This window comes from Arachis ipaensis, chromosome B8 (assembly GCF_059453495.1).
Source record: "Arachis ipaensis isolate K30076 ecotype BB chromosome B8, ASM5945349v1, whole genome shotgun sequence".
Lineage (NCBI taxonomy): Eukaryota > Viridiplantae > Streptophyta > Magnoliopsida > Fabales > Fabaceae > Arachis > Arachis ipaensis.
The window spans coordinates 128,176,421-128,237,368 of NC_142443.1; the positions used below are offsets into that span (position 1 = coordinate 128,176,421).

Below are 60,948 nucleotides of genomic sequence, written 5' to 3' on the forward strand. Positions count from 1 at the left end.
TACAAAGATGTCCAAAAGCAGGACAGCATAATAAAAGGTGGGGTTTCCCAAAAACACTACACTGAAGGTATTCATCCGACGGTGCGTGGTCGAAAAACGAAGAAAAATCTTAAAGAAGAAAGAATGATAAATCCAATTGCATGCAACTAAGAGCTTGCCTCATGGAGATGATGACCTAAATTGGGAGTTCTTTGGATTTCACGGAACAACTTGACAGAGCTTGCTAGAATGGCAGACGGCATAGAAGTAGAACCTTCAAAAATCAACTGGTTGCGAGCTTTCCAGCAGTTCCAGCAAATGATGGCAAGCAATTGAGGATTACGGTCAGCATTCTTCAACGGGTTAAGTATCTCTGTTGATGCAGTCCACCATGTCCAAAACTCGTTAGAACTCTGAGGGGGAAGACAGTCACGAAGATAACTCTGAGACCATACGTCTTTAATTCTAGAGCAATCGATTAAACAATGAGTGACTGTTTCCGTTGCTTCCTGACAGCAGGGGCATATTGGTGATATAGATGGGATGCGGTGATGAATCTGAGCAAGCACCGGAAGTCGGCCATGGAGAGCTTTCCAGATAAATAGCTTAATTTTGTGAGGCAAGTTCAACTTCCTTAGATCAATCCACGGCTTTTTCTGCTACATATAATTAGGGCAAAACTCCAGAGGCGGATGGTAAAATAAATAGCCAATTCTGTAACCTGAAGCTGTATCATATTGCTTGGATTTATTCAAATCCCATTGCAATTTGTCCCTACCTTGCTGAATTTTAACTGACAAAATCCTATTTGCAACGTCTTGGGGAAATAATTCTTGAATGAGATTCTGATTCCAATTCCTATCTTCAGTAATTAGATCTTTAACTCTTGGAACCAACTCACAAATAGCCTGTCTATTTGGCATGTCAGAAATCATTAAAGGATACGGAGGAGGCAACCAAGGATCCTCAAAGGTTCGGATATTCTCACCAGTACCCACAGCCCAATTAAGACCTTTTTCAACAATCTTTCGGCCTTCCAGTATGCTCCTCCATCCCCAAGAAGGTAAGACTCCAATTTCTGCCGTTATAGCATTACCATTGCTAAAGTATTTACCTCTTAGTATTTTGGATAACAAGGAAGTAGGCTGTGTTACAAGTCGCCAAAACTGTTTGCCTAAAAGCGCCAGATTTTAGATTCTGAGATCTTTAAATCCAAGGCCTCCTTCTTTTCGTGGGCGAGTCATAGTGTCCCAGCTAATCCAAGCCATCCGCCTTTCAGAACCTTTTTGTCCCCACCAGAACTGAGAAAGTAGAGAGTGAATTTCCGAAATTAAACCATCAGGCAACTTGAAGCAAGACAATGTATAAATAGGAATAGCTTCTCCCACTGCCTTAAGCAATATGTGTCTACCACCTGACAAAAGAAGATTGCGCTTCCACCCTTGGATTCTTTTTCGAATCTTTTCTTTGATCATACTAAAAGAAGCCTTTTTCGATTTAGAGACTGTAGAAGGCAAACCAAGGTATTTATCCTGAGCCCCATTATGGTTAATATTCATAGAGTTAGCCAGTAGTGTACGAGTAGTGGAGGGAGTGTTGTGGCTAAAGAATGCAGCAGATTTATTAAGATTTACCCTCTGGCCACTGATACTTTCATAAGAATTCAATAAATGTAGGATATTTGAACATGCTTCAGGATTAGCCTTACAGAATAAGATGGAATCATCAGCAAATAGGAGGTGGTTGACCTTGGGACATTGCCTATGTATCTGAAGTTCCTGAATTAGTCTGTTTTGTTCTGCCTTGTGTAGCAAGAAGGAGAGACCTTCTGCACAGAAAAGAAAAAGATAGGGGGATAGAGGATCTCCTTGTCGAATACCTCTAAGGTTGTCCTTCCACAATAACAGAATAAGAAACAGTTGTCACTAATTCTCGAATCCACATGATCCATCGGGAGTCAAAACCAAACTTCTCCAATATAAACCAAAGAAAGTGCCATTCCACCCTATCATATGCCTTACTCATATCTAATTTTAGCGCCATTTCATTTTCGAGACCCCTTTTTTTGTTCTTCAAGTAATGCATACACTCGTGAGCAATTAGGATATTATCAGAGATTAATCTGCCTTTAATAAAAGCACTCTGCGTAGGGCTAATTAGTCTATTCATCATACCCTGAAGCCTATGTACAAATACTTTGGAGATAATCTTGTAAAAGACTGAAGATAGGCTTATTGGTCTTAACTGAGTCATATCTTTAGCATCAGAAATCTTGGGAATAAGACAGATCTAAGTGTGGTTAAAACCCTTTAAGATTCTGCCCCCAGAAAAGAAGCTCTTAACTGCTCGAAACACATCACCACTAAGTATGTTCCAGAAGGTTTGAAAAAATTTTGCTGTCATACCATCATCTCCTGGAGCACTTTGAGGATGAATGCTAAATGTTGCGTGTTTCACTTCCTCCATAGTCACTGGTCTTTGAAGCCTACGGTTCATGTGAGCTGTAACCTTAGGTTCAAAGTCAGTAAACATAGATTCAGGGTTCTCATGACAAGTGGAGGAAAAGATATCCTTGAAATAAGATTCAGCCACAGAAGCAATACCAGCATTTGAAGTAGCCACTTCACCATCACTGCCAGTTAGTTGCCAAATTCTATTCCTTCGGGTTCGATTTCTAAATTTCTGATGGAAGAAAGCTGTATTCTGATCACCAGATTTGAGCCATTTGACTCTAGACTTATCTTTCCAATAAGATTCCTCATTTTGCAATGCTTTTTCAAGTTTGTCCTCTATTTTTGAAATGATGTCGCCTCCATGAATTCCTGCTAAACGAAGTTCCTCTAATTCCGACTGTAGTAAATCAATCTCCACCTTCGAATTAGATCTGTGTTCTTGCTGCCATCTGACAATCTTATGCCGACAACGCTTTATTTTTTGAGCTAGGATATACATGGCTGAACCATCAATCTGTTCATGCCAAACCTCTCTAACAATCTGCCTTATTTCATCATTGGAACACCATCTTTCTTGAAATTTGAATCGGCGTTTAGATATCTCAGTTCTCATATTAGAGTCTAAGAGAAGAGGGGCATGATCCGAGCCTGATTCTGACAGTCTAAGAACCGTTGCATTGGGATAGAGTTGCTGCCAATCAACTCCTACCAGGAATCGATCCAGTCTTTCCTGTATCAACTCATCACCCCTCCGTCTATTTGACCAAGTGAATGGTCTTCCGACCATACCAATATCAATCAGGAAATTATCATCAATAAAACTATTAAAGGTTTCAATAGAAGAAGGAGATTTAGCACCCCCACCTTCTTTCTCTAATTGATTAGAAATGGCATTAAAATCTCCCATTAACACAACCTTACCATCGAACTGTTGGGTGACTGAAGTTAATTCAGCAAATTGAGCCATTCTATGTTGATCATTTGAACTGAGATAAACACATAGAACACCATAGGGATCATTAGAACCAGCTGTCAGAACTGATGCCGCAATGAAAAATCTACCATGCTGTAAAATCTGAACAGTACAACCATCCCTCCATGCCATTGCCAAACCCCCTGATAATCCATCCGGATCCACAATAAACCATTCCTTGAAACCACAAGATCTTAGTTTTCCTTCAACTTGTAGAGATTGATTTTTTGTTTCGCAGATAAAACCAACCTCGGGGGAGTAGGATTTGCAAATCCCTTTAAGATTGTGGATTGTCAGGGGTCTCCCCAAACCCCGACAATTCCATGAGAGCAGTTTCATATTTCTCTGGGTGCCACTTGAAAGCTGGCACCCTCCACCGTCATAGCAATTATATGAGGGTTCTGAGTCTCTGATTTGTTGCCCATGGTGTAGAGAAAATCAGAATTGGTATTCAATGATTCCAAAGAGAAATAAGATATATGGAATGAGTGAATAAGAAAACGGAATGAATTAAAAGAGGAATGAATTGGGAGAGAAAACGAAAATTAGGGAGCTAAGTGGAAAAGAAATTAAGAAAAGAAAGTAGAAGAAGATGGAAAAGGGTTTGACGAAGAAAAGACAAAGAAAGGTGTAACCATGGAGGCGGCACAGTGAAACCCTAGCAGAGTGTTGGGCGCTAGATGAAGAGTACGTACTCCCACTATAATTGGTAAATTTTACAATTGCTTTGTGTGTTAGTCATCCAGCTTTAATAGCATATAGAATTCAGTTATGACATCCCGTTCTAGTTATATATATATATATATATATATATAACATCCAAAGTCCTGACTTATTTAAAAAGTCTTTAAGTTAGCATCCAAATTAACTTAGATTCTATACTCTCCTAATCCTTCTAGGTTGCAAAAATAAAAAAAAAAAGACAATCTAGATACTCAACACTTAAGTCAAATTGAACATCAACAAAATACAAACATCATCTTTTAGTCAGCTACACGATCATATATCATTGATAGGTAAATACGTCAGTACCTTATCATGTAGCCACGTCAAAAAAAACTCGTACAAATGATCTGGATTAAAGTTCGGGATAAGAGGGGTGCACTAAACGGCTGATCACACAATATGTATAAACAGAAACGAGGCTCGTCTTAGATCAGAAAACTACACAAAGCGGGACCTCATATGAAAAGACCTCTAGTAGCTCATAGAAAAGAACCTCCGTCTTCATCCATGAGAAAAGGATTGGAGTAAAAATTTGGGAGTGTTTAGTAAGGTTAGGAGTTACAGATTAGATTCATTAAATTATTCGTTTTTTTTTTAATTATTTATTATTTAGTTTTAGTTACTTAGGTACACAATAATTCATATACAAATCAATGATATAGCAATCAAACATGCACACACATAGACAAACATACACACACGTTATAAAGTCAGGAGTTTATGCTACAAACAAGTATGATGCATGTCTACTTTATGCAGACTATGAGTTCATGTATTGATTTACATCCTGTAACTGAATATTACCTAAGAACCAGTCTCATATATGATTTTTCAAATGTTCAGTTGCACAATCCCTGTGACCGAAGCCATTCAATTGACTTTCGAATTGCATTAAGACCTATAGCAAAGCCATTCAGTTGATTTCAAATTGCACTAATTCCTATGGCATAACCAATCAATTAACTTCAAATTGCACTAATATGCCTACATCTGGAGAATAGTTCTCAATTTGTGGGCGTCTTCATTGTACATTGGCCCATTTTTTGCCTAGTCTGAAGGCCATCTCTTGATTATTTCAGCCCAAAGACCCTTTCAACAATTATCTTCAATATATCTTTTCTCTATCTTCACATGTCATTTATTCTCTCTTTGATCCTCTTTAACATCTTAATTAATCATAGTCTTCTCCTCATACTTCTTTTCAAGTCTTTTATAAACAGAACATCTAAGTTTTAGACTTTAAATTATTTTTCTACGTCTTTTATTGTAATTACTATTATGTTCCTAACCTTTTACACTATTTATCATTATGTCCTCATCTTTTACTTTAATTTTTTTATGTCTTTTAACTTTTGAATATTATAATTTGACCCTCAAATTTTTAATTAACTATAGTTTAGTCCCTGAATTTTAGTTAATTATATTTTAACCCCTTACCTTTATCTATTTATACTTTTACTCTTATACTTTTACCTAACTATATTTTATTCCTACATATTTTTAAAATTTTTATTTTATCCCTGAAAATTAGTTGGACTGTTTTACCCTTAAACTTTTTATTTAATATTCGAATTGTCTCTTAAACTTTAAATTACCATTTTAACCTTAATTTTTTTACTAAATTATCATTGTATTCTTCCTTGTATGATTAAAAGTGAAACTTCACTGATTTAGCATGGATTCTTCCTTAATTTTTAACTTGTTTTCAAACTTTTTGATAATCACTTTTAACATTTTTTAACTCTAATTTTCAACCAACATAATCACATCAAAAACACATTAAAGAAGCATAAAATTAAGCCTCTTAGAAGCTCTAAAATCAGCAGTCATAGTACTTCAAAGAGCACTTAATTTTCAAACTTGTTTTCAACATAGAAACATCACCAAACAACTATTCAATCACTCAATTTCAATCACCAAATAATAATCCAACAATCATACCTCAAGAACATAAAAAATTCATAATTAATTAGCCAAACTTTACCTCTTTTGTTAGTACAAAAATTAGTCCTCTCTTGATATTTTCCTAGCTCACTTTCTTGTCTAATTTCAATCAAAGTTAACTTTTAATTTAAGAAATTATGTGAAGGCCAAATCTTCATCATGGATTTAAGAAGGATTTTTTCACATCTCAAATTGAAATTGATAGTTTTTTGTTCCTCAAGACTTCTAGATATGGGCTCTAAGCAAGAACATCTATAAAAAATATCAAGTTTTCTTCATGTTTAATCATGGTCAAAACTTCCAAAAGGATGAACAACTATAATACTTCATCTTACTTTGTAAATTTTGGTATGAAAGTGAAGAGGACGATGAGAGAAATACTTTAGTGGTTCAGAATTTTGATTGGAGTTTTGGAAAGACACAACTAAAAAATGGATTAATACAGACAGATTTAGTCTTTATTACAGACGGATTTTTGGTTACCGACGGATTTTGTCCCTCTGTAAAAGCTCCGTCGGAAATTATTTACCGACGGATTTTTTTTTCGTCAGAAAATTACAGACAGATTTTTACCAGTTACCGACGGATTTTCTCTCTGTAAATTCTCCATCCATTTCCCAAAGACGACAAACTTTTCGATGGATTTTCCGTCTGTAATTACAGACGAATTTTTCGACAAATTTTCTGTCTATAATTACAGACGGATTTTCAGATGGATTTTCCGTCTATAATTACAGACGGATTTCCGTCTGTAATTACAAACGAATTTTCCGACATACTTTCCATCTGTAATTTGAACTTTGGAAAATCATCTCACACTCTGATTACAGACAGAAAATCCGTCTATAAATCCATCAGTAAGGTAAAATTTTTTTTTCTAATTACAAAATAAACTTATTTTCATATAAAATAAATATAAATTTAATACAAATTTTTATCTAATTTGTATTCGAATATTTATAATATTTCAAAAAATAAACAAATTCATCGCATTATCAAAAACTAAAAGAAAAGTACTATAAACAAGCAAGTTAATATAATTCAAAATATAAACAAAATATATTGATCATCAACTATAATTCCTAGTATATTGTTCAACCATACTAAAACTATCAGCTATAGTCTTCAATGTCATCTTCATCCTCATCATCATCATAGCCCTCATCCGAAGACATTGAGGGTGGTGGCGGTGGCGGTGGTAGTGGAACTGCACTAGAACTACTTGACGCTCTAACCTTCTCATAATAGCTAACATAAGCCTCATTCTACCTCTTCTGTTTCAGCTTTTCCTTCTTGGCCTTTCCAATTGCCCGTTTCAACTTTTCTAACTTCTTTTGAGTCTTTTCCAAAGGAGCCAAGCGTGTATTTAACAACTTACTAATATGCTCATCTGTTTGTTGAGTAACACGCTGAAAAAGCTCTTCATTGAGATTATGAATCTATTCTTGCAAATCAGGAAAATAATTTTGATTTCTTGGTGCTCTTCCAGATATAGAATTGGCAGAAGTGGTTCCAGACTTGATAGAGCTAGAAAAGAATGACCATTTTTCGTAAACTCGATTCTTCTTTTGCCCACCACACACTTCCTCCCAAATCAAGTCTTCATCAATTGGTTGTAGCTCCATTCCCTGTGCTTGAGCCTCGGCATGTTGAACCTGAACTTCTGCCAACTTTTTTATAAACTTCTCCTATTGCACAATGATTATATCAATTATATTATTATTATTATTAAGACAAATAGCAATGTATATCACAGTGCAGCAAATGCAGATTATAGAAAACTTAATTTACATATAACGGAAAAAAGAAAAGAAAAAGGCTTCTCCTTTAATTGGCACATGGCTGACATCTCTTATGGTTATGGTCCATTTTATTCCTCCCTGATAATAAATGAGTTGTAGCATTCCTCATCGAGTAATAAATTAATAATGAGTTGGTTTACCAGGCGTGTAAGCTGCATAAACTTGGAAGAAAAGAAACCAACTATAAAATCACAAAGCACAAAGCTGAATAATAATAATAATGTTGAACATAGTTAGGACCACTAAATACAGTAATGTTAATGCCAGACAGCTAGAAATTAGTTAAGAATTTTGACATAGGAGGAGTATTTATTAAAGGGAATCAACCAATAGTGATTACTTTTATTTATCAAAAACATCAATAGAAATGCGAATTATGCTATATCTCAAGTCGCAGCATGTACCAAAAACATGACCAAAAACACAAAAGGGCATATAAATATTCAAGTGGCAGCATGTACATTAATTTAACATTTATGCTATATCTCACATGAGTGTCTTGAGAGCGCTTGTCTACCTATTTAGACTTGTCACTTTTAAGTGTGTGGGTTTCTTTGAAGACCTCCTCGTGGGTTGGTGTACGGCCCAACTGCTTCTTCTGTTCCACATAAAACACAAAATAAGAAAAATTTTACATAAATAGATGTCTATTAAATAAGATCTAAAGCCACTTAAATTATATTACCATCCTCTCTATAGTTGAGCTCAATGGAATAGAACCACCGCAACGGACATAACCACCTAAGAGTGACGCTCGATTCTCTCTTACTTTTTTCCTTATATTTTTCCATATCTCATCTATTTCCCAGTACCTTTCTAACACCTTTTTGTAAGCAGGAATTAGCCCTTCGTGGGTTGTATCCACACCCTCACAGATATCTGACATCATTTGGCTAAATCGCTTACTTGTCCTATACTTGAAAGCCCTCCAGAAAAACTCATCATCATCATCATCAATAAGAAAGTGGCTCTGCACATACTCATCAAATTGCTACTTAAAAGATTCAAATCACATGAACAATATTCAATCAAGTTATGATTAAAGACAAGTTATGATTAAAAAAGAAAGAACAAAGAAAACAAAGAGCACATAACTCTCTCACTTTGACTATATTACATACAGAACAAAAATAGGAACAACATTATAAATTGCTACAAATAGAAATTGGTGCTGCTATTGAAAACTAGGGCCTGTGTTAAGCCATTAGCACTTTAATTTGAAATTAAAATATAGTAGTAAACACATATCTTTAGTCTATTAGCACTTTAATCATAATCAGGAAGCATATAACTAGTGAAAACATATATAAATAAAATTCAAACAGATGCTGCTATTTTAATTATGGAGAGATCCAAATTTTACCTTATTTTTCCATCAGGAACCAATCTTTTTTTTTGTGACACTATTAGGAACCGATGCAGTCTCTGATAGAGGAGATGTACTAGAGCTTTCAGGTGTCTCTGAATCAACTAATAGACTGGAATTGCAAAGCGGAGGAGGAATCGAAATCGGAGGAGGGGGTGGAGGAGGGGGACCCATACATCCTGGAGTAGGCCAACTTGGTGGAGGAAGACCCGTGTAGCCTGGATTAAGTACCATCAAATAGGGTTGCTGGCTGAGTGGTCCTGACTGAAAATCTGGCACAACCGAAGTCCCAGAAGAGGTGGAGGTGGTTGAAATAGCAGCTGCGGTAGTGGTGCGAGAACCTCTATGACCCTTGACACCTTTACCCTTGACCCGAGGAGCCATGACCTACATATATATTAAAAGACAATATTAAAGACAAATAAATACTTTATTATCTGATATTTATTTCTGAGCAACCCAGCAATGATTTCTGTGCGTGGCTGCACACCACACAGTGAAATGTGTTGTAGATCCGGTTGGAGAATGAGTGAGAGACTCTAGTCAATTGTTTAAACAAGTTAAGACAGTGACTCAGGATATGGCTGTCTCCAATTTTTAGTCCTTATCCTCTGCCTATCCCCTAATAACAAGTGTGCCACAAGCATAAATTTTATGCACAAAACTCAAAAGGTTGATAGAATACAATTGACAGCAAGATAAACTTTCATCTGATTCTGTTCTGAGAGGAAAACAAACTCATACTAGTGATACAAGATGAAAGGAAGAAAGGAAGTAAAAAAGCACAATGCAAATGCACCAGCTCACCTATATTCTCTTCTATGCGAAGAACAAACTATCTGCAGAATATAAGTAAACCAGAACAAACTATCTGTTGAAATTGATGCGAGATGAAAAAACACAAATTCCCGTCACCTGATTAATAATATCATCCAAGGGATTGATCGGAAGATCTAATTTACGAATAGTCTCTAATAGTTTTGTCTTGTGGTCCAAAGCTGCATCATACCTGTAAATAAAGTTCATTAGAACAATAATCACTGCCAAAATAAACCATCTATGTTCCAATTATAGTCATAGTTCCAATTTAAAATATCAAATTATTGGACCACCTTCCCCACAATTATTAAATCCCGTCTGATTAATCCCTATGTCGTCAATCTCTCCATGTTCTGTCCAAATCCAATAATTTGGCATAAACCCCTTTTTCCACAAATGCATCTTAATAATGTTCAACTCTTTATAGTTTGTGCATCTACACTTAACGCATGGGCATCTACACTTTCCTTCCGACTTCACAACATCTAACTTACTAATTATTTCTATAAACTCCTCAACCTTGTCATAAAACTCAGGTTTAATATACCCTCTTGTTGGATTCAACCTATCATACATCCACACTCGATGGTGCCAAGACATTTCTTACGAATTTGATATTTTTAGTACCTATAAATCATCCAACACAAGCAACATTTCATCTATCATACAACACCCTATCAATATTTAACCATATCAATGCAATACAAGCAACAACACAACACAAGTAATATTTTATTTATCATACAATACCCTAGAAATCAATGAAGTTTACAACACAAAAATTGCACTAACCTGATCTCCAAGCAAAAAGTTGAAGAGATTAGACCAAAAATTTCTGAGCGAATACACAAATTAGTCTTCTAATAATCAACTACTGTGCAATGAGAGAGAGAGAGAGAGAGAGAGAGAGAGAGAGAGACCTCTTCAAGACTTCAACACAGAAAGAAACTGCTGTTTGTAAATAATGCAGAATTCAGAAATTAGCAAGGACCCTGACCCAAGTTTAGCTTTCAACAACATATCTTTTAGTGGGTTAATAATAGTTTCATACTTTATCTATGAGAAGAGCAAAAGGTAAAACACAGTATACCAAGAATTATCAGACAAAAACAAATATTGATTTTACTTTGTGCATTAATTAAAAAAATATTACTTTTTGAAAGAAAGTAATGTCACCTACACACTTGAATTCAGATATTAAACTAAGTAGTATTACCTGTTATTTATCTACATATAATTTAGTGTTTTTGGCAAATTAAAGTTTTTAAGAGTGAGAATGACGCGACAAACCCTTATAGTGGATTATCTACATATAATTTGTTAATTCTTATATGACTGCTACCTGAAAAATTTGTGTCTTTTAAAGTAAATATCACATGATATAATTAAGAAAAGCATATATCTTGTTATTGACCACTTATACCTACATGACAGAACTAAGGATAAGGGATTTCTACTTTTTCAGGTTTACAAGTTAAGACGGATTTTGAGAATATGAAGCATTCTGCATCCATGGAACAACTTTAAGTCCAGTAAAATAGATGTAGGTGTGGATTGTTGGTAATTGAAGTTGATGAAGAAGATGAAGTGCCTTCTATGATACCTAAAGCTGTCACAACAAATGGATCTTTGATGTATGAAACATGCAAGGTATTGATTATTGAAAGATGGTGTTGCGGTCCTAGTTATATTGATTAACAAATAAAAGTACCACGAGAAGTTTTCTACTTGTGATATACTAACAAAATTGACCCAGCTCGACAACTCACACAATGAACAATTAAAAAATTAGAGGAAGAAAAACAGCATCAAAAGAAATCAAGAGTGGAATAGATCATAAATCACAGCACAGCTACTCGAAATTAAAGATCCAAACAAACAAATAAAGAAAAAAAGAGAAAAGCTTGTGGCAATTAATAGTGACTCACAGTGAACTCAAGTCAGCTTCGGGCATAGCCTCCAAACCCTAGAAAAGATAGATTACTTGATTATTCCCATTAAAAAAAACTTAAGCACCAGAAAGTAATAACTAAATCAAATTCTGCAGGAACAAATTCTAACAGAAGAAATCAAAGAGATAAATCAAAAGGTTGATAAGGAAATAAGAAAAAATTAAAGGAAGCAGAGATAAAATCACAAAATCAAAAATGAAATCACAAAATCAAAGACAAAAATGGCGAGGAGCAGAGAATCAGAAACAACGCACGGCGAGGAGGGAGGAACCCTTCGTGACGGTGACGCCACGAGCTCAACTCAAAACTTGGTGCGACGGCGAGGAGAGGAGGAACCAACAATGCGAAGAGGGCCGAGTAGAGCTTCCCCAGATGACGAAGGTACCCACGGTCTGTCCCGCCGGCGGCGACAGCACCTTCTACCAGAGGAGAAGCGTTCGACGACAACTTTGAAGAGGGAGGGATGATGGTGAAAACGAGTTCATAGGTCAGGAGGAGAATGGAGCTCGATAAGGGTGGTGATAAAATTAGGGGTAACTTAATATTTCTGACGAAAAATTTTAAATTACAGAAGAATTTTCTTTCTGTAATAATTTAATAAAATACAGCGTTTTGTCTATTTAATTACAGACGGAAAATCCGTCTGTAACCATTTCTCACGGAAAAAAAAATAATTTTACCGACAGAATTATCGACGGATTCTGTTTTCTGTCTGTAATTTATGCTAATTTATTTTTTTGTTTTTCAATAAAAAATCTCTCTAAAATTCCGTCTGTATTTCTGTGGGATAAAATTCGTCGAAAATATCCGTCTGTAATAACTAATTTTCTAGTAATGAAAAAGATGGCCGAATTTGAAAATTAGGAGGACATGGAAGTAAAAGCTTGTTTTCTCTCTTTTTTCTTCTTGAAATGTCATAGAAGATGATGGAGGTGGCTGCTTTCTATGTGTCTTGGAAGTTATAAGTGTCATCCATCAAGTTTTAATAATAAAATATTATTAGAGTGATAATTACTAAAATTAGATGTATTAAATTATAAGTATTTAACTTACTAGAATAAATATATGAATTATTAGTACAAATAATACAAGTAACATGATTATTTTAATTATAAAAGATCTATAAAAATGTCTCAGCATAACTTATCGAAGAATGTAGGTATTAGTCTATATTAATAGATTTTGGATCCGAATATTATATTAGTATCATAAAATATTATTATAATAAAATATTATTATTTATTTTTATACATATTCAAAATCAACTTGTGAAACTGAATCTAATCGTATTACTCAAATTTTACTAGTTCCGAACATATAAAGTTCAAATAGTCATTGACTGAAAATTTGGATTGTTACATTTATCATATTATTCTAATAATAATAAAACTATAATATATATACCTACATTATATTATAAAAAAATTGAATAAATTATTTTGTCTATGATCATATGGCCTCTTCTTCAATAACTGTTTTAATTTATTCTCTCATGGAAGTAAACTTATTTCACTAATCTCAAGAAACACTAAGTAATAAATCTGATATATATTTAGGAATAAGTATTGTTTTAGTTCCTAATGTTAAGGGTCAGAATCAAAATTGTTCTGATGTAATTTTTTATTTAGAATTGTCCTTAATATTGCATTTTATTTTAAAATCGTCCTTTCTAATAATTTTTTTTCCTAAATAACAAAAATTCTCTTTTTTTTCTACCGTTTCATTCTTCTTGTTCTTCTTGGAGAATTGTTCTTTTTCCATTAACAAATTCTTCAATTACAGATTCAGAATAATTTGAGAAGAACAAATTCTTCTTCCATTAACAAAACTCAAATTTTCAAAATTTTAAATACAATTAACAAAATCCAATTACAAAAATTAAAAATACCCAAATTCATCTTCAATTACAAAAATAAAAAATCTATAAATTTAGGAAAATAAGAAACAAGAACAAAATAAGAAACAACAACAAGAAATAAGAACAGATTAAGAAAATCCAGAACTAGAACAAGAACAGATTAGAAAAATCCAGAACAACATCAAATTCAATAGCAAAATAAAAAATAGAAGAATCAGAAACAAATGCAATAGACGCAGAAAAAGAAGCAAATTCAATAGCAAAATTCAACAGATGCAGAAGAAGAAGCAAAATTCAGATGCAACAGCAAAAATAGATGCAGAAACAACAAATTTAACAGCAAAATTCAACAGCAAATTTTTTAGCAAAAACAGCAAATTCAACGACAAAATTCAACAGCAAAATCAGAAACAGATGTAGAAGCCGAAGCAGAAGAAGAAGTCGAAGAAGAAGCAGATGCAGATGCAGAAGAAGAAGCAGATGCGGAAGCCGAAGCAAATCCACTCGCGCATCTCCTCTCTTCGCTGTTCTGCTTCCTCGACGGCAGCTCGTGGGCAAATCGGCGGTGACGGCTCAATGGCGTGGTCTCCCTCCAAGGCCCGATGACGACACGACGGCGGCGGCGAGCCCTAGCAGCGCCGGCATCTCCTTTCCCTCTTCTCTTCTCCCCCTGTCGCAGCCCCTCTCTCATTTCTTCTTTCTTTCGGGTTTCCTGACGGCGACGGCGGCTTCAAGCTTCGCCACCGACGCCGTCCCCCCTCCCCCCCTTCCCCCTATCCCTTGCCCCTTTTCCTCCCCCCTCCCCTTCCCCTTCTCCTTTCTTTCCCCCCCTAGCGTTCTTTTCTTCTTTTTTTTTTATTTTACTTATTTTTTATTTATTAGAATAGGGGTATTTTTGTAATAAAATAAAAAAATTTATTAAAAATGACTATTTTAATACGAAATAAAACATTAAGAATGACTCTAAATCAAAAATTATATTGAGAACGGTTTCGATTCTGACCCTCAATATTAGGGACCAAAATAATACTTATCCCTATATTTAATTATTTATAACAATGTACAATGCCAGCATATAGATGTTAGTGTCCAAATTTACTTTTTCACGTAGCCCTTTATAAAAAGAAAGGTTCATTATTATGTACTACTAATACCTATTTTCATGAACGAATTTTTTTAATTTTTAAATTATTTTTCAAATGTAATATTTTATTATTTAATATTTTTTTTACATATTTTTTTAATCCCACATAAACAAGGTATAGTTTAAAACAATTGATAAAAAAAGAGAAAATTCACTTTTATCTATCTCTCACGTACTTCAGTTACCAATTTTTTTTAAAAGAAAAAATTTGAAAAAAGTTCACTCCCTTTTCCTGCAAAATGCTAAAATGACACTCCTTCTCTATTTATAAAATGTATATTCTTCTCTCTTATAATTTTTAAAAGACATTCTCTTCAATCTATTTTAAATTTTTTATGTTAACTAATGTTAACTTTATCCATTTTTCAAGAAAAAATAAATTATTTTTTACAAAAATACCTTTTAGCAAAAATTTTATTTTTTTGTCATTAAATTTTTCTTATCAAAATATCTTCTAATAAATTATTTTTTTATTGATTAAATTACATTTTTATCAAAATATTTTTAAAATAATTTAATAATTAAATTATTTTTTCTAAGATACCCTTTAATAAATTATTAATTATTAAATTATGATTTTACCGAAATTTTTGTTAATATTTTTTTATATTTTACTATTAATTTTTTGATATTAATATATATTATAACAACTCTTGAAAGTTCCAGTTTGACTCAGCAACTCTAATCACGGCACGCAAGAACTGAAATATAATCCTAAAGCATAACATTGCAAGGACCTTAGAAACATATAACAGAATAGCAACTATAGAGGTTCGGGACAAGGAACAACTTGCTGCACTTAAGAATAAGTCAGAGAACAGAGCAGTTTTAGCTCCGGTGACGACGCAGTGGCTTGATGTCGCATGCAACAATCACAGAACTCAGCATGCAAGACCCGTAACTCGATCCTATGACACCAAAATCTCATATCCTTAAACAACTTAAAACAAAAATACCGATTCAAAGGTTCCGGAACGAAGCGCTTACCTAGACAAGGAAGAACGGCTGAACTGAAACAGCGGTAACTCAGATGGTGGTTCCGGTGACACCCCGCCACACCCGGTGACCAGAACGGTGGCAACGACGGTGCAATAGCTTAGAACAGTAAGCAACGGCGGCGGAGGAAGCTGCTTAACAGCGACGGTAGCAGGGGTGGCGGAACAACCCACCACCATCGCGTTTCACCCCCTCCGCGAGCTCCTTCTCTCTCCTCGAAGTTCAACGATGGCCGCAGTTTGAGGCGACGACGACAGCACACGGCAGAGCTACTTCGTGCAGTAGGCCGCGCTCCTCGCGTCACTGGCCGCGTCCTCCTCCCTCAGAGTCGCACGGTCTCTCCCTCTCCTCTAGGCTTCCTCCTCCATGACAGCAATGGCCGCGACGGCACGGGCTCCTCACGTGCGGCAATTCGACGACAGCTTCACGGGTCAGCGGCGAAGCGGTTAGGCCGCAGCAGCAGCATGGTGACACCGCGAACAAACCCTCCCTCTCCTTTCCTTCTCCATTCGGCGGTCCCCTTCCCCGTTTCCCTTTCTTCTTTCTTTTTTTTCCCTTTCACTGAAGCGGCGTGTGTGTGTGTGTGAACTGATTTGGGGTGGCGGCTAGGTTAGGGTTTGATGAGGTGAGTGTATGAAAATTAGGGTTAGGGTTAATTTAGTAATTTCAAATAAAATAGGAATAATATAGTAATTGAAACCCAAATTAAATCCAACACTAATTATATATAGAAAATACTTTTTGTTCATCAATTTTACAAATTATTTTCAATAAAATATTCATATACAAGAATTAGAGATAATATAATTAATTTCTTTATTTTCCAAAACATAAGTATTAAAATTTAAAATATTAATTATTTAACCTAAATCATGTAAAATTCTTATTATTTCATAACTATCAACTTTATAATTTAAATATAGAAAATACTTCAATAATTATAAAATTAAATAAGAATCTTAATTTATTTCAAACTCAATTAATCAAAACTTACTTTAATTATCTTTAATAAAGAAATTTCTAAAATTAAAGCCATAAATAAATAATTGAATTTGAAATTAATTTATAATAAAATTTTTAAAAATTCTGGGTCTTACACCCCGTTACCCTAAGCCTTACCTCTAGCCGTAAGGCAGAGGATAATAAAGTGCCACGACAGTTCTAAAACTTATAATATATAACATATATCCAAAAATTTATATAACTAGAAGTCCGATGAAGGAGTAAAGCTCAAAGTCGCATAAAGCAGAATTACAAAATGCGTAGCGTTCACACCCGATAACTAAACGCGTAGGCACGGACAAATCAAAAGATAATATATATATATATATATATATATATATAATACCAAAAAGAGGACCAGTCACAGCCTGCGGAGTTTAGGCCGGCTAGTCAAACTGGAATACAAAAGAGTTTTGGAAGTTTAAAACATCTTATACAACTCATCTCTCAAATCAAGCCTCTAAAGTCATAAAGTCTAAATATAAAAAGATGAGAGAATACTACAACAAAAGTAAAGTAAAATAAAGCATATGAAAGACCATCCTCTGCTCTGTCACCATATTCGCAAACTCACCGAGGTGGGTTGCGACCTGCATCTGAAAAGCAACAATATGGTATGAGAATCGAAGGTTCTCAGTATGGTAACAATGCCCAATATATAAGAGTAAGGTTCTGGGATGCCAAAAGCAATCCTAGAACTTCACACCGATACAGATATTCAAGCTTAACGAAAAATAAATAAATTAAACCATAAACCATAAACAGGGTTATCTAAACTTAGAAAATTTCTAACTAATACTAGGCACACCGCTGTATCCCACAGCCTTCGCTAACCTAACCTCTGTGCGATCCCATCGCCACCGCCCCCCGATCCTCCTTAACGCTAGTCAAACACATTTAATGCAAACAAGTAAAGCAAAAATAGTATTCATGTATAACAGGTAAGTCAATTAGCATTTAGACATATTATTCAGTTAGGCATAACTCAAGTAATCAAAGCAGGCAAGCATGTAAAAGATCCATATGATGAATGTCTATTATATTGGCTCGTGATATCACTTGTCGATCCATAACTGCCAACCCGACACATCCTTTCGGATGTAGCTTTTCTGCCATACCAGGGATATAGTGCCCTGCACACTCTCATACTTAACCCAAGGATATAGTGCCTAGCACACTTGCATGCTTAACTCAAAGATATAGTGTCTGACACACTCTTGCAGCAGAAAAGGTTATCAATCATAATTCAACCCAGGGATATAGCACCCTACACATTATCGCACTTAACCCAAGAATATAGTGCCTGGCACACTTCTATTCATACTCACTCCATTAACCATAAACATTCATTTTCAAGTTTCAATCTCATCATCCATCATCAATATCTCAAGTTCATCATCAACCCGACTCCTCTTTAGTCCACAAGACAAATCCACCCAACTGACATACCAAGCCTAAGTTACCGTCCTCTAAACTCATACATAAATTACCAATTGGTTCATTAACCTATCTCTATTAGTCTTAAGGCCTAATTACTAGTTAACAATCCTATACAGTAGATAGAGAAGTTTTAAATTCCTCAATATGTTACCAAACCTCATACTCCTCATCATTCAACAACACCACCACTACACATTACAAATTCTCATCAACATTCAACACCAAACATCAACAATAACCATCATAATCCATCAAAATCATCATAATCATAAACATCACCATTACTCATCATTTTATTATCATAATGCATATATCACACATTGCCACGCTCCATATCATCCTCTTCATCATCAAACATAAATTCACACATAATTAATCACATACCAACATTATTCAATCCTATTTTAGGGTCAACTAGCCTAAGTGTCCAGAAACATTACATATGACATAAAGAAAACCGAAACCATACCTTGGCCAATTTTCAAAATGCACCAAACACCAAAACGAAGCCACCAAGCTCGATCTAAACCCTCAAACCAACTCCAACAAACACCAAAACTCAATCTAACATCACATAACATACAAACATCAAATCTAAGATTCACAAAAATAACTAAACACAAGGGTTTAGTGAGACCTTACCTTATCCGACGAGATTAGGGGTAAAATCCAACAATATTCCAATGCTAGATCACCCCTAAACAAACAAAATCACAAAATCTATTAAAAAACCAAATCCGAAAATGTAGAAATGTTAGGGCAGAAAACTGGAGTATGAGTTTCGAGTCCTTACTAGCAAAACATAGATAAAAACGAAGAGCTCGTTGAGAGCTTCGCGTGGCTGCAAACGGCTTGTCAATCGAGACTCTATAGCTCAAGTTATGGCTCCCAAAAGGTGATGATGAATAGTGACAATGAGGTTTCAACCCCCCTCCCCCCACCATCACCTATCCGAGCCCCCTTCCCATAAAAATGAGCTTAAAGCTCATTAAACACACATATATATGTTGGACCTTGGGCCCGGTTTGGGCCCCGTCCAACCCGTTATCGGTTTTAGCCCGTTTGGCCCACTTTAGGTCAAAACCTTTAAGATTAGTGCCCAGTTTTCGATTCCAAATTATTTTTGTCCTTTCAAAACGATAAATTTAATTTTTTCAAAATCTTATCTTCCAAAATACGCGGTACCATGCAAACTAGAACCAGTACTGCCAGCTTAAGCTCCGGTACATTTTTTTATAAAAATTTTCTGCAACAGATACATTTTCCAACTCAGAAAAATTCATTGAAATTAAATTTCACCTTTTTATTTTCAAAATATCATTTCTATATTTTTAAACCTATTTTGCGCGATTAAATTATTATTTTATTAAAACGGTTAAGCCGATTCTTACATGCACTCATTATTATATCAATTCATTATCTGTCCCAATATTTCATCCTATGCAAATAAATGACAACTTTATTCCTTTTTAGGTTTCTTTCATCTAATGCAGCGACTCAAACAATAACGAAGGCCATTAAAGTGATGTATAATCTAGTTATAGAAAGATTTTTCCTAAGGTTGGAGACAAGTGATATGAGAAGTGGAAGGTAAAACTAAAATTATTTCGAAGAGGACTATGCCACCCAAATCTCTTTGGGGGCATCAGACCTCCTTCTTGTTTCGAAGGACGAGGTTTGAACACAGATGGTTTGCAAGTGAAAGCCTAGCAGGGTGAATGGCGTAGGGCATGCCAACAGTAGCACTACACCACTTCATTGAGGGAGGGACTCCAGAGGACCACTATACTGCCAATGGGCCAGATCCGAGGGAGTAGATCACTCAGCAACAACAGGGAGCTTACCAAGCAAATGGAGTAGAGATCAAGATATGCCCAAAGTGATAAGCGAAGACGGACTCATTGGAGATAACAGTAACAGATCACTCACTTCCAGCAGACTGTCTCCATTCGCGACTCTACCATGACCAAGATGAGACATTAGGCTAGATGTGGAGCTTTTTGCAGTCTATGCAGAGCGGTTTGTTTAGCAGTGTCCAACTAACTTTTCACCTTCCTTTGAAAGACGACGAGTGCATATATAAGTTAGGTAATTCTAATTCACTAGTGCATGAGATGTCTTTATCATGCTAACCCCTAAACGTGCTTCCACCTTACCTGAAGTTGAAGTTACTATTAGAGAGGCCTTTGAGTTCTGGTTTCAGTAGTTTTGGTCTTCCTTACATAGATAGGGAAGTAGTTACGAGTGTCAGAAAAAAAGTGCTTTGATTAAGTCGAACTTGTTCCATCAAATAGTTAGGCAAACTGATTCTAAGACTCTGCAAACCCACTCATGCAAACAACGAAGATGATGATGACTTCTTTGATGTGAAAGATGATTGATCTTATAGTTTATTTCTAATTTTGTTAACATTTTTGACATTATATTTTATGAAAAAGTACAAGGGAATTACGTTTTTTCTAAATTACGTAAACAATAGGTTAAAAAAGAAAAGTTAATTTGAATTTTAAAAAACAAAATTTGAATTAATTAGGTTTAATCATAATTTTGAATTTTTTTATTTTTTCCGCAACCGCTCTCTCGCAATCTTGTGCCACCGCCGCCACTGCTGTATCGCGACCCCGGTGTCCCAAAAGCTATTGTCTCGTTACTTGTTTCTTATCAATTAAGTTGGATGTTTATTTTACTATATATGTGGATGGTTCTTTTCATTCTAATATGGATGTTTATTTGGATATACTATTGGTATTTTACTTGATTTGCTTGATTCTGCATGCAGATGCTCCGCAGGATGTTCATTTTAGGGTTAAGTACGATTTTGATCCCTAAAGTAGGGGCTAAAAATTTTTTTCATCCCCGGCCTTTTTTTTTGCTACAAAATGGTCCCAAAGGTTTAACTTAATTTTAAAATCGTCCTTCGGACGAAAATGCCCTTCCCCTTCTATCCCAAAATAACCGATTCTTCTTCTCAATCACAGCAATTCCAATACCCAGATATTCACCTCAATCACAACCATATCTCTTCTTCACCTCAATCACAACCATATCTCTTCTTTTAAAAAAATCTTCTACTAAAATTTCAACAAAATTTCAACTACAATTTTAACAACAGCAACATAATTTCAACGGCAATAACAAAATTTCAAATAACAAATATAAAAAAATCAAAACAGAGAAGAAGAACACAACAGCAACAAAATTTTAACATATCAAAAAATCAAAACAGAAAAACAGAAAAATGGAATAGAATCAGAAGCAAAATAGAAACAAAAAAATAGAAAAAGAAAACCAATGGAATCAATTCCCAGGATGGAATCAGAGTCAACAACAACAGTGTGATTATCAAAATCAGAAGCAGAATAATCAGAAACAGAAGCAGAATAATCAAGTTAATCTGAATCAGAATTGGAACCCTGCGGCGAGGAGCAACGACAAGCAACGAGGAGCAGCGGCGACGTGCGACGTGCAGCGGCGGGATCCAGGACGCGAAGTAGCAGAGGAGCTTCGGCGACGGCATTGGATTCAACGGACGCCAACGGTGGCAGCTGGCGTGATGGTAGCGACACTCCTCCTCTACCCTCAGCTCGTGCATCCCTCTCTCTCTCTCTCTCTCTCTCTCTCTCTCTCTCTCTCTCTTCACGGTCAGCGTCACGGTGGCGGATCTAGCGATGACAAAGCAGCTCAGAATGGCGACGACGACGCAGCTCAACGGCAGCAACAAGCGCAGTGCGACGGTGGCCTCCCTTCCTCCTGGCGTGATTCCTTACCTTGGCACCTTCCCTTCCCCTCTCCTCTCTTGCCGTTAGTGTGAGTGAGATCTGGAACCCCTCCCCTCTCCCGTTAGTCTGACTAAACGTGAGGAGCGGCAGCTGCGGCGGCAGGAGGAGCAGCGGTGCTTCCCCTCCCCCTTCCCCACCTTCCCTTCCCTGGAACCTCCTCCCCCCCCCCAAACAAAGCGCGATTCCTCCCCCCTCCCCCCTCCCCTTAACCCGTTTTGCCTTTTTTTCTTTTTATTTTTTATTTTTTAATTAAGGGCATTTTCGGAATAAAATTATAAATTTAGTAAAAAGAACAATTTTAAAACTAAGTGAAACCTTCGGGACCATTTTGTAGCAAAAAAAAGTCGGGGACAAAAAAAATTTCAGCCGTTACCTTAGGGACCAAAATCATATGTAATCCTTCATTTTACTATGTATGCATATGGTTCTTTTCAATAAAATGTAGATGTTTATTTGGGTCATACCATTTGGGTGAACGAAGCAAAGCAGCACGCCATAGAAGTGAAAAAGACACGACGCAACAGTGTAGAAGTGAGGGCAGAAATGCAGCGCTAAAGCAGCAATGAAACAAGGCCTCTGGCTTTACGACGGTGCGACATCACAGAGGGGAGAAGAAGGCGCGCAGCAGCAGCGTCGCTTGCAGGGAGAAAGGAGCGGCGCGACGCATGGGAGAAGAAGGTGTAGCGGCAGTGTCGAGAGTAGAAGGCGCGACACAGGGAAGAAAAAGGTGTAGCGGTGCACGCGATGCATGAGAGAAGAAGGTGCATCGGCGATGCGGCCCGTTTATTTCCTCGTACTTCTCATTGTCTACCTAATAGAACGCATATTTTATTTGTATTCCGTATATGTTTTGTTGTTTGACTACGATTATTAATTAATTTTAAATGTTATATTATTATTATATTAATATAACAAGTTTAAATTAAAATAAATAGAATTCATTTTTAAGAATGCCTTAAAATTTAAAAGTTAAATTTTTTATTTTATTGCTGATGTCGAGATTGTCAATAATATTTCAAAATTATTCTTTTTTTATTATTATCGACACTAAGGTTCTCAATATTCAATAATAGTAAACATAAAATTGTCGACAAAATTATTTTACCGAATGGTAACTAGCGTTTTTGTAAAATGGGTCAAAATTACCAACCGGAACATAACGGACGGGCGTTTAGTGACCCTTGATCGGCAGTAAAATAGATTACTAACGAGATAATGCTAGTTTGGTCTTAAAAATTTCAGCGCTCATTAAAATAGTTCATAATTTTTAGAAATAATTAAATTATTCTCTAAATATACAGATAGTAAATCTCCATTTATCTCTAGTTCAATTATTATTAACACAGCACTAACAAAAAATGTTATAAATATGACATTCTCAACGGTAAGAAGACATGACTAATACTTCAGTATGTTAGCACTGTATTAACCACAATTAAATTAAGGACAAATGAAGATTTACGATTTGTAAATTAAAAACCAAATTAGACATTACCTCAAATATCATTAGTCATGAATATATATAATTTTTTCTTTTTATCATAATTAATAATAATAGTTGCTTCATTCACATTAGATCTCTTTTACTTTTGGTCAAATTTCACATTAAATTTTTCATAATATACTAGCTTATTTAAGTGTTATTAAATTGTTAAAAAAAACTTTTCAATAAAAAATATATTTTTTATTTTTTTGGTATATTTAACAAATTTTGTAATAAAAATAAAAATATTAAAAAAATATAAAAAAAAATTTTGAAATTATAATTTATATATTTTTTAAAAGTTTTTTTTAACATAATATATATATAAAAAATATTTTTATATTGTTATACTCAAATATAATTATTAAAGTAATTTACATGGCTAAAATAAATAGGAATGAATGTTACGCAAATATTCTAAACTGAAAATAGGTACACGCTCTGTCTTGAACAATTATATATAATTAATTCGATTTACAGGATAAAGAGTAAATCAAAGTAAATCATACTAAAAAATTCGATTTAATATGATGCCAAAATAATTCGAAACAAATAGCTGAAAACATTCTCTCTATGTGGTAGATTCGATTTATGTTTTCATGTGTTTGATTTGATTCTACTTATTTAAAGGATACAATATATATAAATCGATACTTATCAATTCGATTTATTATTGGACTCAATGACCAAAAGCACGAATAGGAGTGACAATGGATAGGGTAGGGTAGGGTTTAGATCTAACCCTAACCTTATCCGCGGGTTGAGAATATTCCAACCCTAATCATATCTGCTCTTAATTCACGGGTACTCGATCCTACCCGCGGGTTACAAAAAATATACAACATTATTATATAATTTGATAATAATTTAAAATAAAACTGATTTTTATGTAAAAAAAATATTAAATTATCAATTAATGATTTTTTTTTAGTGACTAAGGATCTTTTGCATTTAGTGAGAGATTTTTGATTTCACATCCACTTAAAACATATTTTTATATAAGTATATAATATAAACATATATAGAGTGCGGGTTGGTTGAGTAGAGTTGAAGCTCAACCCGCACCCTACCCGACCCGCACGAGAATCCTACCCACATCCTACCCTACCCACTGCAGATCGGGTTGACAACCCTATTCGAACGGGTGGAATCGAGTTGGATACTCGCGGATAAAGTATATATTGCCACCCCTAAACACGAAGGATAATGTGAAGATCGGCTAATGACAGTGAAAGTTGTTGAAGAATTAGGATGAGGAAGATAATAAAGAGGTAAGTTAGTAATTAGATAATATTGTTAAATTTTAATATTTGGATACTATTGTTAAAAATTAATTTAAATTTTTTATAGTTAATTTTATCAGTATTTAAATTTTTAATAGTTAAAAAAGATTATTTATTTTTAAAAAAATAAATTAAAAAATATTATCAAAATAAATTGATATAAATTATAATAAATTATATAATATTTAAATATCTAATCAAATTAATTAGTTAATATAATTAATTTATTGTAATAAATTATATTTTATGGATTAAAAAAATTAATTAAAAAATATTCTCATAAACATACTATATCAACTCTATCACTAAATACAAAAATCTAATTTTTATATAATAAGACAGATGAGGTCTAAATAAATTAACATTTTAATGTCCGAAAAAGAGAATTAATTAAAAGATTTTGTTAAGAATACTTGTTAGGGAGGTCATAAATAAAAAAGTTGGTCAAAACATTTTAATTAATAACTATGTATAAATCTGGTAAATATCTAAATTGATTTTCAAAAAATTTTATATCTAACACTTTTTTCACTCTAAAAATTCTCAACAAAAATGAATTCTTTCGTAAGCTAAATTAATTTTTCTTATAAGTTATAATGATTATTTTTAAAAATTAAATTATTAATAAAATTTGTTAAAATTTTATTTGTCTAACATATATATTAATTAAAAATTACTAAAAACAAAAGAAAAATTAATCTGTCTCACTAGAATAATTCTAAAAAACTTCTAAAGTAAAACAAATTTATTAGAGACGAAGATGAGAAAGTATAGAAGATGTCAAATTTAAAATGTTGGGACACTCTAGATATTTACTTTGTAAATCTTGTAAGATTTTTTATGCGTTTAAATATATTAGACGAACTAAAACATTTTAAATATATTCTCTTAACTAAATTAAGAACGAATTAAAGTAGTAAACGTTTTTCATTTATGGCATGTTCCGTGGTAAACCTGGCACTACTACTAGCAACCAATCTCCTTTTACTTTTCCTTTGGTCCAAATTTATTAATTATTAGTGCAGTTGGCACTCGGCACACAAAATCCAAAAACATAGGTCACTCACTAGTGATAGATTCGTGCCTATATAGGAGCACCAAATCCTCCCTCAAAGCGTCTCAAAACTTGATTCGCCCAAAACACTAAGAAAGTTACCATCCCTAATAACCTTTGCTTTATAGCTTCCAACTACCATGGCAGATAGCCCCAGCAGCAAGAGCAACTCCCTCATCATTCACCACACTAAGAAAGGTGGTTGGCATGCTGCCATCTACATTATATGTGAGTTTTCCAATTCTTCGATTTCATTAATAATTGTCCTTTCTCCCAATAATACCCCTTATTTCTCTCTCTTCTCTTCTACACTCCATTTTCATCACCAAATTTCATTCATTTTGGGGATCTCACCCATTCTTTTAAACAACCTACAGCCTCCCCCCACCACCAAAAAAATAATAATAAAAAATAGATAACTAAACACTGATATCAACGTATTTGCAATGGGAATCAACAATATATAGAACAAATCAATAAACAATTAAAACAATAGATAACTTAAATGAACATTGAAAAGGGGTAAAACAGGAAAATAAAAAAAATTAGTTTAAATAGAGATGCTGATGAGAGAGATGGCAGCGACACGGCGGCGGTGGCGATGGAGGGAGAACGATGAGAGAGAAACCACGGCCGCCATGCAATTCATCTTCTTCATTCCAGTGCAGTGGCGATCTATCACTTTCCCCCTATGAGAGATCTATGTGCTTGTTCTTGTCCATGTTCATGTTCATTAGAGCGAAGAGAAGAGAGAGATGCTTTTTTTTTTCTGAGAGAGAGAGAGAGAGAGAGTAGAGTGAATTCGTGATGGTGCTTCGTGCTTGGGTGTGAGAGTGTGAGCTGACAGCTGATCCAGCCAGAAGAGAGCGAAAAATAAATAAATAAATAATTACAAAATTTATATTTTTAATGAATGAAAAATTTACAATAATAATAATAATAATAATACTAATAATAATATCCTATTTTTATGTGATGATGACTATTTATATGTTTCACAGTCGTGGAATTTGCGGAGAGATTTGCATACCAAGGTTTGGCGAGCAATCTTATCACATATCTCACAAATGTTTTGAACGAACCAATAACAACCGCCGCAAAAAATGTCAACACTTGGGTTGGTGTTTCCTCCCTCTTCCCTTTGCTTGGTGGCTTCATTGCAGATTCCTGTCTCGGTCGCTTCAGAACCATTCTCTTATCTTCACTTATTTATCTCCTGGTAAATTCTCCATAAAATTTTCATTGTTACTACTAGTGTATCACGTCTATTAATTCATTCTTTTATTTATTAAATGTGTATTTAAATAATAGAAACTAAGTTATTAAAGATGATAAGTAATTTATAATTTAACTAAAAAAATAAATTTTATCAATTATATATAATAAAAGATATTTAAAAAAAAATTAAACACCCAATCCTTCCAATATCTCATTTTATATAGTATAGATTTTCATTATTAATGATGTTAGGTTTAATTATTATGAATTCTAAGAACATTCATTAAATTATTATAATTCTTTTGTTTTTAATTTTATCTTAAATTTATATATTAAAAAATTAAAATAATTTAATTTTTCATAAGAACTTTTTAATTAAGAACCTTAACATATTTTTCAGAGTAATTTCAATTTTATTTTTAGCATTTATAGAATTATATATCATAAATAGTAATTTGATACTAAATATAAAATTCGTCATTTCAATATTCAGTTTATATTTAATTTAAATTTTAGATCTTTTTTAATTATTTTATCAAAATAATTATATAAATAATAAAATTTTATTAATTTTTTATTAAAATGATATTATCTCTCTAGAGTATAATTAATTTTATTTTATTTATCTATTTCAATACAAATTTTAAGTTTAAATCGATTTTTTTTTCGCAAATATGAAAAGTGAGAGTTCACAAATATTCTATTGAAGTTGCAGTTCCAATACATATTAACTCCCGTCAAAATATACGTATTCCATAATTGTTATGTTGTTTGGTAGTATTAAATTAGGGTTTAGTTAATATGTATATGATAAATTTATCATTAATAAAAATTTTAAATATTTTTATTTAATAAATATAAAATAAATGGTTTAAAAATTTAAATTTTTATATCTTTAATAAAAAAAATTTTAAGTTATAATCTTAACCTATTTCTTTAAAATACATCATAGATAAATCCAATAATAATGTGTTTTCTTAGTTTCTTGATTCTTGGCTTCTTGCACGGAATCTAATGCAATCGGTGGTATGTGATGTAACAATAATTTTATTGGAAAGTTTTTAAGTATATCGAGTACACTTGAAAATTTTCCAATTTTATTAGTCATATGTATTGGGTCTAGCAAGCTGTACGACTACGAACCATCAATATCACAATAAATTCATGAAAATTCTTATAACCACTATTTTATTCAGATTTTTTTTATCTAAAAATATAAAATAAAATAAATGGTTTACGATTTTCCCTTTAAAATCTTGAAATATTAATTACGAAAAAAATTTGGTCACCGAAAAATTAGGGAAAAAAATTTATGTTATAGTAATTGGTTTCAATGAAATTCCAAATTTTTTATCTATTTAAAACCCTTCAAGTTGACTTGTTTGAAATGTCAGAAAGCTTATTTATCTTTTCAAAACATAGAAATAAAAAATATTCTGTTAAACCGATTAGAAAAAATTGAATTATATATGGTTGGGGATGTTAATTTTATCGAAAATATTTGGTAACCAAAGAAAATCAGTCAAAAATAACTATAATTTATTTTATTTAGTATTTATTAATTATTGTGATAATTAATGAATATTAAATAAAATAAATTCTGGCTGTATTTTTTTGTTTTCCTAACATTACCATTTAAAATATAAAAATAAAATCTTTTGATTTTTTAAAAATATATAAATTAAACTATTCGATTTCTGGAGTCCAAAAATTGAGTTTTTTTATTTTTGAAATCAGATCGTCTAATTTTTATTTAAAAAAAATTAAAAATATAAGATAAAAAAATTTTAATTTTTAATTTATGTGTTTTTTATAATTTTAAAAAATACCAAAAGTTATAATATTTGGATATATTACTCGAGAAAAAAAAATCAGCCGTGAAAGGGGACTCGTACATAAAGTGTATGATTCCAATATTCCCATTATAAGATTTGCACATTTTTTTTGGTAGGATTTTTGTCCACATTATACATTACTCAGCCCATGCAACATGCATGCGCTTACCTGTTACAGTTATGTGAAAGTACCCATAAGTGTAGATGTGAAATTTAATTAAATTTAATAAATCGTATTTTTTATTATTTTTTATGAGAAACTGACATTTTCATTTTATCTAAATGATATTATATTTTTTCTATTTATAAAATAATATATATTTCAATTTATTTAACTAAAATACCATTTAATAATTATTATAATTATATACAAATTAATGATAATTATTTAGCTGATTCAAATAATAATACTATAAGTTATATATTTATTATTGTAATAAATTTTATTTATTTTTAATATTTATAGCATTATAAAATATTTTAACTTGTTATAAAATTATTTTATTTAAACTTTTTATATATCTTATGATTAATAATAAAACATTACAAATAAATAAAATTTGTTACATTAAATATATATATATATATATATATGCATAATTATAATAACTATTAAATGGTATTTTGGTTGAATGAATTAAAGTATATATATTTTTTAAATTTTACAGGAGATGAAAGTATATATTTTATAAATAAATAAGAGAGAAGTATTACTTAGATATTTTGTAGAAAAAGAAAATATAATTTATTTTGAAAAAAAAATGCACCACTTCTCATCTTTTATTTATTTATTCTTCAATTTTGGTAGGTTGTCAATAATTTTTTGTCAACATTCATAGAATGGTCTCAAACACTAATAATGCCACATGCAACTCTCAAACAGAAAAATCAATATAAAAAAAAAGAAGTATGCGGTAAAATTTTGAGTAGTAATATATTGTTAATATTGATTTTAAGTTATAAAGGAACGCAAAATTGTATGCAGATTCTATGAAACATGAGAAGTTTGCAAATTATGTTGTATTAATTTATATGTATATGTATGCATGAAAACTATATTAATTTATATGCATATGTATTTTAATTTATATGTATAATATGTATGTATGAAAATATATTGGTGAAAAAAAATAATATTTCTGTTAATGTTATCATCAGAGTGATTTTTTTTCTTTTCTATTTTGAAAAGGACTGTGACATCATATTTAACACAATACAGGGGATGATTTTCTTGACACTATCAGTGTCGGTAGTTAAACACACAACGCTATTCTTCTTGGCGCTGTACGTGTTGTCAATCGGCGATGGAGGGCACAAGCCGTGCGTCCAAACCTTCGCCGCCGATCAATTCGACGAGGACACGCCGGAGGAAAAGGAAGCCAAAAGTTCCTTCTTCAATTGGTGGTACTTGGGCATTGTTGCTGGTTCTGCTGCTGCAGTTTTTGTAGTCATATATCTTCAGGTAATTATGCTAATTAACCACAATCTTAAGAGTATTATTTTTTTATATATTAATTGATATTAAAAATTATTAGAAGAGTATTTTCTTATAAAATAAATTTATTTGTAAATAATATGTATACTGTAAAACCATTTTATACGTACATCCAATCACATAAAATTACATTAGTAAAATAAGTAATTTTTATATTGACAGTGTGAATAATCATCTAAAAGAATAATTATAATAATACAATTGTATAAAATGTTTTATACTATTAGTATATAAAAATTAAACTCTTAATAAAATATAAAGTAAAAGTTCTGGACGGCGGTATAAAAATTGTTGCATAAACCAATAATAATGGAAAATATAGTAATATATATGGTGAATGCTACTGTGCTTTTAATATTGTACCTAACTTATTCAAAAAAATAAATAAATAATATTTATTAAATTTTAAATATTTTATTTTTTATTCTTAAAAATAAATTAAACAATTTAAACACCATAATAAAAATATTATAAAATTCACTAATATATTGGGTGATGATGATCTCATACAAGGAAAAATTTATGGATTACAAACATTTTGTTTTTTGAGGCTCAAATTTCTAGGCGGTACATGAATCGGATAATATTCGTGATAATTATCCGCATTCGATATAAATTTTACGGATATTATCCGATTCGCACTATGGTAGAATTGGATTGTGAATTTGGCAGTGATATTCGCGAATTCAATCTGCATATCCGCACGTCTTATATAAATAGTATAGTTTAAGAAAGTAAACCTAATGTGATATAAATTTTAGTGTGTTGTTTTATGAATTTTATGATATCTTGTTTTTAATTTTTTATGTTGTATTTTAATTTAGAATAATTAAACTTAGATCTTGTGGTATTATTTTTCTTTTGTTATTCAAGAGAATTTTTATTGTTAATATTTTAAGAGTAAATAAGTTTAAACAGGTGAAAAGATAGATTTTCTAGAGGCAAAAAGGACCTTAAAACAATTTTTTATTTATGCGGATATATCCGATATCCAATCTGATTCACAAGTATGCGGATCGAGTCGGATCTAACTTAAAAAAATGCGGATATCATATCCGATCCGATTTAATGAATACAGTATAAATCAAATAGAATTATAGGCTACATCCGATCCGATCTGATCCGTGTGTAGCCCGACAAATTTCACCAACATAAACAAATAGGAATAATATATTCTTCATGGTGGTCTTAATGCATCATATGTGGGCACATTAGGCGAAAGGAATTATCTACTGTAAAAGTGAGCCAAGCGGATCATTATTCACTCTTATTTATTATTTTAATATTTTACAGAAAAAAAAAAAACAGTTGCTAAAATATAATTAAATAAGATGCTAATTGTGGCATGTCAACATTATAAAAGATCATGTCTTACACTATTATCTATAACATAATACTGGGTGCACAAGTTATTTTAATACCCAAGTTTAACAAGTTTTTTTTTTTCTTTTTATCTTGTGTGCTTTTTTCTTCTTTTTTAACTAATTTTTACTATACTATTAAATTATTAGACTAACTTAATTAAATTTTTTTTATCAAAATAATTCAAGTATCAATTAAATATTTTTGTAAAGATATGATTGAAATTTGTATTTTTTTTTTTTATTTTCCACGGTATTTCTCAGTCTGGTAGGCCAAGGATTAATCCGCTGCAGTACTGAATTCTATTTAAGAGTTTGTCGCTGGCCAATAAGTTACTGCATGCACAAGGCGGGATTCAAACCCCCAACACTTACTTAAGCAGATTAGTGAACTAATCACTAAACCAACCCAACTTGGTTGAAATTTGTATTTTGTTATTTTCCCATGTCTGAATCTTATTACCATATCGGCCTAAAGTTTGTGGCTACCCTTCCAACATTATTGATTTTGGTATCATCCTTACAACCCAAACTTAAGATCACATACAAAAAGAAATCTAATGGGCTATACATTGTTAGATCAGCTCAATATTAAAAAAAAAAAAAAACATTATTTTGACAATTCTCTGAAATATGGAGTGAATATTCAATTTTAACTAACGATGTAACACATTTTTTTTGTAACAGTAAGTAAAGACTTTAATTTATATTTTTAATACAAAATTCCTTTATCTAATATAAACCAACATACACACATCTCGCTACATGAATGATAATGTAAATTAAAAGATATTGTAAAAATGTTAAACAAAAAAAATACTTTATCCATGTATCCATATTAATTCAAATTAGAAGCATATAAATTTCACACAATAAGCTAAAGAAAGAAAATTATGTAATTTAAAGTTTTCAAGTAAAATTAAATCACTTTCCATATAAATCACTCCTTTTTCATGACATGATCTAGCATCATCATTTTACTGAATGGGCCAATAAGATAATTCTAATTATCCATGGTGAATTGGTGATTTCTCTTTTTTCTTCTTTTTATTTTTAATTTATTAATTTTAAATATATATGAGCAGGACAATGTTGGATGGGGAGTAGGATTAGGAGTGCTGGTAGGAGTGCTGGCAATAGCGTTGGCACTTTTCTTGTTGGGAATCAATAGGTATAGAAAGGAAAGCCCACAAGGAAGCCCATTCACTAGGATGGCCCAAGTCTTCGTGGCGGCGGCGCGCAAGTGGCGCGTGAAGGACAAGTCCGGCCACACTGATTATTACTATGGGGTGGACGAGGAGGAGCATAACCAGCTCCATGATCATCAACTCAAATTTCACGCCTTGCAGCACACTCAACAGTGTAGGTAAGTGCCACTCTTCTCTATTTATAAATTCCTACAGAAGAATACCAAGTCTGTCTCTAAAAAGATTATAATACCGGACAACTTTTATCTTTCCCGAAGTCTTCGTTTCATTCTATCAAAGACTTATGAATTCATTGTAAAATTTTTCAAAACTAAATTGACCGGTTTTTGGAAGGAAGGTTACATTAATTATCCAATCCCATTGAATATTCATTGTGTGTGCATTGATCGGGCTTATTTGTGTTGATTTTTTTTCCTTCTTCAATAGTGGACGATTTATTTTGTGGTACGGTTAGAGACAAAAGAAAATAGTTAAAATTTTTCTCATTTATTGTAACAATTCATGAATATTAAATAAGATAAATTATAATTATTTTTGGCTAATTTTCTTTAATTATCAAATATTTCTGTATATATATATAATAAGAGTATTTTAGTCATTTTCAACAACAAAATTATTGTAGTAATTTTTTATTAAAAAAATATTAATTTAGACCAATTCAATACTTAATTTATCGATTTTTCGACCAAATCAATTTATATGATTTAATTTAGACAAAAAAATGGTTTAATTGCTTATATTTTATTGAATTTTAATTATTAAAAAACATCTTTAAAAAAAAAAACATTTTAAACATCTTTATCTAAATAACTCCCTTCATAATTTTATACATATAACATCTATAACTACACAAGACTAAATAAAATAACATTATTTGAGGTGATTTTGTTTTGTCTTGGAATCATTATTGTTATTTTGTTACGACACATTATCATAGAGGAAATACCCCTAAACAAAATTCTACTGTGTAAATTGTAAACAGCTTTTTGGACAAAGCAATGATCATAGATGAAGTTGATGCAACAAGCAAAACAAGAAATCCATGGAGGCTATGTTCAGTGACTCAAGTAGAAGAAGTAAAGCTTGTCCTTCGCCTAATCCCTATATGGCTAAGTTGCTTGATGTTCTGTGTTGTCCAATCCCAAGTCCACACATACTTCACAAAGCAAGGAAGCACATTAGTCCGTTCCATAGGGCCCCACTTCCAAATCCCTCCGGCATCCCTCCAAGGCTTCGTCGGAGTCTTCATCCTTCTGGCCGTTCCAATCTATGACCGGATTTTCGTCCCCCTGGCCAGGAAATTCACAGGCCATCCGGCCGGTATAACGGTCTTACAAAGGATTGGAGTTGGTCTAGCCTTGTCTATTTTGACCATGGTCGTGTCAGCACTCGTGGAGACCAAAAGGATTGGCGTGGCTAGAGACCACGGACTCATTGATGACCCCAAAGCAGTCATACCTATGAGCGTTTGGTGGATGCTTCCTCAGTACATGATAACCGGCGTTTCTGATGCCTTCGCAATCGTCGGCCTGCAAGAATTGTTCTATGATCAAATGCCAGATGCAATGAGGAGTTTGGGCGCGGCCGCCTATATAAGCATATTAGGAGCCGGAAGCTTTGCTAGCAATATAGTTATAGCTATTGTGGAGGACATAAGCTCAAGAAGCGGTGAAAAATGGTTGGGTAACAATATAAACAGGGCACACCTTGATTACTATTATTGGGTCTTGGCTGGATTAAGTGTTGGGAGTTTGTGTGTGTATTTGTTGATAGCCAAGTCTTATGTGTACAAAAAGGTGGATGAGGCTGAAAGAAGTAGCAACAATCAAGGTTTCAGATTCAGCAAATACCGTCCAAGAGTCTGATACTTAGAACTTAGAAGAAGAGTAAACCAAGATATCTATATGGTGTAGTTTCATCAATAATTACACCTTGGCTTTTAGTGCATGCATTGTTTCTTGTTTTATAAAATGTTTTAGGGTAAGGGTAACTGGGTAAGGTTTGGCACATTCAATGCATTGCCTTATTATGGTTACCTTAGTATTAGATATGATATCTTTGCTTTTGCAATTCTGCCCTTTGTCCATGTTTATATATGTTTAAGATAAAAGCAAATAGAATTGGCTACTGGATTCTTCTTACACACATAGAAGCATTTGTGATACATGCATGTACATTATATTTGGTCAAATACCGTATATATACCGCATACATGCAGAAAGAAGTTCAGCACACGCAATGTTCGGTTAAAAAATTTGGATATGGAAGTTTTTTTTGTGTTATTCACAAAGATGAAAATAAGAGGTGTTGAACCCAAGGTTAAAAAATTTGGATATAGAAGTTTTTTGTGTGTTATCACTACAAGAGAGGCGGGAATTGGCGGCGGTTTTTTCTTTGATTAGCGGCGGTTTTAAACCGCCGCAAAATCAAATGCCGGCGATTAATAGAATCGCCATGGATATGGGCGCCGGGATTGCGTTTGGCGGCGATTTTCACAAACCGCCGGTATAACCGCCGCAAAATCAAATTTTTGCAGCACACAATATAAAACCGCCGCCAAATGACTCTGACACGATTTACTTTATATTTACCGGCGGTTTTCGAACCGCCGCAAGTTAGCACGATATGTCCAAGTTGAAACCAATTTAAGGGCATTTTATAAAACCGCCGCTATATAGGACATTAGTTTCACTCAATGTTACCGGCGGTTGCAAACCGCCGCCAAATCTAGAAGTTTCTACACTTTTTAAATCCAAACAGAGGCGGTTTAAAACCGCCGCCAATTTAAGAAAAAAAAAATTTCGGTCTTTCAAAAAAACCCGTCCAATTTATTTAAAGTATTATGGAATTTTTTTAATTCTTTTTATATTTATTATTATTTTAAAAGTGAGTATTTTCAACAAACATGGAAGCTAAACTTGTAACAAAAACAAAATTGACTATATAAGCAAAACAAAGTTATTTATCCATCAAAATACGAAGTAAATAAATCTATTCTGTAGAGTTGCTCAGTCTAATTCAATAAAATGTTTGCTTCAATGCAAAATAAGGTAAAATCCTAATATTCTATTTTCACTCTATCATTCCACGAAACTCATCCCTGCAGCGATTTCTGGGGGAAGCTCCTCACCCTGCCGTTGAAACAGATAAATTAGAGCACTCTCCATCGCCTTCAACTTTTTCTTATCTGATGCTGCCTCATCCTCCATCGCCTTTCTCTTCAACTTCTCGCCTTCTAGCTCTGCCTGCAGTTCAAGCAGCTTCCTCTGGGTCTCCTCTTGTTGGACTCCGTTGCCAGATGCATGTGAATTCGGACCGAAGAGTTGGCTAGGAGTCGGTCCAGAACCCACACCACGTACTCTGCCCGGTTTCTCTTTTCCGAAAACCTGAGCAATGGAATCATTCTGAGACAACATTCTAGAAGACTCATCATGTTGCTCGATCTCCTCAATTCTTTCCTACATACACAAATTAGCAATCTCCTCAACTAACTTATCACTTACATCATGATAAAAAACACACAAATATAGCAGCAAAAAAATTTAGGATTACACATAACTCCCAATCAATAAAAAATCCAAAGGCGAATGAAAACAAAAATAACAAACAATCGAAAAATTAAATTTGATTTCTGATAGTAAATGAAATGCAACGTAAAGCTAATGATAGTGGATCAGAGAAGCACCAGTGGTTTCCGTAGGTTCTACGTAGAAAAATAAAAAGTGGCTATAGTAATAAAAATTCTAGTAGATTAAGATAATATAGTCAGTTAAATTATTATTTTATTTGTTCAAGCAAGACTACTAATTAACTAAAGACTAGACTCATATATGGTGGTAGACTCCCGTGTCATCCACCAAAACTCCTCGCACACCCAGTCAAACACATCGACTCTCAATATTGAAATTTAAAGAGATCACCTTAATTATAAATATACTATAAGTACACCCGTTAATAAATCACACACAAATATTTTTGCTTCGAAGATATTTAATTTCAACCTGACATGGATGTAATGCATGGTAATAATAAGCACGTGTGCCCAACTAACTATTGTCTGCACTTATTCATATCCTTAATACTTTAGATATATGTAATGTAAATAATTGGATACCGCCAGACATGGAATAAAAGATTGAGTTAATAGTCAAATTCGTTTTTGAAAGTTCACTTGTTTTTTTAAATTAGTTCTCAAATATTTTAGTCGTTATAAATTAAAAAAATTATTAAAAATATAGGCTGCAATTAACGAGTAGTACTTACACCAATTGCTCTCGCTTCATCATTGATATATGAGCCATCCTTTTTCTTGTGCACCTTGATCCACAACTCCCCTCTACCGACTATCCTTCCTTGTTCTTCCGACTGTAACAACAAAGTTTTTGCATTGAAATTTTTCACAAAATCAATAAAAATTAAATCATAGAGAGAGTTCAATAACTAAATAAAACAAGTAGAGTACCTCTTCTTCCATCCGCCGTGCGAAACTTTTCGAGCCGCCAGTGTGAGTATATTGTTGTTTTGATCGATTGACCGCGTTTTTCTTGCACTTCTCCTATTGGTCCATCCGAGACAAAGGGCGATTACAATATGATAGAAAAGGACTCAATGCAACATAATTGGTATTCTTGTGTAACAACGATACAGTATATTACCTTCGTCTCAGGTTTGGCGCGATAGTCAAGGTACCATCTCCAATGCTCTCGATCAATTCCCGGCGGTCGATTCTCAAGATTTTGTTCAGTCGTGAATGTTGGCTCATAAAAACGGTCATACAACCTCAGCCTTGTTTCCTTCCAAGACTTCCCCATACTTTTCAAAATATTTTTCTTTATAATTCCTTCGCTGTCTTCATCAAAGTGGAATATTTGCTACACAGATAATAATAATAATAATAATCAATAATTGTAAAAATAAGCAGATTTAATTTACCCGGGGTATAAACTTTTACCTTGACACATTCGTTATAGACCTTGTCTTTCGTAGTAATCTCACGCCAACTTGTTCTACAGATGGGAAATTTTCCAAAATCAGACCCCAACAGACCAAGCACGCCACTCAACAGTCCAGCTTCGTCCCCAATAGCTTGCTTTGCATTGTTGAACCTGAGCACGACCTTCCTACCGTTAGGCCGTTCCATAGCCTCCCTCACGCTTAATTTTGCCGGCTTGATTGTGCCGTCAGAATCTATAAGCCAAACATAACATTTACGTTGTAAACAGCATGTCATAAATTTATTATATAACATAATAATTTCAACATAATACCTTATTGTGCGCCTAGCAAAGGAAGCATGATGGATCAAACCAGCATAAAACATGTTTAAATTGGTACAGAATTGCAGCACTTGAAAAAAATTTAACAAAAACTGCTTGACTTTTATTGTAAAAAACTAAGTACAATGACAAACTTAAAATTAATTTTAAATGTGGGAGGCAAAAATTAAATTAGGGTAATAATTCAGAATATTTTTAAAATATTTTGATAGCCCACATAATATATTTTGGAATGACCGAATTAGAGTATATTGTAAGTTAATAATGGATGGAGCCTAAGTCATGTTGATGAAAGAAAAAATAATTAAATACCATACCGATGGTCTTAACCGCCCAAAACTCTGTAGTCTTGCGTCCTTTGCGGCTCTGAGCTCCAGAAGCATCATGAAGGTTGTCAACTTCTTCATCAAGAAGAGTTTCCTCATTTGCATTAGCGTCCAAGTTTAGATGGCCTGGCAGCGAGTTCCGGACACTGTTTGTGCTCATCTGTGGAGCAGGCCTTGGTTCACTTCGCGGGGGATGGAAAGGGCGTGAAGTAGCGGAAACCAAATCACCGCTTGCAGGGACACTATCCCCACTGTTCGGGTGAATTTGAGAGCCATCATGGTGGGGGTCCGAAGTCGCATTCGCTTCCGTTTGAGGTTGCTGAAACCCTGGTCCAAACTTTGATTTTTTTGTGAATCGACCTTTCCGGGCCATCTTACAATCCTGACACCAACAAGCACACAAAAAGGAATATGAATAGTCATGGTCCATAGTTGTTATCTCGGATTCATAATCTCAAGCAGCTCATGAGATCCAATACTTGTTTTTTAATCCTTGTTATTTTTATTTCTACGTAATCGGCAGAATTACGAGGTTTCCAAAAACAGAGGAATTTTTAGCAACATGCTCCTATGACAATGCAGGTTCATGAACTATACCCCTGGGTCATCTATGAGCAAATTATATCAGCCATGCATTTTGCCATGTCCAGGTAAACTCATGCTTCGGTCAAAATACACAAGAAATAATTAGAGGACGGACCCTTACCTGAGAAGAGAAAGCGAGACAGCAGTGCTTTGAAGTGGAAGGGTTGCGATAGACGAGAGAAGCAATAGGTTTCAGGCCTTCGTCAGGAAGGGGCTTCGACTGCTTGGGACTATGTGAGACACCGCTGGAGGTAGGTTCAAATGGAGTCTCGCAAGGATAAATAAGGATTTGGGCGCCGTTCCTTATTTCATCTCAAATTTGGCTTTAGCAATTTGTTAGTGTGAAAAATTGGGTTCCCACTCTTTTATAATAATAATAATAATAATAATAATAATAATAATAATAATAATAATACTAAAAGGATAATAATAAAAACAGCCATGTGTAACAAAGGCATGTCCTTATTAATTCACACCTGCACACCGCCTTAAGTACAAGTATCGGGGAGTGTTAATGTATATATAAACATAGGAATGATAATATAGGGGTTAACTATATCTGAACCAAAAATTAGTTGTCACATCTTTTTCAAGATATAATTTTTAGATAAATATAAATTATAGTGACCTCTATTACTATTAAAAAGGGGATATTATTCTCGTATCGAATATATCAAAAATGTCTTCTTATTGTACCAATTAATATAGCATCCCTATCTAATAGCTCACTCATTCAAACTTGTATTACTGCATAACTATAAATGCCATATTTCATACATAATTAGATAAATAAATTATCTAAAAATTAATATCATAATATTGACCAAGTTATAAACACAAGGACTACCCAATTATCCAAATACGAGTAACTTTGACGAGCCCTTGCTGCTAAGGCAAACCAAACCTCCATACCTATCTATCTATCTTTCTCCCTGTATTTCCCTGCTCTCTCTATGCATGTTTTGTTGTTGTTTTTGCATGTCTCATGAATTTTTTAGCTTCACCAACTTTGATATCAATCAAAGGAAAAAAGGGCAAAGAAGTTTGATTTGTATTGAAATGAAATTGAAACTGCCCTAGAATGCAGAAATCATAGAGAACAGGCCATAATTGTCACTGTTATGTGATTCTAGACCGCAATCTAAGTGAAGTGAAATTCATCCATACAAAAACAAGCACTTCTAATGCCATATTGAACAAGCACTTCTAATGGGAGAGCAACAACATCGAACCCTACCTACCAGACACAAAAATCATAGGAGTCCAAGTAGGCAACGAAGTTTACATAGATGAAATTACAACAATGTTTTAGCACCTTGTTCCAGCAGTGATCAACATCCAACATGCATGACTCTCAGCTTGGCCTTTCATCGAACATCCAAGTCGCGTCACCAAGCTCCCTTGCAGTTCTTCAAGAATCATACCCTCCTTCAGCTGGCACCTTCAAGAACGACATAAATGAAACCATGAAACAATTCTATAGGTTCTCATCGAAAACAAAGTCACCATTTTCTTTCAATGCATACCCTTTCTTTGCATACAAAAACAGCCCAAATGAAATCCCATTAGGTAAAATATGACAAAATAGAAATACCCAACAAGATGCTATATGCTCAGGTAGATGCAGTCACCCTTTGAAATTGCAAACTTAGTGTTCAATGATATTGAAATTAGGGTTCCAAAAAGAGGGTGGCCTTCAGAGGGGGACATTGATGTTGCAGAAGCAACATTGCAGGCTGCACCAACATACAATAGGAACTTATTTATGAGACAAATGGAAAATGAGGGAACACCATCGAACCGAAGGATGAGATTGGAGGCTTATTTGGTTGCATTGTGCTATGAAGAGTTGAAGCCAGGTGCAGTTCTGAAAGATGTTGCTATTGAGTCGGTAAACCCGATTAAAACAAGAAGCTTGTAATGTTGGCCTCTCTGCTTTTGCAACTACTTTTAATCCCTCCACTTCGATTTCTCTTACCTCCTCTGCCACCCACAATAAGGCAAATCAACCATGCTCCTTTCTAATTTTTTAAATACCCAGCCATAATATTTTTAGACTATCTTAATTACAAAAACTATTATATCTTCTTTTGTCCATTTCTATAGAAATCAAAATTCATTGAAACAGGCAGCACCACCAAAGAAATACCCAAACTTGGTCTACTGGCTATGGCTGTGTTTGCTGAGATCAATACTTTGTGGATTTGTATAGAAGAATATTTTGATTCATATATATGTGGTTAAAATGTTCATGTGAAATTTTTCTTTCGAAATGAGTGCATGTTATTTAGGCTAACTCCTAGATTTTATTGTTAACAGGGAAATATATCTAGAAGCAGTAACAACTTAAAAAGAAAAAACTTAAAATCAGCACTTTAAGTTCTAAGTTCCTTCATATATTTACTTTTATTCTTCTTAAAATCTCCAAAATAGCCAAGTGCATTTAACACTCCAATTCTTTTTTTTTTTTTCTCTTTGTATTAACGTAAAAAATTGGCTAAAATGATAACAATATATAAAGTTTGAGTATTTGAATATATTTATACGAAACCTGACAATGAGTATGTTAGATTTATATTGTCCATATAATTATTGAACAAAGAAAGTGTCAATTGTCGTGAGCAAGTTTAATAAGTATATATCTGATAAGTATTACTAACATACTTATTAGCAATGAGTCATCCATATTTCATGATATTGTTATAGTGCATGTATAGTAAATTAACCAAATAGTAAAATCTTTAAAACAAGAACTACATAAAAAATTAAATATCAGACAGTGGCATGATAAATTAGTTATGAAAATATAATCTCCTTAATTAATATTGCATAGTTTTGTCTCGGCTATCATATGCAACCGGCCTCGAAGTTCTTCACCTAAACCAAAGCTTTCCCCTTAAGGATTTAAGTATCTTGTTGCCCACATAGCCAAGTGCCACGCATTCTTCTTCTCGGGAGACATTCCACTATAAGGATATTCATTCTCTTCGGGTGTTCTATTGAGGTCGTAGGACAACATTGAAGCCGTTCGTCCAGCAGAATCTTCGCCCTCAGAGATATCGGAGGAGACAACATTCTCTCCTTCCAATGAATCTGGAACCACCTCCACCAGGTCTTCAGATTCCTTTTGTATATTGTCTCGAGACATTCCTGACAGGTGCAACGTAGCCAAACAAGCTCAGATTAGGAAGAATTAGTGTGTGAATTGACTAATCAAAAGGCTTAACATTTAGAATCAATTGCTACTTTAATCAGACAACATTGGGATTATAATTAGTGAAGCCAAGGGGTGACCCCTACTTCAAATAAGCTGCAGATTGGGATTGAGACTCTATGCAACTCAACTAGGCCTGGCACCTTTAGAATTGATATAAAAACGATAAAATCTTATATGTACATGAAATTAGTTAGAGTGATAATATATATATAAGTCTGAATTCATGTACGTATTAATTAAATAATTCTTAATTAGATTTGTCAAGCTTATAGTGGATTAGATAGAAACAGATCATATAAACATTACAAAATCCGAGTCTTTCTTACTATCCCATAGTCGCTCAAGACCATGTGCTATGAGTTTGAATTCCTCCCGTGCTGCAATATCCAGTTCAACAACAAGAGTGTTCTCATAGCGTGACTGCAGAAAGAAGCATAACTCAAAATGTATAAGTACTGCAGCTAGAAAAAAAAGAAATTTCACTTTTTCTTATTATAAAACATTGAGCAGTAAGTAGAACATGAAACCCAACTTGAGCAGGTGCACATCATGCCAAGGCAAAGAAAAGTAAAACATGAATATTTACCTTCACCTCGTCAAGTATTTCCTGTGAGCACCACGTTTCCGTACTTGTTCTAAACTCAAACCCAAATTTAGCCCGGTATTTTCGGTCCCATTGAAGCATTTCCTAAAATTTTAGAATAACCACATGAATATGGTTTCTTTCCACGAATAAGAAAAGGGTTCACAAAATGAAACTGGGCAGCAGCAAACAAACCCTCATCATTGAACCCGGTGCATGACTAATGGCTCGATAAAGGTGACTCTGTCCAGAAAACGCATCCAACCATGATTGTATACAGGACTCTTTGAACCACAACTGCCTTGCAAAGGAGGTTGCATGGTCCAACGAAGAGAATGGAGACGCATCTATCATCTTCTCTGCGAACAAATGGCTTCTGGTAATGAGAAAGAAGTCTCTGCTCTCCAATTTCCCTGATAGTCCACCAAAAATAGAAAGAATGTACAAGAACAATATAAAAATGTGATTATAAGAAGTCTTGAAGGAGACAGAACAGCATTGTGAAGACCAAGTTGAATAAAAGAGCTTTATATGAGAGGATAAGTTTTAAAAAATCTCAAATAACTCTATAAAATCAACATATTGTCTATTGATATGACTAAAATACAATCCAATATCTATCGTAGGTGAATCATGATAGTAGTATATATCCAGAACTCCAATGAATATGAGATACATGCATGATGGAGAACAATGTTTTAGGAATCGGCGGCCTCATCACAATCTTCAACCCTTTCACTAGTGGACTCCTCTAAATCGCCGTCTCTTGTCAACCGCAGGCCTTCGACATCAAATTCAGGCAAGCTAGTCATACAGGACTGTGGATTAAGGTCGACCTCACAATATTCATATTCTTCGCCCATGTCAAACAAATCTCTTGGCTTCACATGGACTACTACACTCCATCCATTCTCCACCACATCCTCCACGTAGAACACAAGACGCGCCTCAGATGCCAATATATACGGCTCATCGTCTTCTCGATCACCTGTGTGAATCGGAGTGGCAAAATTGACACAGGTGTGGCCCAAAACGTCTTGCCGGATGCCTCTGCCTGACGTGGTGTCTGCCCAAAGACACTTGAACAAGACTACAGTGAATTGACCACTGTAATTTAGCTCGATGATGTCTACTAATTTGCCGTAATATGAGACCCCGCCAACAGCAACATTGGCATCCCGTTTACTTGCATAACTTCTAGTATCCGAAGTGACATAAACCCCGCTATTCTGTGTTTTCATCCCTTCCTCCCTCGACATGGTTCTAAATTTAAATCCATTGACGTTGTAAGCCTGATAGCGTTTGGCTTGAGCAAGGGGACCGCAGGCGAGCCACTGCAACTCATTCGAATGATTGGTGCTTCCAAATGGGACCTGGCATTGAACCATTAGAGGCAAGATGGCATCGAATGGTAGTAGGATCCTGAGATATTAAAGATTACCTGATGTCTAAACCAGTTGGAAAATCCTCTGTGCACAGCACTATCTACCTGAGACTGGGACCTTGTTTTACTTCGCAGTTTTCTCTTTGTCATGGCTCTGTACTCACTGTGCATACAAAAAGTTTGTTCAAGTTTAGTACTACCAATACCAAGTTGGCTCACTGTATAATTTTAGAACTCAGTCTCTGTACTTACTCCAAGAATTTCTCTACAGCAATGCAATTGACCAGTACATGACGATGTGCTTGATGCTTTTCGGTTGCTGTTAGAGTAAAAAATGAAGCTGCCCCGACCGCCTTTCCAACCTCTGGGAACATATTGGCAATCTCGCACGGCGGAGCATCGGTCGGCCGGTCGTCAACGCGTGTCGGTCGGTTGATCCTAGTCTCGACGTTATCTAGGTATCTCGAACAGAATGTGAGAATCTCCTCGGATAAGTAGCCCTCTGCAATCGATCCTTCCGGTTGTGCCCTGTTACGCACGTACTGCTTGAGACGACATAGGTACCTTTGAGAACATAACATATAAATTACTATATGACAGCTGTCCTAATAAAACAGGTCGAGAAACCTTAAGTAGATCAATACCTCTCAATTGGGTACATCCACCGGTAATGCACTGGACCACCGAGACGTACCTCCTCGACCAAGTGCACCGTTAGATGAACCATAACTGTGAAGAAGGAAGGTGGAAATATCATCTCCATGTGGCACAAAGTATGGACCACACGATCCTGAAGGAGAGGAAGTTGTTGAGGATCTATGGATTTACTGCATATTAGTCGGAAAAAGGCTGATAACTCAGCCAAGACGGCGGACACTGGGGTGGGCAACACGTGTTTTGACGCAATTGGCAGTAAATGTTCCATTAGAATATGGCAGTCATGACTCTTCAAGCCGAATAACTTGCGCTGTTTTAAATCAACACAGCGAGAGATGTTACTAGAGTATCCGTCTGGAAAGACCACATTCTTGATTGTCCTAAGAAAGACATCCTTCTCTGGATTCCGCATGGTAAATACTGCAGCGGGATACTTTCCACCTTCAAGTGGCCACATATCCTGCCGGATGCCCATCAACTGGAGATCTTTTCGAGCTTTTAGGTGGTCTTTGGACTTACCGCTCTCGTTCAACATGGTGAAAACAATGTTGTCGCATACATTCTTCTCTATGTGCATCACGTCAAGGTTGTGACGTAATTCGTTGTTCTCCCAGTACGGCAGGTCAAAAAATACACTCCTCTTTTTCCAGGGAGACTCGTCTTGCACCACGGTCTGCTGTCCGCGCCTTCTTTTACCACCCACCGCTTGCACCTTGCCTTGTGAGACGGGAACACCCTCCAATTGTCTCAGGACATCCCTACCAGTCAATTTGGTAGGTGGGGATCTATCCTCTACCTTGCCATCGAATCTACTCCGATCCTGTCTGTATCTGTGATCGCGATTCAAGAAGCGACGATGACCCATATAACACCATTTTTGACTGAAGGTGAGTCGCATAGTCTCGGCATCCAAATTACACGTGGGGCAAGCTCTCCCGCCGTAAGTATTCCAGCCAGATAAATTGCCCAAGCCAGGAAAATCACTGATAGTCCACATCAGTGCAGCTCGCATCTTGAATGTTTTCTTCTCACTAGCGTCGTACGTATCAACACCGGCCCACAACTGCTTCAGCTCATCGATCAGGGGCTGTAGGTAGACATCTATGTCATTACCAGGCATTTTAGGACCGGAAATAATCATAGAGAGAATGAAGTTGGTTTGTTTCATGCAAATCCATGGGGTAGGTTGTACGGAATAAGAATCACTGGCCATATTGAGTACTTTGAACTGAGGTTTCCATAGGTTGTACGGAATAAGAATCACTGGCCATATTGCAAAATTCTGTGCTTTCTAAAAAATTACTGGGTGAAAGATTTGCTGGTTCCAAGTCCAAAAAGTGAAAAGAAAATAAAAGCTTCCTTAAAAATTAAAAAAAGAAAATAGAAATGAAAGTTAGATTTAAAAAATAATGAAAAAAAAATTATAACTAAACAGTCATGAAAAAAGAAAATAGCACTGAATTTTTTGAATTAGTATAAGCATAACAAATTGTCAACAGGCATCATGTATAGTGGAAAAATAAATTCAAGACTAATGTAATATACAAAGAATATATGCTGGAGTAGTGTTTGGAATTTGAAAGTCAAAAGTGGAGGTCAAAATGGATTTATCATGAAAAAGGAAACAGATTAGTTTATGATATGCTCTTGGTATTAACTGTTAATGCGAGAGATAGAAAGAATAGAATTTTTGTTCTTTACTATTTGAAAAGCTAAGCACTTGGTTTGGTTATGCCTATGGGATTATATATTAACTGAAACTACATGTGATCTAGTACATGATTGATCATTGATCTTAATCATAAAGCAATGAAAATTATTGAATAAAATTGGTCACGGATAATTAACTTATTATAAGATCTAAATCGTAACCTTAAATTATTGGCATAAAGTTATAATATTTGTTTAATTAACAAAAAATAATAGAATCTTCTTTACTAGCTAACTAAGAGTATTTAAAGATGGGTTCTTAATTAACTACTTATTTAAGAAAAGCCCCATTTTATGACTAACTTGATAACAATAGTACAGGAATTTAAAAATGGTAAATGATGAGAGGAAAGAAAGGCACAAGCTGTGTGTGAAGCCCATGCATCATGTAGATGAGCATTTCAAACATGTGTCATGACACAGATGTGTATTGTACTAATAGTATCTTCTATTCGCCAATTAAAAGGAAGCAAAAAGACACTGATAAAGCAGCTTGTTATATATAAGAATTGGGACACTATCACTTTAGCCCTTTGGCCCTTTTCCATCTGTTATTATATGCTTAGAGTTAACAGAGTAGCACTGTATAAGCATGGCACAAGTGCATTACTCTAAATTTGTCCTAAGCTATTTTAACTAATATGCAGCAAAATCCTATGTACCAATACATAATTAATGAAATAACAAATTCAGCTTCACAAAGTTTAATTTCACCTCTTCTAATGATATCAGCCAACTTTTTAATAATATATTTTTACATCACAGACCACTAATGTTCAACACTTCTCATGCAGAAAACATTCGTATAAAATAGCACCACCCAAAAAATCATGTCCACGATGTTGAAAACTGTGTGTGTGCATAAGTAAAAAACACCTTGAAATAGTTGTTATAAGATTACATTTAGTATTACATATAAAATAAATAGACAGCACAATAAATACCAAAAAAAGTCAACATTAGATCACTTTTCATGCTAGTAAAAAATCAGCCAAGTTGAAGGTAAAAAAAAGAAGGCAGTTTTAAGAAACACAGGAATAAAAAGAAAGGTTTTATATAGTACTGATTTATAAGTGTTAACCAAATAGATTTTTATTGTAAGGTTTGGAAAAAAACCACTTTGTTAATGCAACAGAATAAAATTAGTTGCTGCAAGAATCCAATCCAGGTAAAACTATATCAAATGCATCTTTGTTGAAATGCACTAGTAGTAGTAGATTTGAAAAACACATCTCAAGGTTCAAAAGGAATTTAAATGTTCTCACTTGAACTGAGATCAAACTGCGGAAGTAATATCACAGTTCATAAAAAAAAACTAACACCAATTAATTAAACGTTATAATCAAATAATCACAACTAAGTAACCAATTATTACTAAGTACTGAATTTATAAATACAAAAAAAAAAATAAACTGCAGAAGAATCACATTATCACATTTGAGAAAACAAAAATAAGTAATTCTTTGGTAAACATAAACATTGTTAATTTTATTTGGCAATCCACCAACCCTCCATCGAATATATTAGCCCTGTTTTTTTTTGTATTCCATGACTTAAAGAATTTTGTTATAAAACTCCACAAATAGAAATTTAGTATTTGTGAGAAACACACTAACAACTTAGTTAATATTTTGACCAACAAATCTAACTGAAAATTCAATTTTCTGCAGGGAACAAGAATAATAGAATAGAGATAATGGGATTCACAGCTGATTATTGGGATACCATTATGAGGATTTGAGCCATGGAAGGAAAATGCTATAACAATGATAATTATAGTAACAATAAGGAAGCATATAACTGAGTTCAATTGAAATTTTGTCTTCATTTGCAATGAAACGGTAAACTGTATTAACCAAATATGAAAAAGAAAGAGGAAACTTTCGTGAAGGCAAAGAAATTGAGGTCAATTAAATAAATGATAAATTAAATTAAACAAGCAAGGTCTATACTAAGTCCATAGTAAAAAGTAAGTTATTAGGGGTAGACAACCATAGTAATATTAACAGATCAATTTATTCAGGCTGATCATACACAGATGTGCAGCTGTATGTATACTCTAATTAGATTAATCTTTTAACATAGCTAATTAACCATACTCAATTCTTGTTGATCATGGACAGAGTAATATGCTAACTCATCATACTCAATTCTTGCTAATCATACATAGAGTAATACACTAATTAATCATACTGAATTATCTATCTAGATAATCAACTCTCTATTGTTCAAATAGTTAAAGTAATGACAACAACAGATAAATGATTAGGCAGCTGAGCTTGCTCATAGTGGATCAAGTCACATGAATCAAATCCCTAACTCTAAACAACAGCAATTAACCCCAACACATAGAAGATATAGACAAATTATTGTTCAAAAGTCTGAACCAAGAATGAAAACACGAAAAAGAGGTCAATATAGATGAACGAACCAGTGAAGGGGGATATGCTCAACTTCAACCCCGGTGAGAGAAGCACTGATGGCAGCTGTGCGGCTCGACAACCAACACGAAAGCGCAAGGTGGAGCAAAGTTCAGGGATTTTGCACACAATGGCTGAGAGAGTATGGTTTCAGGACTCGTGGATGACAGGCAATAGCTCGAAAATTTTAGGGGTTTCTGCAAAATTGGGGGACTCAATTAAAGGGTATAAGATGACGGGGGGAATAGACACAATGAATTATGATAAGATCCTCACCTGGGTGGGTTCCTGCGCTGAAGTTCACGGCTCTGTTCTTGCTCTTGGTTGGCGCGCTGCTAAAAGAAACTCGCGGGTTTCTGCACAATTGGGGGGAAAAAATTATTGGTTGTGATATAAAAGGGGGAATTGGAACACTGAATCAAAACTCACCTAGCGGCGTTTATGGAAGTAGTCGCCGGGTATATTGTGGCACAGGGGGTGGGTGTGTTTCGCGCCTCTGCTCTGCTTTGGTGCGCGCCAAGAATATAGGGTCAGATGAGGAATGTTGATGATATATATCCTGATTTAGCTGCGGTCTTCGCTGCCCAGCCGCTATCCAGGAGCGTTTTGCGTCATTTATCCAGACCGCCGGTCATCTCTGCAGCTATCCGTCCAATATGTGGCGATTTTGGCCACAGCCGCTGTTTCTCCGCCACTACTCTCCGCTTCTGCGGTAGTGTATTCACAAAGATGAAAATAAGAGGTGTTGAACCCAAGAATGGTGGGGTTCACTTTTTTGCACGCAGGGAGAAACAGTTTCTCACATTGGACGAGTAGAGTGATTTTGAATTTTTTAAAAAATGTGAAAAGGTATATAGCTAAAATGAGAATTGGGTTTTCTTGTTTTTTTTATTTTAAAATTTCATCACGTAGAGCGCGAGCCGTGAGATAGTATTTTTTATGTTTTTAAAGGTTTAATTATTCGCAAGTTCTTATAATTTTTTTTAGAAGGGGTGGCTGACGTAATTCGGTGCAGGACTTTTTCGGTTATCCTAGCCGGCTCAGTAATTAAGTGGTCACGGAAGGCATTCTCACTTCCTCTTTAAAGTACTCCATGTTGCTCTCCTCAACTGACCTCTTCCGCTTCTAACCAAACTCAGGAATGGGGATTTCCACAACCTCAACATCAGCATTGGTTGCCCTATAGCCAGCATCTCTTGAGACACAGTCTGAGAGTCTAGCTGAGGAGTCGACGGTGAAGCCCCATCACTGATACTCCCGGAATCACGGATAAAGGCTGCCTTCAATCTTGCAAGAGTAGTCTGTCCACCTATCATCTCAACTGAAAGAAATTAAAAGTCGTATGAACAGAAATAAAAGCAAAAACATGAGAAAGTATCAAAACCCACTGACATAAGACTAACACGCCACTGGATCACCCATACCATTCCGGGGGTTCAATGGCCTATCCCCAAAGATCGCCAACAGAACGTCGACAATATCTTTATTCTCAGAGGACAACCCTTCGTAGGTTATCCTTGTCAAGTAAGACGAATCTGCGCCGAAATTCAAATAAATGGAAAAGCGACACTTTCCCTCAAGGGTCAATCAGAAAGGATGATGTCCCCAGGCATGGCAGACTTTAAAATATTCCTCCTTAAAACCGTGAAAAGAATCCTTGAACAACCAAAAATCTGCGGATTCGGCTGAGCTCGAAATGATACATAATTTTTCTTGTGCTTCCCTTCCTTAGTCGAGAGAGTACACAGGAAAAATACAAGAAGAGCTCCACACGAGCAGGAAGCTCCAAATACTCACAGACTAGTTCGAAAGTCCGGATGACCGCTCAACTATTCGGATGCAGCTGAGACGGTGCCACCTAGCATCGATTCAGCAGGGATTGAACAAACGCAGAATAGGGAAGCCGCACCCCCAACCTCGTGAACCTAGACTCGTAAACCCACATCTAGTCGGCGACTCGTGGGGAATTAGGGTTTATGTAGCAAACCCGCTCATCCACCCCGGAGAGCGAAAGCTCATATTGACACTCTACCTCGCCACCTCCGCACATCACGCCCTCATCGTGCAACTTCTGGAGGTCCTCCTCCGTAAGCTGGGAAGGCATTCCCCACACGTCGGAGGACACCTAATAATAATCTTTAGGCACGCCTCTGGTCCCGGAACAATGGGAACCCTAGCGCCCTCAGCTCTTCGCCGGACCATACCTATAAACCAAAGGGGCACCACCGTCAGCCCACTCTCCAGAAGAGAAAACCCTACAAATTCTATGCTAAAAGCACCTAAAGACATCTATAAAATAGTGGCACCTCCCCCTATTTTTCTACCGCTACTACAAACATAAAATTGTGTCAAAACAGTTGCACCCCCTATTTTCCTATTACCCCTACACAGAAAACATCCCGGAAAGAAAAATACAAAAGCAAATGAACCAAAGAAAAATTATGGAAGTAATAGCCATACAAAAGTAACAAAACTAAACAAAGAGTACCAACCTGATTCTCAGAAAGTTGAATGGCAGAAGTGGAAGTGCAATGCACGCAGGGAAATATAGCATTATGAGCCCTCCGAAAAGCCCAATAATCCAGTGAAAATGTAGCGCCAAAGAAGAGATGTAGAGAGCGTTCGAGCAGAGGAAATGAAAAGGTTAAAGAAGAGAAAAGGTGAAGCAGTTACAACAAAGGGAAATAAAAAACCCCCAAACGTTTCAAATGAAAACACGGAAGGACGGAGGGCAAAACGGAAAAGAAGCCCAAAACTAATATCCTCGCATCAAACGTCATTATGACATCTTGGAAACCGCAACTAACAAAACCTCCCTTTTTCGAGAAATAGATCGGACAACTGATGGGACGGCCAAGTGCTCCATGGACTTTCGATCTCGTCCAGAAAGTTTGAGATGGCACTCCATCTCCGATGCCAGGCTCGCGACCCCCAGCCCCATGGCAAAACGAACTCCTCCAGCGATGAGGCTGAGCAAGCATGATCTCTCACTCTGGAGGAAACTGTTTTGAACCTGATCCTCGGTTCCCCTATCGGAGTAGTAACGACCCGAGTAGGCCCTCACCACAGCCCAAACTAGTCAAGATGATCACAAATCCCTAACCAATGTTCAAATTCAAATACCTCCCTTATCTTAGCCAACAAGATAAGATAAGATAACAGACACAAACTATGTAAGGGGAGTCAAGGGCTCCCTCAGGTACGTTACACATTCCTAAATGTTACCTATACCTCTCTGATCCATTCTGACTTGAGTCTTGGAATGTCTTTGCAGGTACTACCGCAGCTACTCTAGAGGTCCGACCCCGTCACCACTAAAGCCGGCGAGTCATTGATCCTTCTCTCAATCTGTACTAGCGAAGTCTTGTACATAAATTTTTTTATTTTAATTTAACAAATTCAATAATTTGATAATTATTTTCTATTGTGTCATCGAGAGGGTCACGTTACACAATGCACAGTGTCATCATGGCAAATAAGGTGCCACCTGATAGCAACTATTATCGAAAAAGTTTCTCAGGCAACAAAAGAATAGAAATGACTAACAGACTTAATATTGGCTAGTACACGTAATTCATTAATAAAATAGAGTGTACATATGTTCATCGTATAAAAATTCATATGTATTTTTTTTATTTTTCTCAAATAATTTCAGTGAAATCCTATCTTTGATATGATAATCTATATCAAAATACAGAGTTAATACTCAAAATGGCCCGTAAAATTTTGAGACAGACTCAATTTGACCCCCGAAATTTTATTTGACTCAATTTGAACCCCCAAATTTGAATAAGTGACTCACGTTAACCCTTCTGTTAATCTCTATTAACGGCACGCTTACCTGGATCATTAAGTGACACGTGGGCTTGACACGTGGCCTTATTAAACCTTGCTGACATAGAAAAAAAAATTTTAGACTCAATTTAGCCCCCCTTTTAATGAATATAAAACCCTAACAAGTGCCAAATTCCTAAATTGATATCGTTGTTTAGATGTTAGAGAAGATGATGAGGAGCACCAGCCAAGGTTCCGAAAGTTGCAACAAATCTCATTCACATGGAAGTTTGGATAGGAATCCAAATCGAGCTAGATCTGGAAAGGTTCCACACTGGTCTGGTTGTGGAATGCGTCCCATTCTTCGTTGGTCTGAAAGAGAAGCAAATTCAGAGAGACCATTTTTTGGATGTCTAAACTATAATGTGAGTTCTTGAATTGCTTCCTTCTTGAATTTACATCTTTTTTTGTAATACATGCATAATTTATTTTGTGGTTCTTGTTGTGATAGACCTCTAGGAATAGATGGTGTAGACTTTTTGTGTGGGCAAATGGCATGGAAGAAGAAGATATGACTGGCAAACATGAAACTGAAAATAGCATTGAGTATTGGAAGATGAACATGGGTTGGATGATTAGTGCAATAGAAGCTGAAATTAGGATTTTAAAAGTATGGAATAGTATTTTGAGTTTTTTTCTTGTTTTGTTTGTAGTTGTAGCCATTGGCTATGCCTTAGGTGTAGGAAAGTGATGAATAAAATTGAATTAATGTCACTACAATTATGTTTTTTCAATACAAATCTGTTTTGTAAATTGTAAGTTTTGACTAAACCTACAAATTCAGTGAGGATATTACAAATAGGTATGATTCTGTAAATTAAAAGTTGTGACTAAACCTGTAAAAATAAAATGGTAAGAATAAATAAGAGACTGGTTACAAATCTGCAAATATCAATAATAAACTAACTTGTAATTTATCTACCAAATTTCTAAATTACAAAATAAGTTATAATAATAAACCTTGAATCTGATTTCATAGGTCAACTATAGTCATGACAATGACCATTGTAACACATGATAAATCAAGAGTAATGTGTAGAATGTCATCATTACAGTCACAAAACAAAAAGGCTATTTAAAAGGTTCCAAAATAAAGCCCTATACAAGACATGACAAAAGGCATAAACAACCACTGACACAAATTTCAGCCACAAAAGTGACAAAACAGCTACAAAATAACCTCAAAACACACAACTTTGGATTACATTTATCAATTCATCCACAAAGGACAACATAATTTAATCTCTATTTCTTTCTTGGTGCTTTGAAGCCCGGAGTGGAGACAAATTTCATAAATTCTGTAAACTTTGACAATGTCTTTTAAATAATATTATCATGCATTGGATCATAAGCATTATAATGTGAACCATGGTTCTTCCCTAACACTTGTAACCAGTCCACCTCCTCATCAGAATTCTCTACTACAATTCCATCATCTTCCACTAACACTTTTTCTTTCCCTTTTTTTCCAGGCAGACCTCGGTGCATGTTTGAACTTCAAATCCCTCTTCCTTGCTTCAGAAATTTCACTATCAATATCAGAGTCACTTGAGCTTTCAAATGGATCAGGCCTATATAGGCTGTCTTCTACAGAATCATATGAGTCACTACTACTGTTGATTCGGTCTCCACCATCTTGACTTTCCACTATTTTACTTGCTGATCTAGCAGATAATCTAGTAATAGGTTTAGTCTTGGCAGAATTCACTGAAGTGGATTTGGGTTGAGACTTGTTTGTAGGCTTAGTGATTGTGACTTTAGATAATGAGGGTTTGTTCTTGGGTTTGGGTTTACTTGCAGATTTAGATGATGTGTGGTTAGTCTTGGCAGTGTTGGATGTAGTGAGTTTGGGTTTGGATTTGGGTTTGGCCTTGGGTTTGGGTTTGATATTGGTGGTGGTGGATTTGGTTGAGGTGGGCTTGGGTTTAGATAAATTGTGCTTGGCTGGTGGATTAGGTTGGGCTTGAGTTGGTGATTTGGGTTGAGCCTGGGTTGGTGACTCGGGTTAGGCCAGGGCTAGTGGATCTTCTTGGTCCTGGACTAGTACTTCAGGTTGGGTCTGGACTGCTGGTTCTTCATTGGACTTTGTAGTTGAGACATCATTTGAGCTTCTTGTTGGATTTGGTATGGTGATAGGTGCATCCTTGTCTTCTTCAGGAGCAATGGGAGTAAACTCTATTAACTCAGGTTCTTCATTATCATGAGGTTGGGAAACTCCATGCTCAAAATATAAGTGGACTCTTCCTTGGTTCATTCTTGCAAGATAGCACATCTCTAACAATTCCTTGTCATGTGAAAGTGCTCTCAGTCCATTCTTTAAAGGTCTCCCATGAATAAGCCACCAACATTCAACAATGTCAGCATAACTGAGCTCCTTGTAGTAATCCCTCAGTGAAAATACATCCAATCTATCTTCATCTAGTCCAGTTAATTCATCCGTATTGTCCGTTTCATAAACTACACTACCATCATTCTTTGTAACAAAGCTGCCTCCGTGATGATAGACAATGGTTATCAAACCACCCATCTACAGATATGATTCAAACAATTAACAAATTAACTTCAACATCCAAGGCCTTTCATCATGCATCAGATGATTCTACATTAACATGCCAATCAATATTTTTTCAAAACAGAAAATATAAAAATTCATATATAAAATTTATCCGTGTAACAACAGCTACACAATTTTTTGTTATCCATAATTAACAGCTCCGCATTATCACATTGACAAGCATAATCTATTTACTCATTCATGAATTTCTCATTTTATATTTTCAGAAAAAAAGCTCATCTATTGAAATCATCTATAGACAGAAACTGGTACATAAAGAAGTGGTAGACTTCACTAATTTAGATGTGCTTTCTTCTTTGTAACACAATTAACGTTAATCATAATTAGTCTTTTTTTTAAAAATACCCTAACAGAAGAGGATCAATAACTAAAACTATCTTCTTTCACAATGGACCCAATCCATTTGAGCATCAAATAGAGTACAAATAATGGCCTGTAAACCCCAACCAAGAAAAGACACAAAACATAACATTGAACCCACACATAGAATGCTTGCGTTACTAACCTTTTTTGGAGAAACAGTGGTGCACAGCTTCTTCTTCCTCGTGCTAGCAAATGAAAACGCGTGCGACAAGCTATGCCGGCGCCCTACACTAGCAGCGACATTGATCTTCCACAGTATGGTGCATGCGAGAGAATGAAGAAGTAGAAAAAGAGTGTCCCTGTTTTGAGTGGTTTGATTATTGGCGTTGTTAAATTTTAACCTCAGAATGAAAAACGCTGTCGTTTGAAGAAAGATTACGCGTCAAGGAAAAAACGACGTCGTTTAATAAGGCTACCTGTTAAGTCCATGTGTCACTTAACGTTCCAGGTAAGCGTGTCGTTAATAGAGATTAACAGAAGGGCTAACATAAATCACTTATTTAAATTTAGGGGTTTAAATTGAGTCAATTAAAATTTTGAGGGTCAAATTGAATCTGTCTCCAAATTTCAGGACCATTTTGAATATTAACTCTAAAATACAATTCTTTATATGTAATTGAATCTTTGGCTCTGTGTATGGTGCTTGAGGTACTTAAGGACACTGGTGGATCTTTTAATGGAAAATGGGGCCATGCCCCCAAAAATTTCGTAATATATTTAGTAGTTATATATCATAGACTATTACTAGTTTAGTTAGCTAAATTTTTTCTAACTAATTTAGAAACACTGTGTTTGAATTTTAGTTTTTTAAAATTTATAGAAATAAGATATATAAATTTTTGTTTTAGTCAGATTTATTATTTTTATTTGGACAAATAAATTTTAAAAAATGTGACAAAAAGATCTATATATCTTATTTTTATAAAATTTAAAGACTTCAACATAATAAAAAAATTTTAAAGATAAAAACATCATATACAAAAATTTTTAGAGACTTATTTAAGTATATATTATATTTTATAACATATTTTATTAATGGACTTTTGAAAATTATACGCTAATGAATTTTTGAAAATTATAATAATTTAGTAGAATACAACAAGACTTATCATCATCATAATCATAGAATAATTGATTTGTTTTTAAATATTATTTTATATTTTATTATTTTTTCAATTTAATTTTTTTAGATTGAAATATTAAAATATCCAATAAATATTAGTTTTATTGTATCCGTATAGATTATTAAAAAATTTATAAGTCACAACTTTTATAATTTAAATCTTTCAAACTAAGATCCATACAATTATATTTTCTTATACTATCTTTAAGAAATTAGATAATTTTTTATCTAATTTAATTTAATACTATTTTACTGACTATTCTTAATTGAATTTTTTATAAGAAAAATATTCAATAAATATTATATTATTTTTTTATCATTGTAATTATATTTTTTTACATATGTTACTTTTAAATAATTGTATTTAGTGAGTTTGATCTTAATTTTTAGAATTAGACAATAAAAATAGTAAAAATACTAAAAATTTAGTTCTAATTTAATTATTAAAGATTTTAAGTTACTCAAAACTCAAAAAATATCACTTTAAGATATTTCATAAAATTTATTTATAAAATTATTTATTTATTATCAAATTTTAAAGATAATGATATTTATAAATTTTGTTTTTATATAAATGCTATTATATACGTTTTATATGAAAATTTTTGCCCCCCTCAAAAATATTTTTAAGCTCCGCCACTGTTAATCAGGGAAATCATCTTTATTACTAGATTGGTGGTGCTTCTGATATGTGTGGGGCTTGGTAAGCCACTAAGCAAGTGATGCACATGCCAAAAAATAGAATGAGATCTTTTTTTGATATAAACAAATGTCCTTTATCTCTCATGAAAAGCCAAAATGATTTTAGAAAATCAGAACATACAAAGCACTATCCCCAATATTTTCATGGTGAATTCTATAGTATTTATAAGTTGGTATTTAATTTTATTTAATTTATTTTTTATAATAAATTTTAAATTTTAAAAATAATTTATTTTTATATTTTTAAATTAAATATTAATTTTTAATTTTTTTTAATAATTTAAACACTATCTTTTAGACACTCATAACAATTACTTATTTTTAAAATCTTTTTTTTTTCAACATTTAATATCCGATGATTTTAGTCTTTTCTCTTTCTTTTTTTTCCCCTCACTTATTGGCTAAACAAGAAATTGTATTTTAATTTTTTATTATTATTTATTAGCTGATCGAAAAAAAAATTTAATTTGACAAAAAAATTTATAATTTAAAAATAAAAAATAGTATGTAAATATAAAAAATAAATTATTAAATTAATCATTATATGTGTATAAATATATATTGTTTAAATTATTTTTAATATATTTTATATTAATAACTGATTTAATATATATATATATATATATATATATTTTAGATAAGGAGTTGTTTTAAAATATTGATAAAAAGAAAGAGAACTTTCTTTGCTTATTGATGAATTCAAGAATCAACGTAGAATATCATGGAGATTCTTGATGAAATCTTTGGGATCTCCCTTTCCAAACTGTCAGATTTCCTATGTGGATTATGCATCTTCATGACTAGGACCTGGCTCCCCATTAAAATGCCAAGTCCTCATGATTCATCACCATCACCACCATCTTCATCTTCATCTCTTTCTCTTCTCTTCTTTTCCCAATACTTTATCTCTTTCAACAAATTATTATGGGTATGTCTGCTGCGGCACAGTTCCATGTTTTGGCTGTTGATGACAGCCTAATTGATAGAATGTTGATTGAGAGGCTCCTCAAAACCTCTTCATTTCATGGTATTTTTTTTTTTTTTCATTATTTCCCTCCCGTTACTTAATTGCTATCGCTAATATATAAAAAATTTGTATTTTGATTTTTTTATTTTTTATAATTTGTAAAAAAATTATAAAAAAATAAAATTCTATTTTTTATTTTTATCAATTTTTTCATAAATTTTAAAAATAAAAATATTAAAATAAAAAATACAAATCAAACGCATAGTTGTCTTTTAGCTATTTGAGCCAATTCATGAATTTTTTTACAACTTGAAATTGAGTTTTAAAGTAGATTCAATTGATAAAGTTGGAGTTTAAAATTGATTTAGCTCCATTTATCTGCATGTAATGAAGGATTTTTTTTTTGGGTGCTAGAGCTAAAAAGTTATGTTACTAAAGTTAGAACTAATTGCAGTTACATGGTATCTTATTCTTATGAATGTGATGTAATTGCAGTTACAACAGTGGACTCTGCCATTAAAGCTTTACAATACCTTGGTATGGTTGAAGATAAATTAAAGAGTTATGAGACACCTGAAATTCATCAGGTTCAATTCTGTTGTCATTAGCTTATTTTTATGGATAGAAAGAAATAATTTTAAATGAGCAAGTTTGTATTAATATTTTTCTCTAATTTCTTATACTTATTTTATGCAGGATGAGGAAGTTAATGTAAATCTGATCATAACAGATTACTGTATGCCAGAAATGACTGGCCATGATTTGCTAAGAAAAATTAAGGTAGCTTTTTGATTGGTATGATCTTTAATTTGTGTAAATTTTTTTGACATTATTTGTTTATCATTTCCAAAAATTTGAATGGATCAGAGAGTTTGGTCAAATCAAATTATTAACTATGGATTTGATTTAGGATCAACATTTTTATTTTCCTATTTTTGAAAATAATTTGAAAAGAAGGTATCTGATTTCATAAATGCCAGTGATATGGATTTTTCAAACAATACAAACAGTCACTTGTGATATTTTCTAAATTTTCAAAACCATAACAAATCTCAAACCGAATTTGAAGTTGGACTCATCTTCTCAATTGCCATTCTCTTAATAGATTTCAATAAATATAAGGGTTTAGCTAACATGTGTCTTTAGAACACGGGATAAACTTATAACTAGTGAAACATTTTAAATATTTTTATTTAATAAATACAAAATAAATACATTAAAAATTTAAATTTTTTATATTTTTAATGAAAAATTTCTTGTTCTCTAAATATAAATATTAAATACTAATAAAGGTTCATTGATTTGCAGGAATCAAATTCTCTTAAAGACATACCAGTTGTGATCATGTCCTCAGAGAATGTTCCATCAAGGATCAATAGGTGAGGAAATTGGATCCCATAACCCAATCCAATATCATCAACTTTTTAGTTGTATAAATATCTTTTATATTTTTTTAAACAAATTAGGTGCATTAATTGACTGAATGTCAAATAAGTGTAAATTCTCATTTATCTCAGATGCTTGGAAGATGGGGCTGAAGAATTCTTTCTAAAACCAGTTCAACAATCAGATGTGAACAAGCTGAAACCCCATTTATTGAAATCAAGATCCAAGGAAGAAGAGGAAACCCAACCCATCAACAATAACAAGAGGAAAACAAGAATCAAGTGCACCATTTAATAAGAATTCTTATAAAATAAAAAATTTGATAATACATATATATATTAGGGGCAGTGGTAGTTTCTTAATTAGAACATTTTCCTTTCATCTACTGTTTTCATATATGGCATCCCAATCAAACAAAATGAAATTAGCTGTTCAGGAAGTCCCGGATGTAAATAGATTCATTAGAGAGAAGTGAAGAGAAGAGTATATTTACATTTAATTTTGTGGTAAACATGGCAATCATGTTAACAAACTTTTTTCTACTCTTGACTCCTCATCTTTCCTGTATCAATTAAATGTTGAATTTTAAATGCATATAAACATTAAGGAAGTTATTGACAAGTGTTGAAGTTATATAAAAATAAAAATAAAAGATACTTCACAAATCACA

The 60,948-nt window shown here is 33.9% G+C and overlaps 4 protein-coding genes and 2 pseudogenes across 5 annotated transcripts; 3 read left to right on the plus strand and 3 right to left on the minus strand.

The window, feature by feature from the left end:
* Positions 1-7,146: 7,146 nt before the first annotated feature.
* Positions 7,147-7,700, minus strand: LOC148549809 (uncharacterized; annotated as a pseudogene).
* An 18,205-nt stretch (positions 7,701-25,905) lies between these two features.
* Positions 25,906-35,315, plus strand: LOC107614044 (protein NRT1/ PTR FAMILY 5.4). Its single transcript, XM_016316258.3, has 5 exons — positions 25,906-26,281; positions 27,055-27,272; positions 30,326-30,568; positions 33,048-33,328; positions 34,153-35,315. Exons 1-5 carry the CDS (start codon positions 26,194-26,196, stop codon positions 35,033-35,035), a joined length of 1,713 nt encoding a protein of 570 aa, XP_016171744.1. The 5' UTR covers positions 25,906-26,193; the 3' UTR covers positions 35,036-35,315.
* A 753-nt stretch (positions 35,316-36,068) lies between these two features.
* Positions 36,069-50,040, minus strand: LOC107614186 (uncharacterized). 2 transcript variants are annotated; one of them, XM_088497704.1, is made up of 11 exons: positions 49,758-50,040; positions 49,605-49,684; positions 49,340-49,525; positions 43,353-43,570; positions 43,161-43,262; positions 42,901-42,994; positions 38,122-38,357; positions 37,826-38,041; positions 37,633-37,725; positions 37,434-37,535; positions 36,075-36,628 (listed from the first exon to the last, which is right to left on the minus strand). In XM_088497704.1, the coding sequence occupies exons 4-11, from the start codon at positions 43,509-43,511 to the stop codon at positions 36,251-36,253; spliced, it is 1,380 nt and encodes a 459-aa protein (XP_088353830.1). In that variant the 5' UTR covers positions 43,512-43,570; positions 49,340-49,525; positions 49,605-49,684; positions 49,758-50,040; the 3' UTR covers positions 36,075-36,250. The 2 variants fall into 2 exon arrangements, with proteins under 2 accessions (XP_088353829.1, XP_088353830.1); XM_088497703.1 differs by lacking the exons at positions 42,901-42,994; positions 43,161-43,262; positions 43,353-43,570; ... (1 more) ...; positions 49,605-49,684; positions 49,758-50,040 and adding an exon at positions 38,764-39,446 and having other exon boundaries at positions 36,069-36,628.
* Positions 39,349-41,278, plus strand: LOC148549810 (glucan endo-1,3-beta-glucosidase 14-like; annotated as a pseudogene).
* Positions 43,697-46,369, minus strand: LOC148549811 (uncharacterized). The gene is made up of 4 exons (XM_088497702.1): positions 45,186-46,369; positions 44,794-45,105; positions 44,599-44,704; positions 43,697-44,530 (listed from the first exon to the last, which is right to left on the minus strand). The coding sequence occupies exons 1-4, from the start codon at positions 46,364-46,366 to the stop codon at positions 43,856-43,858; spliced, it is 2,274 nt and encodes a 757-aa protein (XP_088353828.1). The 5' UTR covers positions 46,367-46,369; the 3' UTR covers positions 43,697-43,855.
* An 8,809-nt stretch (positions 50,041-58,849) lies between the features above and the next one.
* Positions 58,850-60,572, plus strand: LOC107611605 (two-component response regulator ORR10-like). Its single transcript, XM_088496882.1, has 5 exons — positions 58,850-58,952; positions 59,388-59,479; positions 59,589-59,672; positions 60,201-60,271; positions 60,410-60,572. Exons 1-5 carry the CDS (start codon positions 58,850-58,852, stop codon positions 60,570-60,572), a joined length of 513 nt encoding a protein of 170 aa, XP_088353008.1.
* The last annotated feature ends 376 nt before the right edge of the window (positions 60,573-60,948 follow it).

Bases quoted from the DNA above. Each gene is read 5' to 3' on its own strand.
- LOC107614044 (XM_016316258.3), top strand. From the start codon at position 26,194: ATGGCAGATAGCCCCAGCAGCAAGAGCAACTCCCTCATCATTCACCAC. The intron at 27,273-30,325 runs GTAAATTCTCCA...AACACAATACAG, and splicing joins CTTCACTTATTTATCTCCTG to GGGATGATTTTCTTGACACT. The intron at 30,569-33,047 runs GTAATTATGCTA...ATATATGAGCAG, and splicing joins TTGTAGTCATATATCTTCAG to GACAATGTTGGATGGGGAGT.
- LOC107614186 (XM_088497703.1), bottom strand. From the start codon at position 39,202: ATGGACCATGACTATTCATATTCCTTTTTGTGTGCTTGTTGGTGTCAG. The intron at 38,358-38,763 runs GTATGGTATTTA...TTTGGCTTATAG, and splicing joins TTGGGCGGTTAAGACCATCG to ATTCTGACGGCACAATCAAG. The intron at 37,536-37,632 runs GTACTCTACTTG...TTGTTGTTACAG, and splicing joins CACGGCGGATGGAAGAAGAG to TCGGAAGAACAAGGAAGGAT.
- LOC148549811 (XM_088497702.1), bottom strand. From the start codon at position 46,366: ATGAAACAAACCAACTTCATTCTCTCTATGATTATTTCCGGTCCTAAA. The intron at 45,106-45,185 runs GTATTGATCTAC...ATGTTCTCAAAG, and splicing joins TGGATGTACCCAATTGAGAG to GTACCTATGTCGTCTCAAGC. The intron at 44,705-44,793 runs GTAAGTACAGAG...TTGTATGCACAG, and splicing joins GCTGTAGAGAAATTCTTGGA to TGAGTACAGAGCCATGACAA.
- LOC107611605 (XM_088496882.1), top strand. From the start codon at position 58,850: ATGGGTATGTCTGCTGCGGCACAGTTCCATGTTTTGGCTGTTGATGAC. The intron at 58,953-59,387 runs GTATTTTTTTTT...ATGTAATTGCAG, and splicing joins CAAAACCTCTTCATTTCATG to TTACAACAGTGGACTCTGCC. The intron at 59,480-59,588 runs GTTCAATTCTGT...TATTTTATGCAG, and splicing joins AGACACCTGAAATTCATCAG to GATGAGGAAGTTAATGTAAA.